General features: G+C 33.3%; 7 protein-coding genes, 1 long non-coding RNA gene and 1 pseudogene across 9 annotated transcripts; 1 reads left to right on the top strand and 8 right to left on the bottom strand.

Moving 5' to 3' along the window:
- Positions 1 to 21,407: 21,407 nt before the first annotated feature.
- On the bottom strand, positions 21,408 to 22,251 carry LOC105803908 (calmodulin-like protein 30). Its single transcript, XM_012636344.2, has one exon. The coding sequence runs from the start codon at positions 22,158 to 22,160 to the stop codon at positions 21,588 to 21,590; it is 573 nt and encodes a 190-aa protein (XP_012491798.1). The 5' UTR covers positions 22,161 to 22,251; the 3' UTR covers positions 21,408 to 21,587.
- A 1,202-nt stretch (positions 22,252 to 23,453) lies between these two features.
- On the bottom strand, positions 23,454 to 27,140 carry LOC105803910 (protein DETOXIFICATION 49). Its single transcript, XM_012636345.2, has 2 exons — positions 26,544 to 27,140; positions 23,454 to 24,950 (listed from the first exon to the last, which is right to left on the bottom strand). Exons 1-2 carry the CDS (start codon positions 26,703 to 26,705, stop codon positions 23,544 to 23,546), a joined length of 1,569 nt encoding a protein of 522 aa, XP_012491799.1. The 5' UTR covers positions 26,706 to 27,140; the 3' UTR covers positions 23,454 to 23,543.
- A 1,094-nt stretch (positions 27,141 to 28,234) lies between these two features.
- LOC105803911 (pentatricopeptide repeat-containing protein At3g16610) lies at positions 28,235 to 32,454 on the bottom strand. The gene has a single exon (XM_012636346.2). The coding sequence runs from the start codon at positions 32,273 to 32,275 to the stop codon at positions 29,369 to 29,371; it is 2,907 nt and encodes a 968-aa protein (XP_012491800.1). The 5' UTR covers positions 32,276 to 32,454; the 3' UTR covers positions 28,235 to 29,368.
- A 720-nt stretch (positions 32,455 to 33,174) lies between these two features.
- On the bottom strand, positions 33,175 to 34,781 carry LOC105803912 (caltractin). The gene is made up of 7 exons (XM_012636348.2): positions 34,654 to 34,781; positions 34,206 to 34,320; positions 34,079 to 34,115; positions 33,969 to 33,996; positions 33,722 to 33,874; positions 33,535 to 33,637; positions 33,175 to 33,382 (listed from the first exon to the last, which is right to left on the bottom strand). The coding sequence occupies exons 1-7, from the start codon at positions 34,654 to 34,656 to the stop codon at positions 33,318 to 33,320; spliced, it is 504 nt and encodes a 167-aa protein (XP_012491802.1). The 5' UTR covers positions 34,657 to 34,781; the 3' UTR covers positions 33,175 to 33,317.
- Positions 34,782 to 34,918: 137 nt separating this feature from the next.
- LOC128034948 (red chlorophyll catabolite reductase) lies at positions 34,919 to 37,434 on the bottom strand. Its single transcript, XM_052624497.1, has 2 exons — positions 36,982 to 37,434; positions 34,919 to 35,601 (listed from the first exon to the last, which is right to left on the bottom strand). The coding sequence occupies exons 1-2, from the start codon at positions 37,309 to 37,311 to the stop codon at positions 34,981 to 34,983; spliced, it is 951 nt and encodes a 316-aa protein (XP_052480457.1). The 5' UTR covers positions 37,312 to 37,434; the 3' UTR covers positions 34,919 to 34,980.
- A 7,833-nt stretch (positions 37,435 to 45,267) lies between these two features.
- On the bottom strand, positions 45,268 to 46,952 carry LOC128034557 (uncharacterized). Its single transcript, XR_008190620.1, has 3 exons — positions 46,710 to 46,952; positions 46,148 to 46,230; positions 45,268 to 45,409 (listed from the first exon to the last, which is right to left on the bottom strand). It is a non-coding gene; the product is annotated as an uncharacterized LOC128034557 (long non-coding RNA).
- Positions 46,953 to 47,894: 942 nt separating this feature from the next.
- Positions 47,895 to 51,675, top strand: LOC105803913 (U2 small nuclear ribonucleoprotein A'-like; annotated as a pseudogene).
- A 908-nt stretch (positions 51,676 to 52,583) lies between these two features.
- LOC105803914 (uncharacterized) lies at positions 52,584 to 55,186 on the bottom strand. The gene is made up of 5 exons (XM_052624438.1): positions 54,544 to 55,186; positions 54,378 to 54,439; positions 54,007 to 54,054; positions 53,605 to 53,675; positions 52,584 to 52,794 (listed from the first exon to the last, which is right to left on the bottom strand). Exons 1-5 carry the CDS (start codon positions 54,974 to 54,976, stop codon positions 52,782 to 52,784), a joined length of 627 nt encoding a protein of 208 aa, XP_052480398.1. The 5' UTR covers positions 54,977 to 55,186; the 3' UTR covers positions 52,584 to 52,781.
- A 7,417-nt stretch (positions 55,187 to 62,603) lies between these two features.
- On the bottom strand, positions 62,604 to 65,817 carry LOC105803915 (uncharacterized). Of its 2 annotated transcripts, none has more exons than XR_001136662.2 (4): positions 65,659 to 65,817; positions 63,583 to 63,732; positions 62,980 to 63,064; positions 62,604 to 62,882 (listed from the first exon to the last, which is right to left on the bottom strand). XR_001136662.2 is itself a non-coding variant. In XM_012636351.2 (4 exons), the coding sequence occupies exons 1-4, from the start codon at positions 65,722 to 65,724 to the stop codon at positions 62,703 to 62,705; spliced, it is 465 nt and encodes a 154-aa protein (XP_012491805.1). In that variant the 5' UTR covers positions 65,725 to 65,817; the 3' UTR covers positions 62,604 to 62,702. The 2 variants fall into 2 exon arrangements, 1 of the variants encoding a protein (XP_012491805.1); XM_012636351.2 differs by having other exon boundaries at positions 62,980 to 63,048.
- Positions 65,818 to 71,705: the final 5,888 nt, after the last annotated feature.

Raw genomic sequence — 71,705 nt, 5'->3', positions numbered from 1 at the left:
ACACTAACAATTTATAACCTAATCATAAACTACTAACAAAGTAGTAATAAAATTATTTTTTAAAATTTACATTACTATAAACTCACAAAACACAAAAATTTGTAAAAATTGTTAACAAAATATTTAAAAAATAATTTTACATTACTAAAACTCACAAAACACAACAATTTATAATAAATTACTAACAAAATAATTTTACATTAATAAAACATCACCAAATACTAAACTAAACACAACAATTTATAACATAATCCTAAATGACTAACAAATTAATTTTAAAATAATTATAAAAAAATTACATTCATAAAAATATTAAACCAAAACCATAAACACTAAACATAAACAATTTATAAATAATGATTAATAACAAAAAATTTCACATCTTAAATAAACTCTTTAAATTAAAAACAAAATTATTTACTAAAATAATACATTACCTTTTTTTCTTTCTTTCTTTCTTCTTCTTCTTTTTTTCTTCTCCTTTCTCTCTTTTCTTTCTCTCTTTTCTTCCCTACACACCGGTGCTTCATCTTGGCGGACCATGCTTATAAGGTCCCCCATTTCAAAAAATTTTCCCCTTTTGAAGAGACTAAACACTGTCTTGGCAGTGTGTTGTGCGCAGGGGGCAGGAGAAGCCTGAGACGCTAGGTGAATTGCGTGTAGGGGTGAGGGGACTGGTCATTCCAGTGCCGCCTACCTAGCAGGCGCGACTAGTGCCGCCAGTCCAGGTGGCGTCACACGCGCGGGTATTTTTAACTTGTATTTTGACACATTGACTGTATTTTGACCTGGTATATATATAAATATTTTTTTTAAAAATAAAATAATAATTTTTTAAGTAAAAAATTATTATAAAAAAAAGGTGGTGACGCCTATGAGAAAGGCTTCACCCAAAAATACATACTAGTTTGGTAAATAATCCTGCTGACAGCCTATTTCATTATTTAATTTTTTTATATTATTTGAGTAAATTAAGCTCATAAGTTTATCCATTTCCTATACACATCACCAAGCTCACAAGTTAGTGAATTCATACATGAAACATATGATTCATCTATATCATGCACATAAATTAAAACCATATGATTCATCTATATCATGCACATAAATTAAAACCATAGTAACTTATATTACATTTATCACGATCCCAACATGCATTATTCATTCATTTCCGAGCAATTACACAAATACTTTCCATTTCATCATTTAGCATGTAACATATCATATACTTATGTTTTCTTGAATTAAACCCTTAATACCCATTGAACCTAATGAAATCACATTAGATACACGAAAACCATGCTCACACAAAGTGTGTTTGTACCTGTAACTATAATTGTATCTGTAATTCTCACACGAGTTGTGAAGTAGGCCTACTCACACGAGCTGTGGAGAATCCGCAACAAATGCAAGACCTCGGCCATCGGTAGGACATCCAAGACTAGCACCCGAACTGTAACAACCCTTAATGACATGTCATTTGTATCCTAAGTATTCACTAGGTTCAAACGGGACATTTTACATACTCAAATCGTTTACCTTCATTCAATTATACATTGTCAAATATACATCCATGCAACTCATATTTCAAACGTAATCATCAATTTGATTATTATAATTTAATCCAATTCACTAGTTAACATTTAACAACCATCTAAGCTATATAAAGCACAACATTAATAAACAATTCAACCAAGATAATAATTAACCAACTTAATCAATATACAAACCTACTAAAACTAAACATATACAAACCTACTAAAACAAAACCGATTACCAACACGAACCAACGACTACTCCGCTACTTTAACTTTTTCGCAATTTGAGTTCAATTGATTCGTTTCTTAATCTAAATAATATTTTTTATTCAATTAATTCATTCAAACATATCAAATAACTAAACTTAAGCTTATAACCCTTATCAAAGTGAATTTACAAAATTACCCCCAACATTTTAACCTTTATGCAATTTAGTCCCTAAACCCGGAACTTGCAAATTAACCACTTTTAGCCACCAATCATGCTATTTGAATTTCTTAAGGTTTCTAATCAGCCCATATTTATCACCATTTCAAATTAATTCCATGAAATTTTACTATTTTAACAATTAAATCCTTAAACATTAAAATTACCAAAAATCACTTAACAAAATACTTATATTTAGCTATTAAACTCAAGAATCTATCAACTAAATTCACACGCACACTTAACTCATTCACGGTAGGTCCTTAAACTTTTAACAGTTTCACAAATTAACCATTGGTTTAGCTAGATTAAGCTAATACGATAACAAAAACATAAAAATCATTAAAAACAAACCTCCAAAACACATGCATGCAAGGAAGGAAGCTTGGTCGAACTTCTTTGGTCTCAAAAATGGTGTTTTCGGCTTGGAGAAGATAAGCACAACCAAATAAAAATAATATGTCTTGTTTATTTTATTTAACTTAAGTTTCTTTTAATTTTTATTATTAAATCATAACATAAATTAACTAAACTAGGCACTAACCATGTATGTCACTTAAATATAGTACAATTTCTATATAAACCCTTGTACCCTTATTAATTTAACCTTTTAACACCTTTAACCATTATAAATCAACTTTAGTAGTTTTTACAAATTAGTCCTTTTTACTTGATTAACTATCTAAACATTAAAATTTCTTAACCAAATTTTAATACAACCCTATAAGAACTCTATAAAAATTAAATAAATAATAAAATACTAACTTGCTTGTCAAAATCATGGTTCCAAAACCACTATTTTCAACATCACTAAAAACAGGTTGTTACATTTCTTCTCACTCTCTATAACCCTATTGGCTTTGACACGATCACAATCAAACAAGCTTCATCTTTACTTTATCTGGCTCATCCTCCCTTTGATGGCAAAAAGTACAAATCGTTTCAGACAGTACCTCACCATATACAGACTGTCGCAAAGGAAGCATTTTACTAGATCTTTCGGTTTGTTGTTGGGTTTCCACTTCACATTAGGTGTTCTCCCACCATTTTTACCGTTGCCACCATTTTCATTTCATTCTTCCTCATTGTCTCCCCCACAATTGCTCATCTCTTTGGGCTTACAAGACTCAAACTTGTCTTTCTTCTGACTAAGTTCGACAAAGGATTTTGCCTCAACCATGGTTACAGTAAGCTTAGTGATACCTTGTCGATGCAACTCTTACTTCGCCCAAGGCTTTAATCCATCCTTAAACCAATAGAATGTTTATTTCTCGCTTAAGTTAGAGATTTGAAACATCAACTCACTAAAGTTCTTAACATAATCCCGAACAGTGCTTTGTTGCATAAGCCAACACAACTTTGCTCGAGCTTCCTCCTCAGTATATTATGGGTAAAACTACTTCTTCAACTCTCTTTGAAACTCTTCTCAAGTCTCAATTGCGACCTCACCTCATTTCTTATTTTTGGACCTACGACGCCAGCAGAAGAGAGCAATATTAGTAAAATAGATTGAAAAATGTTTACCTTAGTGGCATCATCCTCGATGCCCATCACACGAAAGTATTATTCCACTCCCTAGATAAAGTTGTTTACGTCCTTTGCAGATCTCGTCCCCTGAAACTCTTTCGGCTTGGGGACATCCATTCTAGGCTTCTTAGGAACTGAAGCCAGCATCCCTTTTCCCACAGCAACTTTGCGCATGGTGAGCTCACCCTCAAGCTCATCAATTCTTGCCATCATAGCCTCAATTTTCTCCTTCAAAGCCACGACCATAACTTTAAGAGTATCATTCTTCTCTGTCTTTTTCTAGGTCTGATCACCCATAGCAGCATTGTCAGCCTCTCTCATCGCACCCTAATTGGAATTAAGAGCTTTTGCCACATTGTCACTAAGTTGTATTCTCATCGGGTTTTAACTCATCAGTGCATCCCTCAACTACCTTAAGTGTTTCCTTCACACTATCCATGGATTCCTCGAGATTGGTCACCCGACCTTCCAAAGCCGACAACATATCCTTCGATCTGATATTTTTCTTAGAACTCCCACAGGTCTCCATCATGAAATTCTACTCATCTTCTCCTTTCGTCGTCTCAATTAGTGACTTCAAACACAGGCTCGGATACTAACTTTCACATGGCTAAACCTTTAGTCTAACAAACTGTGTGGCCTTAGGCCTCTATTTATAGTTGAGCTCCCCTAAATCCAGCAGTACATATTGAGTTATATCGACAATCAAGGTTAGAGCCTATCTACAATTGAAATGTGATAGCCCGAAATAAGGCCTAATCGGAATAGTGGTTTCGTAACCACAAATTCGAAGTGAAATAGTTTAATTTTATAAAGTTTTATTAATTTTCGATTGATTGAAATATTGTGTGAAAATATGGATAGGAAATTTTAATGATTTAGTGCCTGATTGAATTTTTAGGACTAAATTGAGAAAAATGCAAAGTGTGTCTAATTAGTGATTAAATGACTTAATTGAATTATTGCATGTAATTGGAAGTTTTTATGTGGCAATTAGACCATAAATTAGTGATATGGACACAAAAGGGTAATTCTAGAAAAAAATATCTAAGTAATGGGTCAAGGGCATTTTTGTCCAAATTGAGAAAAAGACAAAATAAAGAGGAAATAAGTGTCCATCTTCTTCAAAATTGAAAAGCTTGTTGCCGAAACTTTCATCCTTCAATAGTTAGGGTTTTTGATTTTTCTAAGCTCAATTGTAAGTGATTTCTTGCCCCGTTTTTAATTATTTTCGTATTTTTATGCTCATTGAAGCTTGAATTTCATGTTTCTACCATTTAATTTAAATGAAGTTAAAGTTTAAAAATTGACCCATTCATGATATAATTGTAAATTGATTAGTGATGTTAGATAATGAATGTTTGAAGTGTTAATTACAAGTTTTACTAGATGAATTTCGATGAAAAGGTTGAAAAAGGACTAAATTATGAAGGATGGTAAAATATTCATAAAGTTGTGATTTTGTGAAATTGTGGGCTTTTATGAGCATGAAATATGATTTGGTGAAGTTTGAAATTTAAGAATTTAGTGAATTTTATTTTTACGAGCTTTGGGACAAAAGTGAAATTTTTGAAAAGTTATGGGAAAAAAATGTAAGTTCGTCAAAATATTGTGTATGAGTTGTATTTGAATGGAATATTGATAAAATGCATTAAATTGTGTTAATATAGATCAAGAAAGAAGAAATAGTGGAAGTGATCGGGGAAAAGAGAAGGTTATCGACTAATTTACAAAAATAGTCGTTTTGCATCCGAGGTAAGTTACGTGTAAATAATAGTTATATTTTTATAAATTGTGAATTATATTTGATATGTTAATTAATATTGAATGTGGAAGGAAAATTATTCATGAATTGTTCAAGTGATAAAGTGTTTAAAATAAAGTGTTAAGTGTAAATTCCCGGTTGAACTCAGGAATAGAAGTGGATACAAGTGACATGTCACTAGAGACCGATGTTACTGATGTTACAGTGAGTCACAGGTGCTGGGTGATCTAGCATGTGTTGCGACACTGACACTTGTGTGAGCAGGCCGTGGACATTTCCAGTGTTATTGATCAGTGGTAGCTTCGGCTACATTTTAGTGGTAGTTTCGGCTACATATCAGTGGTAGCTACGGCTACATATCAGTGGTAGCTTCAGCTACATATCAGTGTGGCACTTATGTGCTAAATCTCTACGTATCTGTGTATATTCCGAGTGTTCAACGGGATTAATAATGAGTTAAAGTGAATATGAAATGAAGTGTGTATGTAGGTACATTTGAAAAGAATGAGCATAAGTGATAAAGGTTAAGTGTGAAAATGTATATGCAAGTAAATTGGTAAGATTGTGCACGTGTAAGTGATTGAAATTGCTAAGAAATGTTTTAAATAGTTATAAGTTAAAAGTGTTAATTATTAAATGAGTATTATTGTTTACATGTAACTTACTAAGCTATTAGTAGCTTACACCTTTCTTCCTTTCCTTTGTTTTATAGTGTTTTGAGCTTGCTCGAATTGGGGATTGTCGGAGCTCGTATCACACTGTCACAGCCATCTCGGTATTATGTTTTTTCAAAAAGTTTAAAGTTATGGCATGTATAGAGTCTTAATCATATTGAGTATGTTCATATGATATGGCTAAGATTAGCTATTGAAATGGTTAGTAAAGATTATGTTTTGGTGTTATGTATGTGGAAATGGTAGTTAAAACAAAGAAGCAGTTTCTTTGACAGCAGCAGTGACGTGAATGTGAAAAATCACCATAAATAGTAGAAATGGAATTAGAGAGTTAATGATATATAGAATTAAATCTTATCAAGTCTATTTTTACATGAAAGAAACATTGTAGGCAAAGGAATTTTATATTTTGAGATATTTGACTTTTAGTGTGACAGGGTCAGAATGGTTTTTGAAGTCCCCTGTTCTGACTTTAGAAAATTATTATAAATTTCACAGAAAGAATTATGGGTCATAATTTATATTTCTAGATTTCTTAGTGAGTCTATTTTCAAAAGAAACTAATTATAACCTTATATGTATTCTGTATAATGAGAAAATTGATTTTTAGTACCAAGAGGTCATAACTGTCAAGTAGTGAAACAGGGGATACTTTAATGAATAAACTGTACTAATTGGATTAACCAAAAATTCTAAAAATTTTATGGTAAGAATGTATATGAGTCTAGCTTTAGGGAAAATTTACGGATTTAAATTTTGAGTTTCGTAACTCAAGATATAATTAAATTAGTGACAGTCGCGCAGGTGGACAGTTTTGTTATGAATAGTGAATTTAATTTTTAAAGTAAATTTTTATGCTCCGAATTGGTAAGTTAAATTGGATGACATCTCGTACTCGACCCCGGCGACGGTCTCGGGTAAGGGGTGTTACATGAAAGACCAAAGAGATTTAAACTCTATACATCTTTATCCCTGAGGGTTTACATTAATTACCCTAGTAACTCTAGTTTTACTAAAGTGTTTCTCTGGGCCACCAAGACTTCAAGTAGATGGGCTTCTCCATATGTTCCACGAGTCGAGCCAATTCAAGTAGGTCAAATGAGCCCCATTTGATAAGTTGACTTCCATGGGACGTTCTTTGCGCAATGGTCACAAGTTTTGATCTGCGACCCATAACACTAGATTGTTGTTAAGTAACAATTACAACAAATAACTTTGATAAGGAAGTATTCTGAGAGCCCACAAAGAGATTAGTAATCACACCGAATAAAATAAATAACATGATTCAACTTAATTATTTGAACTAACAAAATACTAAAATTAAAACCAATTAAAAGATAAAATAAATAGCAAATGTAATGGTTAAGAATTCTTTAATTATTTTTCTGGTACAAGAAATATTTAATGAATGGAACTTACTAACCTATTTCAATTATCGACATAACTAAAATGGTCATCAAGGTGTGGGTATTTAAGTTGATGTATGGCTTACATGCGTATGGAAAATCCATAAGTTGGCATATAGTTTATAGGAATTAACTAAATTGTTTACCTTCACTATCATCAATCCTCCACTATCTAAGTTAATGTATATATTATAGTCATAGGTAAGCCTACAGTTGGTGTATATCTTAATGAGTTGGGTAATTATCCAATTAATTTGCTAAGATTAACCTAACATCTCCTCACACTCTCCTTATATATTCCTTAACATATTTTTCACCTAGTTAATTATAATTAATCTAGTCATGAGCTATTTCAATCACTAATTTATTAACCTACAATTTCTCAACCACTTGGGGAGATTAGTTCATTGTGAAATTCAAATCAACATAAATTATAAACATTATTAAAACAATGGAAAAGTTTAAAGAAAAGGGAAAATAAATCTTATTAAATTGGAGCACGTCTCTTAAGTAATCTAGTCCAAGAGTTTATTGAAATCCACAGGCAAAAATTCTAAGCAACCACTCTTGAAAAGTGAAGAAAAGAAAAAACTGAAGACTAAAACCACAAAAGAAAACAAAATAGAATAACACACTCAATCATCTTTGATGGCAGACTTTTACCTTAACCTAAAATGTGTTATTTATAGGTGCTTATATGGCTTTCTAGGGTTACAACTCGTATCAGGTGTTAAAGCGTCGAAAACAAGCAAAATCTAGCCAAAAATCATCCAGCCATGAAAGCCAGGCACTGCAACCCTCGCCCTAGGCATTACAGCACCCATGTCTCTCTGTTGGGAGTTATTGTACACCTTTACTTCGCCTCTTTGTTTCGCCTTCCGTGCACTTCTGGATCTTCGTTTAAACTTGGTTTAACCTAGGAAAAAGTCATACAACATTTTTTAAGTTCAAACTACCTAAAAATACATAAAATATAACCAAAAAAAAAACTAAAGAAAGCATGAAATAACGCAAAATGTATGCATGATATGCAAATTACACTAAAATATTAATGCAAGACTTTTTACTTAAAGAACCTAAAACTAAGCAAAAAGAAACTAAAATTATATGCATGATGAGCACCACTTGTGATGAACATTCTTTTATGTAGACTTGTCAATTACCTCATAATAAACACTATCACCCTCTTTCATTTAAGTTGGCTTCTTTAATTGCTAGGGAGGATTATGTGGGGAAAATACCCAATTAAGTTATGTCAATGTTTAAGGGATCTTATTACGAAAATTGCTCCAAAAAGTTTAGATAAGTTTTGCTTGTCAAGGATCGGTAATATTAGGGAAATTTTCAAAGAAGTCTATTCAATAGTGTTAGAGTACAAGAACATGCTTGTTGAGGTCCAAACTCCAGAACCCTTGTGGGTTTAGGCTTCTTGTAATGGGAAGGTATAAGGTGTCATTTACTAGAAGATTAGTCGGTAATAACATTGATTTTAGGTCTAAATACGTTGGTAGATCTAATGAAGAGTTTCTGTATAAGGCTTTAGGTGAAGGAAACCAAGTTGGAGCTTTCAATAAAATGATGACCAAACAAGTGGTAAAAGCTAAGCTTGTGGCTAAAAGAAGGGAGAGAAAGGAAGGAGGATTGAGAACAAGAAGATTCAAGGAAAAAGAGGAAGAAAAAAGAGAAAGGAAAGACTTAGATAAAAGTTTTTTTTTTTCAACTCAATTATGAAATTATAAAAATATCATCTTGTAAATTATAATTATTATTATTATTATTATGACACTTTTATTTTTTTCATACTTTTATATCATCTTTAAATAAAAAAATTTAGAAATTCAAAAGTTGAGCATGTGTTCAATAGTATTAAAATATAAATTTATTGAACCTAAATTGCAACTTATTGATCGAGTGTTCACCTTACCCAAAAATAATCTAGGTTCGAATCATTCTTGTAAAAATAAATAAATTTATTATCACTGTAACTACATTAATAATTGGATATTTTTAAAATATATATTTTTAAAATATTTTCTTTTACCAAGTTCACAAAATCTAGTATTCATTATCCAGGTAGCAAAGTTACTATACTATTTGTATTGTGACTTTACATATTATTCCGATATTACCGGTAATAATACCCTTATTTTCAAATCTAGCATATACATAGAATTAGATTCGTAGTGATAGATTATTATTATTATTATTATTATTAAGGAAAAAGTTTATTTATTACATATTGAGTTAGAAATAAAATAAAAATAGTGGATATAAATTTAAATTAGAAATTAGAAAATGAATAATATTTTTTGTGAAAGATAAATATTTTATCAAATAAATGAAAACATTATTTTACTAAAATAAATTAGAAGAGTAATTAAAGCAGGGCAGGCGTGATGTTTGAATGATGGATTTCTTATCATTTGTTGTGATGTATTCAACCATTCTGGTTTATCTGTATATCTTCATAATTTTTATGTTAAATGCATATCTTAATCATTTAAACATATCGACATATTTTCTTTACACATCAACTCTTCATTGCTACCAGTACCACACACCAACCACCCTAATTGCATTACATATTACACCCAAATTTATAAATATTTTTAAGATTTTTTATTTTATTTGGTCACCTATTGAACCATTTTTCCTTAAATAATATTTTTATTACATACACACTAATATGGGAATGAAGTGTAAAATTCCTTAGACAAGTAGTATCCAATATCACCAGATCAAACGATTTGTTGTGTAAATGAAAAAGAATATTGTCATATATATATAGTAAGAGTTTTTGTCATAAAAAATAGTTTTTGCATATAATTATTGTTCTACCTGTTATAAAAAAAGGACAAAAAGGAGAGTCAGCATCCGCGATAAATAAGAGGTGGAACAGCCTTGCAATGTAAGCAAAATTCTCCAACTAATTAAGAGTAGTTGCAAATAGGCTGTAGATTAAATTAAATAAGAAAAACCCAAATCTAATCTTTTCAAAGGTGGTGTTCCATAAAAAAGGAGCATGTTACCATCACAGATGGTTCATTTGTCAGCAATACCATTTTATATATACACCCCCCATTAGGATGCTACCTTCTCACTACTGCCATTCTTATCTTCTCAGTTACATTGCTAATTTTGGTCACATAGAATGAATTAATCAATTAGCCTTTGTCAGTTTCCCATGGCTGAAACCAATTTTGTGCAAGCCAAAGAAAATAAGGACTCAACCCTGGTACAGTCCAAAGAGTCAGACCTGGAGGAGCAACCTCAACAAGCGGTGCAAGCCAAAGAAAATAAGGACTCAACCCTAGTACAGTCCAAAGAGCCAGACCTGGAGGAGCAACCTCAACAATCGGAAGACTCTACCACCGAACCGTCATCCGAGTTCACTCGAAAGGATCTGGCTAAACTTGTTGCCTCATTGGTCGTTGTTGCACTGACTATAGTATTTTTAGTATTGGTATTCACCCCCAAACATCCCAAGTTTAAAGTGCGGTCTCTTGCGGTTAAGACTCTCGACTATACCACCTCTCCCCAACCCTTCATTCAACATGAGGTTTGCTGCTAAAATGACCGTGAAGAACCCAAATTTTGGCTACTTTAGATATGGAGTCACTAATGTTAGTTTCACCTACAGAGGCATACAAGTTGGGGAGGTTTCGATTCCAAAGGCAAGAGTCAGGGCAGTAAGCACAAGAAAGATGAATGCAGTAATAAACTTGAATGCAAATAATGTAGGAAATGATACAAATCTGGAAAGTGATGTAAGGTTGGGGACTTTGACGCTGACGGTCTAGTCCAATATGAAAGGTAAGGTGTAATTGATGTCTTTGGGGAAACGGAGTAAGCTGAACGGTAGGAAGAGAACTGCAGCACTGAACTGCACCCTTACAGTTAATTTGCCTAAAAAGTTGGTACAGGACATACATTGCTCTTAAAGCACTGCAACCGTATGAGTGATACTGGTTTTTTTTTATTAATTTGAAACCAAAAAAAATTACTGAAATAGAACGTTCGTTCCCATAAGTGCCACACAAGCCCGATTTCTGCAAAGATTCAGACTTTCTCATGTTCAAACGTTTTGGAAAAGAAGAAGAAAAAGTTAATGTTAGGCAGCCAAGTTAGAAGGGATCAGTCAAGTCAAATCAGTGTCACTCAATCAAGTCAGAGACAATTAAACAGATCAAAAAGTAAACAATAAAAAGACCAAAATTAGTTTTGCCCAGCTCGATTTCTATGAAAAGCAGATCACTTATGTCACCTCAAGTTTTTCAGAAACTTGGTAGACGAGTGACGAAAATTGATCTCTCGTGAATTTTTTTGAGTCTCCATCAAATCAGAAAATTCAGCTACGGAGCATATCTTATTAGGGATAGATAAAATGTCTTCGACATTGACAGAGGAAGAGAAGAAGCGTAAAGATCGAAAGTCTTTAACGCAATTAAATTTGCATCCGTCGAATGAAATTCTATAGGACGAGATGAAGGAGAAGACCACCGCTACATTATGGAAGAAGTTGGAGCAGTTGTACATGTCGAAAACTCTAACTAACAAGCTGCATATGAAGCAGTGTCTTTATGCTCATCGTTTGGAAGAATGTGCGTCTAAACACAAACACCTAACTGTGTTTAAAGAAATTCTTTCAGACCTAGAGGCCATGGAGGTTCAATACGATAAAGAAGATTTAGGGTTAATTCTATTTTGTTTGTTGCCCACATCTTATTCGACCTTTAGAAGTACAATTTTGTATAGCCTCGAATCACTTACAGTTGATGAAGTCTATACTTCCTTAACCTTGTATGACAAGATGAAATATCTTGTGGTTAGATCCAACTCTCAAGGAGAGGGTCTCATTATTCGTGAGAAAAAAGAACGAAATATTGATGATAATTGTGGGAGGACATAGGAGCGAAATCCTCGTAGTAAATCTAAGGGTAGATCGAAATCTTCAAACAAATGTAAAACCTGTAACTTCTACAAAAAGAAATGACACATTAAGTCTAAGTGCTATAAGTTGCAAAACAAAATCAAAAGGGAGGTTGTGAATCAGAAGGGAAAACAACTAGAACAATCAGGTGAAGTTGATGTTGTAGAAGACTACAGCGATTGTGAACTCCTAGTTGCTTCTATCGACAACTCTAAAGTCAAGAAATGGATCCTCGATTCTGGTTCCACCTTCTATATGAGTCCCAATTGGGATTAATTTATAACATATGAAACAATATTTGAAGGTGTTATTTTTATGGGAAATAATGCTTCATGTAAAATCGCATTTATTAGCACGATCAAATTAAGATAATCGATGGAGCCGTTAGAACACTTAATTCAAATGGGCATAAGTACCAGAATTGAATATGAGAATTGAAGAGGTATTGACGTATGACATGTACTAGAATTGAAGAGGAATTTGATTTTGTTGAGTACTTTTGATTCAAAAGAGCACAAGTACATAGCTGAAAGTGGGGTTCTGAAGATTAGCAAGGGTTCCCTCGTTGTGATGAAAGGGCAGAGAAAGACTATCAAGTTATATATTTTGCAATGTTCTACTGTTACTGGTGATGCAACCAACACTTCTTCTTCCTTGTCAGATGATGATTTTACTAGACTTTGACATATGCGTTTAGGGCATATGAGTGATAACATTATAATAGAATTGAGCAAAAAATGACTTCTTGATGGATAAGGTACTAGTAAACTGAAGTTATGTGAGTATTACGTTTTTTAAAGGTAAAAAAGAGTTCGATTCACTAGATGAATCCATAATAAGAAAAGAATGTTGGCTTATATTCATTCTGATCTTTGGGGACCATCTAGAGTGCTTTCGAGGGGTGACGCTACTTATATGCTGACAATCATTGATGATTTTTCTAGAAATGTTTGGGCATTCTTCTTGAAGTAGAAAAGTTATGTGTTTTTCACATTTAAGGCTTGGAAAACTATGATCGAGAAGTAGAAAAGAAATAAGATAAAACACCTCCACATAGATAATGGCTTGGAATTCTATTCTGATGAGTTTAATGAATTGTGCAAAACGATTCGTCATACTCCACAACAAAATGGTGTTGTAGAACGGATGAATAGAACAATCATGGAAAATGTTCAACGTATGTTGTCAAATGCTTGTTTACTGACGTCGTTTTGGGTTGAAGCGGTCTCTACTGCATGTTTTTTAATTAACCGGTCTCCGTTTATTGCCATTAAGAAAAATATTTCACAAGAAGTATGGTTTAATAGTCCTGCTAATTATTCTAATTTGAAAATTTTTAGGTGTCTTGCGTATACTCATGTTGATAATGAGAAATTGAAACCAAGATCCATTAAATGTGTTTTTATTGGTTATAAGGCTGGTGTTAAAAGGTATAAGTTATGGTGTCCTGAAAATAGAAAAGTTGTGCTTAGCAGAGATGTTATTTTTTATGAAACTAGTATACTACCTAACTTATCTCTTAAAGACTTCCAATAAATATCTGCAAAAGTAGGTTGGGGTTTAGATTAGTTTAGGATCTACAATAAAGTCTACTCCTTAAGTTAGTATAAAAACTCAGAGTAGAATTACTTCTTCACCACAATATTCTATTATCAAGAACAGACCTAGAAGAGAAATTAAACGTCCAAAGAGGTACGTCGAAGCTGATCTAGTAGCTTATGCTTTAAATGTGACTGAAGATATAGATGCAGTTCGTTATGAATATTCAGAAAAGTGGATGATTGCCATGCAAAAAAAGATAGAATCGCTTCATAAGAACAGGACATGGGATCTAATGAAGCTTCCTAAAAGTAATAAGTTTGTTCGTTGTAAATGAATGTTCAAAAAGAAAGAAGGGGCTCAAAAAGTTGAAGAATTTAGATATAAAGTAAGACTGATTACAAAAGGTTATAGTTAAATTCCAGGTATAGACTTCACAGATGTGTTTTCTCAAGTTGTAAAGCATAGTTCGATTTGAGCCTTGCTTGATATTGTGGTCATGTATGATTTGAAGCTCGAGTAGTTAGATGTAAAAACAACGTTCTTGCATGGAGAACTTGAGAAAGATATTTACATGTAACAACTAGAGGATTTTATAGTCTTAGAAAAGAATGCCTATGTTTGCTTTTTGAAAAAGTCCCTTTATGGCTTGAAATAGTCACCAAGGCAGTGGTACAAGAGGTTTGATTCTTTTATGACTACTTATGATTTCAAAAAAAGCAGCTTTGACAGTTGTGTTTACTTTAAGAAAAATAGTGGTTTTTTTGTGTACCTACTCATCTATGTTGATGACATGTTGATAGCAGCCAAAGGTAAAGGAGAGATAAGAAATATCAAAGTTTAACTTAGTAAAGAATTTGAGATGAAAAATTTGAGAGCAGCGAAGAAGATACTTGGCATGGAGATTCTCAGAGATAGAAAAGCATGTAAATTATACCTAAGTCAGAAAGTGTACATTGAGAAAGTTTTTTATAGGTTCAATATGCAGAATGTCAAGCTGTTAGTACTCCATTAGCAGCTCACTTTAGACTTTCATCAGCTTTGTCTTTACAATCAGATAATGAGATAGATACATGTCACATGTTCCATATTCTAGTGCTGTGGGATCTCTCATGTTTGCTATGGTTTGCTCACATTTAGATTTATCATATACAGTTAGTGTAGTTAGTAGATACATGGTGAATCCCGGTAAAGAACACTGGAAATCAGTTCAATAAATTTTCAGATATTTACGAGGTACTACTGATGTTTGTTTACAGTTTGGAAAAACTAAATATGGAGTCATTTTGCTTACAGTTTAGAAGAACTAAATATGGAGTCATTGGGTATGTTGATTCTGATTTTGCTTGAGACCTCGATAAAAGAATATCTCTCACAAGGTATGTCTTTACAATTAGGGGTTGCACAACCAGTTGGAAAACCACTTTGTAAACTATAGTTGCTTTGTGTACTATTGAAATTGAGCACATGACGATCACTGAGGCTTGTAAAGAAGTTATTTGGTTAAAGGGACTCTTTGGTGAACTCAGTAAATACCTTCAGATCCATATAGTTTTTTGTGACAGTCAGAGTATCATCTTTTTTACGAATGATCAAATGTTTCATGAGAGAACAAAGCACGTTGATGTTCAATATCATTTTGTGCGTGATATTATTACTCGTGGTGATATTGTTGTGAGCAAATTTAGTACTCATGATAATTCTACTGTAACGCCCCAAAACTCAGCCTAGAAGTTTAGACTAAACTTTGAAAGTCACATTGATCACTGAAGTGATCGTGAGAAATTTTAGTTAATCAATCCGAAAAATATTACAGTATTAACAACACAGCTTAAAGTCTAAAATCGTTTACATAAAATCAGATTTACAAAATATTCCTTATTAACCAATTTAGAAAAACGTGACGCTTCCGAGACTTCCGTATACCGAGTCTAGCTTCAGAACACATAAATGTACTTGAAAGGGGAAAACACTGAAGGGGGTGAGCTACACGAGCTCAGTGTTAGTTCGAAACGTTAGATAAACAAACACCAAAATGTCACAATAAGAAAATATAAAACTCCATAGCAATCTAATATACGAATAGTCTTCAAAAATAAATCAAACGTATCAGTTCTGAAACACCCTGGTCTATAAACAGCTAATCTCCCAATCAGACAGACAGACAAAATGCGGAATGAATGCAACAAGTAATAAAAACCCACCCAACCAACTAAACGCCTCTCCGTCCCCCAATCACACCCCTAAAGAGCTAATTAAGCTCATCCAACCATGCACATCACATAGGACCTCGAAAGGCCCATCCAACCTTACACACCAAGTATGTGGACTAAGCCACTCAAATGATAATATGCAGCAGAGTTGACATATATGACGTACTGTACCTTGCGGTAAACCGCTGTACAGACATGTTGCAGTTGAAACTACCAGAACAGATCAGACTTCCTTCTCTTCGCAACCAAACTCAAAAAAGATTAATGCAAATGCAAAATGCACACATTCAAATGCCCAGAATCAAAATCAGATATAACATAACATCAATTAACACTCAATTGAATCGTTTAACTAGCTCTATGATCGCAAATAACGCACAAGTTCAGGTCGAACAAAGTCCAACCACCCTTACAAAGACCTAGTTGAGGGTTAAAACACACAGAATGATATCAAATTAAAAACAAAAATAAAACAAAATTTGGCAACGTAAGACCTCATGACCGTGTGCCCTGGCCGTGTGGAAGTGCCCAGGTCGTGTGGGGGTCTACACGCCATTGTAGAGGCCACACACGCCCATGTGGAGGCCACACACACCCGTGTGAGCAGCCCGTGTAACTCACTGTCCAAAAATGCTAAAAATTAATAGCAAAGGAGACACGACCGTGTGGAGACCTTACACACTCGTGTGAGGACACTTGCCCATGTGTCCAGGCCATGTGGTACCAAAAATCATCGAAAACCTTAAATTCTCAATTGCACACGCCCGTGTACCTAAGGGACATGGTCGTGTGAAAATCGACTAATTTCTCTAAATCAGCCACATGGTCATGTGGCCAGGCCGTGTGGCTCCCAAATTAACCTAAAACCCTAACTCCCAATTACACACGACCGTGTGAACTGCCTGTGTGGTCATGAAACCACACCAAAATTAGTCGAGAACTCAATTTTTACGACATCAAAACGAACCCCAAACCTTAACAACCCAAAAGTATATAAAAAAGACACTCAATTTCCAACCATCACCACATTAATCGACTTTTCAAAAGATCTATTTCCCAATCACATAAACAAATTTCAAATTCCACAGAACAGGTCAAAAATTCAACAATGAAGGGGAAAGATTCCCAACATACATGAAATTATAGAATACCACCAAACCAAATCCTCAATTCACAAAAAGAACTAAAAGAGTTATGAATCCCACACCTGATACGCGATCAAAACTACCAGACGCTGACTTGATGACAGAGAATCGAAGCTTTTCGAATAAAAATTGTTTTTCCAAAAAGAAAAGAAAAAGAACCAAAGAAAACAAAAAGAGGCAAAGGAATAGGAGAACGTGAAAAACAAAACAATCACCAAAAATCCCAAAAAAATAAAAAAATAATAATAAGAAAAAAATAAAACTAATAGCTATTTTTAAACTTAAAACAAGTTTATTATTTAACAAGGTTAAAAATATTTCTCCAAAGCACACACACAATGACTCAAACCCAGAACCCAGAGGTACACTAACACTCACTCAACCGCCAGACCAGCTATACCATTCTGATACTTAAATGCGCAACTAAACACAATAGCGCAACCTTCTCATTGACCCTAACGTCAAAACTCTAAACTTCTAACCCCAAAATTCGGGGTGTTACAACTGCAGACATGATGACTAAGTCACTTCCTATAACTAAGTTTGAGCATTACTTCGATTTGGTTGGTGTTCATTGTTGAAAAATATCTCTTAAAGGGTTTTGTGGAAGATGTGGAGAACTTTTTTGTTGAGAATTTGTGTCAAGGTAGAGATTGTTAAAGTTGTGTGACCCAAATTCCTGTTAAAGAAATAAAATACAGTGGCAAAATAAGGGGATTCATATAGAAGTACACTTCTTCTATTTGATATTGATTGTACAAGTAGAATTCGTATAGAACTTCTCTCCTTCTATTTGGCATTGATTAGAATAAGATTTTTTAACCTATAAATAGAAGTAGTCGAAAATCTTCTTGTATCATTCGTATTTCAACATTAGTGAATTTTCTTCTCCTCTGCCTGTGATTTTTCTCAAAAGTGTTTTCACATAATGTAACAGCCCAATTTTCAGTAGTGTTAGAATAGTGATTTGAGATCACTAAATCCGATGAAAAATTTAGAAAATTTATTAATTAATAATTATAAGTTAAGCGTGATTTTAGAAATATTTCAAAATTTTAGTGAATTTTATGATTTAAAAGAAATTATTAGGTAAATTGGGTCAAAAACGAGGTATCGAGATCTCGATATTATAAACTGAGCCGTAAATATTTTTATAAATATTTACGAGTGTCATTAGGTAGTATTAGAGTATCGTTAAGAAATTTTAATGTTCCAATGGTTAATTGATTAAAAGGATCGAATTGAAAAATGTATTCTCGAAACTTCGTTCCGATAAATTGGACTTGTAAATATTTATTATAAATATTATGAAGTTAGTTGTATAGTTAGTTATATTTTAATTAAGTGAATTTGTCTAAATTGAGGTTAATTATAAAAAAGGATTAAATTGTAATAGAGATAAAAGTTTAATTATAGATTAAGAAAATTAAAGAGATCAAAGAAGCAATTATGCCATTGCTTAAAGTTGAGGCGGTTTTAACATTGAAAAATCTAAGATATTTTTAATTTAAAATATATATTATATTATATTATATTTACTTAATTAATAAGTATGTTTTATATTATATTATTATTAATATATTATATTATATTATTATATATATAAAAAACAAAAGAAAGAATAGAAATGAGAAAGAAAGAAACAGAGAAGCAAAACGAAAATTGAGAAAGAAAAAGAAAGAGAAGGGTTTCAAAAGTTCCAAATTCAATTGGTAAGTCAATTTAGTCCCTTTTTTGTAATTTTGATATTTTTGAATCCTAGAACAAAATACTATTTGATTGAAATTGAAATTTTGAAAGTTAGTAAATTTTAGATGTTGTTTATGTTGAATAAATTGAAGAATTAGAGATTAAATTGATTGAATTTCAAGTTAGAAGTTAGTAAAAGGTTGATTTGTAAAATAAAACATAAGTTTTGAATTAATAGGATTAAATTGAGAGAATTTTGAAATTAGGGATTTATGGTGAAAATGAAGAGTTAAAATGAGTTTATAGTAAGAATTAAGAGAGAATATGGAGTTAGATTAGGAAAATAAAATTAGTATTGATAAGGGATTAAATTAAAATTTTGGTAAAGTTTAAGTATAAATGAAAATATTTTGATGAAATTGTGTATTAATGATTTTTAATTGTTTAATTACGTAGCTAATGCCGTGCAAGAGTCATTGTCTGAGAAAGGAAAGGAGAAGGTGGACAAGGAGTGATTCGAGAAAATTTTGGTTAGTATTATCATAATTCGAATTTAATTATTAATTGTTAAATTTTAAATTAATATACATGATAAGCAAATTGAGGTAAGTATCATGATTGAATTGAATGATAAATACGTATTGGTATTTAATTTATTAATAGTAATTGTTGAATTTTGAATAATATGTTTAATAAATAAAAATAAGGTGAATATTGATATTGAATTAAATTATATTGAATTGTTTGTGAATTGAAATAATAGATGTTTTGAATTGATTGAATATTTGAAATTGTTGTGGAAATGAATTCGGAATTGAAAAAGTAAAATAATACCCTATTAACTTATCGGACTAGATTGGATGCAAATGGCATGCCATAGGATTTGTGATGTGATGAGGAGATTTGTAGTTCGGCCGAGAAGATGATTCTGTTAATATATGCTTCGGTTTATCCGAAGAGGCATCTAATGCCTTATTGGTGTGTTTGGTTGGATCCGTGTATCTGTCAAGGTCCGGGTCTTGTTAATAGGGGTAAATAATTAAAATGAGAAATTTTGAATAAGTGTGATTGATTGAGCTATGGAAAGAAATGAGAAAGTGAAATTGTGAATTGATATGTGAATTGGAAATCGAGATATGAGATTTGAAGATATGAACCCAAAGTTCATGATGTGATTAAGAGTAAATTTTTGTTATATGATATTAGTGAGTACAAATTGCAATAGAATTGATATTGAATATAGTGATAAATTGAATGAATGATATATGAATTGAAATGAACTATTGGACTGAGATGTGAAAAATCCAATGAATTTGAGATAGTGAAATATTGCTTATTGTTATTAATTGATTTAAAGTATGAGATAATTAATGAATAATTGTAGACATAAAATAAAAATGTATATAATTTATCGATTAATGTTATAAATTTGAATTATGGTAATACCACTGAGTATACCCATACTCAGCGTACGATTATTTCCGCGTACAAGTTAGTAGAAAGCCAGTGACCGGTCCAGCATCCAGAGCAATCCCGACCTCAGAGAAATTTTAGTGATGTACATTTCTTTTGATAATGTGGCATGTATCTAGGTGATGTATTGATTAAAGTAAGCTATGTATGTTATTTACTTGTGAATTAGTTATAAGTTATCCGATATGTCCAGTAATGCTTCGTAACCCTGTTCTGGCAACGGTTTAGGGTTAGGGGGTGTTACACGTAAAATTTGTGTTTTTTTTTTCTTTTTGCTTTGCGATCGTTTTACATTGCTATTATCAACGTTCAGTTTTTACAGAGTCAAAAATACTAGTAGACAAAACCAAATTTAGCTAAAGTTGAAAAAAAAAATTATTGCTCCTCTATTGTTAACAAAATTTTCGATTTAGTTAAAGTAAGGTTATGAAATTATTATTATTTTTATTCTAAGTTAGTAATTTTTATATGTATTTTTGATGTTTAAGTTAATTTTTTATGGCGGTAATGGTCGTGATACCGAAGTTAGTGTTGTATTTGAATCAGGACTATAGATTACCATAAGATTTAAATGCAATGTTAAACTTGATGAGCTGAAAATGAATATTGGCGAAAAAATTGTAGTTCGCTGTGGCAGGACAGTAACTACAATTTCTTATAGATTTCTAACGTCACTAAATCCTATCAAGTTTAACTAGGTTGAGCTTCTTGACGATGAAAATATCATGATAACAGTTCATGACGAAACAAGAAATCATACGACGGAAATATGGTAGATGAAATGCTTACTTCATCTAGACACATGGAGGTGCCAACAATGTCCCAGGGAAATTCGTCTGGGCAAAATCGATTTCCATCTTTCTATTGACAGTTTCTTTGACCCATTTGATTAACTCTGACTTGATTGATTGACAATAGTTTGACTTGATTCACCCCTTCGGAAACCGATTCCCCCTCCCCAAGCCAAAACTTGTTCTATTTTAGCACTTTAGGGGAGGGGCGTTCTATATCAGTAATTTTTTTTTGTTTTAGTTTTGAGACCTAGATATGCAGCTTCAGCAATTAAAAAAATGTTTGCCAATTCAAGTTAATCTGCCTTCATTTTTGTTATTAAAAATAGAAGAATGTAACAGGGGCAAAGGACACTTGCCAACTCATTTTACTAGCATATACATATATATATATAGCTTCATATTTAGAGGCATTGATAGCCATTATTCCAATACGAAACAAAGGCCCTAGGTTGATGATTAGAAGTAGCTTATCTCTGACATACTTTCATGGTGCGAGTCATCATGGTGGTGAAGTCGGTTATGTCAATCAAGCCATCTCCATCAGCATCCACCCCTCGAATCATTTTCCGACAAGTTTCCAGATTACACCTCTCTCCCATCTTCTTAAGCACCGCCATCAATTCTTCGGCGCTGATTTTCCCGTTTCCGTCCAAATCATACACCCGAAATGCACTTTGGATGTCATTGACATTGATCCCTTCTCCCATGTTCTGCATCATCTCCATGAACTCCTTGTAGTCGATGAAGCCATCTCCATCGGTGTCGATTGCGGTAAATGCTTTGGTCACCTCGGCACCCGTCATTCCTTTGCCTAGTACTTTCAAAGCTGACTTGTACTCTTCCTTGGAGATCTTACCATCTTTGTTGGTGTCGAATTTGTCGAACACCCATTTCATTTCTTCCACATTGGGCTGATAAGTTCTTGAAGACACGTTCGACTTTAGGCTGTCCTTGTTGATGCTCAACTGTGTTGTCGGTTTCCTTGACAACTTCCTTGGGAATGCTCCATATTTGAACTCGATAAAACTCAGTTTTGACATTCTGTTTGATAGTTTTCTTCACAATCTCCTATGTCAAGCACCTCTCCCTATATGTGTGACAATTTGACTTCTTTGGATCAATTTGCAAGAGCATGTTGGAATCTCTCTTTTAATTCGGGGACCTAAAACAAGCCAAAAAAAGAGGCGGTCCACTTGGGTTTGATAATTGATATTCTTATTCCAAGAGGTTAATTTCCATCCATACAAGTCGAGATTCCACGCGGAAATGGCATGGCGTAACCAAAATGACTTTGCTACCATGGTAGGCAAAAGCTAAAGCATAAAGAAGGTATTCTTCCACTACAAGTTGAATCATAGACACATGACCTTACTAGATTCCAATTCGACTCGCCTTTCGGCGAAGGCTTCTTCTTTATCTGTAAATTACGTATCAATGATGGGACCAAATGTTCCGAGTGTAATTGGTCAATATTCTTTTCTTCACCTAGCAAAATTTGTTCAAGGAAAAGAGGATTTGTAAAATCCTATTTCTGTTATTGGATGGATTCCATGATTTTTTTTCATTCCTTATTTTGAAAAACAACCACTATCACCATTTCTAAAATCCTATTATAAAATTAATATAATAAATAGGATTTGATTTGTTTTGTTTATTTTATTATTTATCATTAAATATATTAATAATATAAAATAATATATAAAGGAAAATATGTGTTTGTTATATAACTAATTATATACTTAATGTCATATTTTTATATTCTTGATTAGGAAGTGGTGACAGGATACACCATTACTCTATATTGCTTCGGATGTAACTCTGAATAATATAGATGTCAACTAAATTAAGACTCAATGAACTTACAAATTAACGGGAGATAATTATCTCTAGCTAATTACGTTTTATAAAAGTAAACAAAATTGCGTTTTAATTTTCCCTTGTATCAAACCGATTGGCATTTTAAGTAACTTTGATTTAGAGTTTAGAAGGATTTTTTTTTGTTTTGGCGTAGCATTCTCTTAACATTTATTATAGTCATGACTCAAATAAAATTATAGCTAAGAAATGAAATAGGATTTCATCCCAATTACGCATCAAAAGAGGTTGAATTTAATAAGTTTATGGTTTAAATTCCAACATTTGAAATCCTCGATGAAATCAATTACCCAAAAGAGAAAAATCCTAAAACTCGTAGAAATCGAAGTTTGAATTTGTAAGAGTAAGACATTAATGGCTTTTAGTGTAAACCATGGGAATTTGTTTTTGTTCCTTTAAAACCTTTGGATGTAAACTAGGGTCGCCTGCCCTGCATTAGACATTTGTGGTTTTCATACTAAAAGAACTTTTACTTGATTGAACACCTAAATGGAACAAAACGACAAGCAGTGAGCATTGAAGTAATTTGTAACTTGGAAAAAAAGAGGCTAATTCACAAGCATTACTGATATTAAACCCTGGATTTTGCTTTGATCCTCTTCCACTAATGCATTAATACCAGTCAGTTGTTCGGCTCTTTTTGCTTGGACAAACCAATCTGTTCTAGCCACCACTATGACCATGACAATGGCACATACAACTTGTGCTGCCAATAATCCCAACCAAAGGCCTAACAACCCTATATCCATCACAAATCCCATTACAACTGCAATTGGCAATCCAACACCATAGAAGGATCCTAAATTTATGTTGGCACCCAATGTCGGCCTTGCACTCCCTCTCAGAACGCCACAACCGGTGGTTTGTGGACAGTTCCCTAGCTCACAAAGCCCTGCCACTGGCATCACCATTGCTGTCAACGACAAAATGGCTTTATCGTTTGTGAAAATTTGTCCCCAAGCGTTTCTCATTGTTGTCATGAATGACATAGCCATGAAACTAGATAAAACAGCACATGATAATGCGATCGTGGACGAGGTTTTAGCCGTACTTGGCTGGTTGGCTCCCAACTCATTACCAACCCGTGTCGAGACTGCTAGACTCAAAGACGAAGGGAAGATATAGGTGAGTGAAGTGGCTTGTATTAGGATTCCCATTGTAGCGACTGCTTCTGGGGCATTGATAAAAAGTCCTGAAAGGACTATCATAAGCTCGTACCACCACCATTCCAAGCAAACAGATAGGCAACAAGGTATAGCAAGGCAAAGTATTGGCTTCCATTCATCGAAGCATTCCAGGGACCAACCTTGCCATGTTTTGTCACAAATGCCAGAGAAGCATAGGTAAAGCAAAAGGGTAACAAGCAAATTCAAATCTGTTATGGTGACTGCCACAGCTATACCTTGAATGCCAAGGCGAAGATGGTGGACAAGGATGTAGTTGATAGGAGCATGCAAAGCAAGGGAAAAGGCTGCAGTCAACATAAGAGGGAGGGTTATGTTTTGGGTTCTTAAGTGAATTCTTAGAGGGTTTATTAGAGATTGGAAGAGTAGATCTGGGAGAGAGAATGCCAGATAAGTAGAGGCAACTGAGGAGATAACTGGGTCTTGTCCACAAAAGAGAAGGATGGACTCAATGTTTAGCCATAGAACTGAAATGGGCAAACAGGCAATTGTAAGGATGGCTATGGTGCGTTGAAGGGTTTGGCCCATAAGAGGCCATTGTTTGGCTCCACAGGCTTGAGAAGAAATAGCTTCCATCCCCATTGCAAGACCAGAAATGACAGAATAGCCTGTAATGTTAGCAATACCAATAGACAGAGACCCTCCTGCCAGTGCTTCCTTGCCCAATTTCCCCATAAAAAACATCGATATTGCTGATTTTCCATAGATAAGAAGACCAGTAATTATCATAGGCAAGGCTATCGCATAAAGCTCCTTGATCTCTTCAACAACCTGAGACAGAAACAAATGACAAAAAGATATTTTCCTTTTTGCATTGGATTGATCTGGTTTTCTTTTTTACCTATTAAAAAGTTAGATAAAAATCAGTCTATTTTACCCATTTCACCCCCAAAAAATAATATTTATAAAAATGAGTTTAGTTCAAAATTATTGACCCAAATAACATGAAATGAACAGTAAAATTAGGTTATGGGAACTAGATAGCCGACATCACTATTTTTTGTATTAAAAAAATAATTTTTGGGGTTTTAGACACTAGATGGTCGACACTCATGTATTTTTTTAAAAAAATTTTGAGTGCTGGCACACTGATGGCCGGCACCCCTTTATCTGACTAAAAAGATAATTTTGAACAAATGGCCAAAATCACCCAACAACAAAAGAGATTGTGAATATTGCAACAAAACTCCTCCTTGTTTTTCCATCTTTTTTATTTTCCAAGTTTAATTACATATTTTATCTTTTAAAATAATATTGAACTACTTATCATGTTTTTAATTATTATTGCATCACTCATATTATTATTAAATTTAAAATTAATTTAAAATATATTGAACTACATATTTTATAAATATATTACTCGTTATTTTTAAAATAAAAAACAATAATTTAGCAATGTTTATTTAAATTATTATAAAAATGAAAATCATTAAACCAAATTCTAATTTTATAAAAAAACATATAATTTAATTGTGCATATTAAATTTAAATTAATTTTAAATTAACTACTTTTGATTTGAAAATTAACTAGTTTAGTATCAATTACCGTCATTTTAGATATTGTATTTAGCATTTTAATATATTTTCACAATTATAAATTTCAATATTAAAATTAATAAATAGTTTTAAAATACCTTCGTTTGAAGTTCTTAAATAATATATTAAAATAAGATAACTTGAACAACTTTTTATCAAAACCACCTCCAAAAATTATCATTACATTTAAAATAAATATAATTTTTAGACTTAATTTATTATTTATACTTGAGTTTATCAACAATCAAAATACATTTAACGAAATAAAACAAAAATTTTTAAAAAATCATGAAAATTCAAATATGATAATAATAACACGTTATTTTAAATTAATTTTTAAATTTAATAATAATGTGAGTGATGCAATAATAATTAAAAAACATAATAAGTATTTTAATATTATTTTAAAATTAAAATATGTAATTAAACTTGAGAAATAAAAAAGGATGGGAAAACAAATAGGGGTTATGTTGTAATACTCTCAAACTCTTTTGTTGAGTGATTTTGGGGCCGACACCACACCCCCCAAAAATTAATTTTTTTAATCGGATAAAGGGATGTCAGCCATCAGTGTACCAGCACTCAAAAAAAATTTTTTTTTAAATGTATATATGGGTGAGGTGTCAACTATCTAGTATCTAAAACCCTAAAAATTATTTGTTTAATAAAAAAATAGTGGTGTCAGCCATCTAGTTCCCATAACTTGTTATTTTATTGTTCATTTCAAATTATTTTAGTGAATATTTTTGAACCTGACTAAATATTAATTTTTTTTTTTTAGATTAGATGAGTAAGAACAAGGAATAGTGGCGTCAGCATGTAACTAACCTTTGAAAGTGATGGTTGCCAAGCTTGACACTGGCACTGAAAGGAATCTTGCTCTTCTGGTGAAACATCCTTAACACATTCCTGAGGTACTCTATCAATACCTTCATTGAGTAACAAAGGAGCAGTAGAACTGTAATAAGCTGCAATTCCCTTATCACTCATTACTTTTAGTCAGAATAAAACCTGGAGAGTATATGTTTCTTCTCAAAAACATGCAAGAAAAGAGAAAAGACCGAGTCTTGGAGTAAAAAAAAGGACCAAGAGAGAAAGGGTCAATCAATACAAGCTTCCTCTCTTTTCTAGTAGTATAATCTAGTGCATATACCACTAGAAGCAAACTTTGTTTTTAGAAGACTGAGAAGAGAGTGAGGGGAAGATAGAGAAAGAGGGGATGAGAAATGGAGGAGTGTGGGTATGGAGGTATGGAAGGAGATAAGGGGGAAAGGAGGAGGCCATGCGGGTGGTTCGTCCTTTTCTTTGAAAAGGGCGTGTCGGTATACCTCAAAAAGCACTTTTTGTTTTGTAAACAAAATGCTGGCAGTCCTTCCAAATGCCAAACATGGAAAGCTGTCAACACATCATCAAGGTTCAAACAAACCCTCTATAAATCTCCGAGACATCCACTGTTTTGTCTCTCTCCATGGACCCTCTTTTCCCTTTGGTTCTTTTGTAATACCTCCTCTCCCTGAGCACGTGCACTACTTCCTTTCCCTTCCTACTCATCATATCATGCCAAATCTTCAAGCTTAATTTGGGTGTGAAATACTGAATTTTATCACTATTACTTGTTAGCTGTTAATACTTTCAGAACAACAATGCATATGTGCTTGTCAACGTGGTAATGAGTACTCGATCAACCGCATTAACCTATTCGGTTATATCAGCCAAGAAATTAATCATTCATTCATTTATGCTCCTTATCATATATATGATGTTAATCATTCTTGGTATCGTGGTCCGTAGGCGCCTAAAAATAAAGTAATAGGGTATAGGGACCCCAAGCAAAATTGGCAGAACAGCCAGGCAATTACCGTTTCCTTCTATCTTTCCCTTGATGGGAAAAAGAGAAGAGGGTGGTGTAGATGGTCACGATATCCTTGTTCAGGTCTGCCAACGGAGCGTAATGGCCCCTTCACATAGGGACAAAGAAAAGGGGTCTTCAAAAACTCTTATTAATATATTTTAAGATGGTAAGAGTACTTCATTCTATTAGGCATGGCTAAGAAGGCTATGGTTTCATTGATTGGGAAGTGGGAACTCCCTCAAAATGGGCTCTGCTCCACTTTGGGAAGATATTTCTTACTTAGACTGATGATATCCAATTGGAAATGAACAAGGATTTCTCGATTTCCAAAGCTGTTGCTGTTGGGGACCCTGCCACATGCTGATTCCAAGCAATGGCCTAACTGATCCCCCACCCCGTTATTGTTGTTTTGTTTGATTACCTTTTAGGGGTTAATTCAATCATAATTTTGATATTTTCCCTTCTTACATGTTGGGATATGATATGCTGATCGGACTAGTTGTTAATCAATGGAGGGACGATTTGCCTTTTATTTTAAAGCTTCTAATCATAGTTCCAAGTTTGAAATAAGATCAGGGCCTAGGAATGAAAAACTTATTTAATATTGATACTAAAGCTCCATTTGTGAATCAAAAGCATTACATCTGACTAGAATATGAATGAAACCGAGCCCTCAGATGAATTAATTGTTTGATTTTTGCTCCCATCGTCTTAATTTGTTTGAGATTTGCTAGCTAGACAACATAGCTTTTTGATCTTGATTTCTAGCTGATGAAGTAGTCATGATTCTTTTTCTTTTCCAAAGCAATTAAAGTCAAGGTTAAGATGAAAGTATTAGAAGCATCTTTTGGAGGAAGCTATCTTTAAAACAAACAAATGGTCCCTAATGATCCTTAGTCACATCTGAAATATAATTTTTGAAAGATTTTATGAATGTTTTCCCTTCAGCCTCAGTCCACTCGCAAAATGCTCACAAGCTCTTCTGTTTTTACCAAAATAGAGCTCTCACCAAACCCCTCAATTCACCCTCACCCTCAATGCTCACAACGCGTGACACTCCCAAGCCCTTCAAATCCCCCCCCCCCCTTTAAATAGAGCTCTCAAGCCTCGACTCTAAGGTGTGCCTCCCCAAATTCGAGGGTCTTTCCTCTACGCATATAAGAGTCTAGTTCACAACTCAGGTACCATTTGACGTAGCTAGACCATTTGGTCTGGCAGCATATAACAGTAAAGTACCACCGGCTCCACAAAGCATATAGGAATCTTCATGTTTTGTTCTCCACCAGTCGCTTACCGGTGTCTGCAACTGTAAGTAACGATTTGCTTTATTTTTCTCCAGGCTGCATCATTTATTACTTCTTTTAATAACTTCCTGTCGCCATTTCACCTTATGGATCGTTTTGATTTCTAGTTTCAGAAAGAAAACAAAAGCTGGTTCCCCAAAGTATATGAGGATGTTGGTCGATACCTCACCAGCTAGTTCTTAGTTCTCTAATGCGGCAATTTGCATTGAATAACTCCCATCCGAGTAGGTTTGTTATCTTCTAAACAACGGATAACAGTGTTATTCGACCAGGTCCTTAGCTAGCAGTGGTTCACATTGCACACAGTGGAAAATCGAGATCACCTCCTTCATGGCTTGGATTGACATTCATTTACTGTTAGCATATATGCTTCAGATAACTGCTTTATTGGCTACCATTAGTTAACATGGAGCTCAGTGGGTCTCTTCGAACATGGTCACATGGAGCTGTCTACTTGCCTTGACATTCATTCCCCGTTAGCACATTTTAGAGGACTGCTAATATGTGAAGTTATCTCCAACTAGACTAAAACCAGGGAGTTTTCTTAGCAGTCTTCCTTCCATAATAGACCTGACTGTGTTGGCGTCTTCCCACTTTCCAGCTGCTGCGTATATATTGTGAAGCATCACATAAGATTCTGAGTTTTGTGGATACATTTCGAAGAGCATCTGAAAAATTCTCTGTCCAATTTCAATGTTCCCGTACATTTTACAAGCACCTAACAGGGATTCAAGCATGCCTAGAGAAGGTTTGAATGGCTGTCTATTGACTATATTATAAGCTTCATGCAAATGACCAGCTCGCGCAAGAAGGTCAACCATACAAGCATAATGCTCTGTTCTTGGAGATAACCCATCTTCAACCATACAGTTGAATACCCTCTGGCCTTCCTCAACTAAACCAGCATGGCTACAAACCGATAAAAGACTTAAATAAGTAATGGCATCATGGCTCACCCCTGAAAGTCGCATCCTCGAGAAAAGCTTGAGGGCACCTTCAGCATCTCCATGCAATCTGTATCCATTAATCATCACACTCCAAGAGACGGCATCTTTTTCAAACAAGTAGTCAAATAGCAATCTCGCGACAACAATGCTTCCACACCTTGCATATAGGTCTATGAGGGCATTACTAACTACCACATCTTTGTCAAAGCCCTTGCATATGATATAGGCCATCACAGAATCCGCTAGATTCAGGCTGTTTAGTAGAACACATGAGGAGATTAAACTTAAAACTGTTATATTGTCAGGTTCCAAACTTATCTGGAGCATTTCACAAAAAACAGCAACTGCTTGTTTGGCATTTTTGGTATCAACATGCACAGACATGATAGCATTCCACAAAGAAATATCACATCTTTTCCCCGTCTGAAAAACTAGGAGGCTCAATTTTATTTTACCAAATCTAGCATACATGAAGATAAGAGATGTAAGAACAGTTGTTTCCTCTATCATCCCTGTTCTGAGTGCAAACGCATGGATGGACTTACCCTGTGACAACATGCTGCACATGGGCAATAAATTTAGTATACTTACTTGATTTGGTCTTTGGTTCTCCTTCACCATTTGAGCAAACAAGACTAGAACATCATTTGATAAGTTGTAATGCCGGAAGCCAGTCATTAATGAATTCCAAGAAACTACACTTCTTTCAGGCATGGCATCAAACAATAGTGATCCAGCATCAAGCTCTTCACAGTTACAATACATACTAATTAGTGCATTTGTCAATGAAACATCAGAGTCCCACCCAGTTTTGATTGCATAACCATGAAGGATTGTTCCTTTCCTGAAATTTTCACTCTCACTGTAAGAAGAAAGGATACTTAGCAAAGTCACAGAATCCAACTTCCCTCCCTCTTTCTGCATCTGGTGAAGAATCACATTTGCCTTATCCTTTTGTCCACTGTGTACATACCCAGATATCAAAGTATTCCATGATACTGTATTTTTAGTTGCCATTCTTTTAAATAGCCTAAAACAAGTGGAGAGTAAAGGACAGTCAGAGTAAAACGCCAGGACTGCATTTGAAACATTAATATTTGTTTCAAAACTTCTTCTAACTACAAATGCATGTATCGACTGACCAAGTAAAATGTCACCTAGATTCGAGCAGGCAGAAAGGATGCTAACAATTGAAATTGCATCAGGACTGAACCCTTCCAATTGCATTTTGCGAAATGCAACCAAACTTTCATCCGGTAGTCCATTATTTACATAACCAGAAATCAGCACATTCCATGACAGCTGTGTTTTGTTTGGTATCTGATCAAACAACATTTCAGATGAACTTATTTCCCCAAGCTTAGCATACGTTGACATGAGAGCTGTCAATACAGAAACCTGACTTCCAAATCCATGTTTAATAACACAACAATGGAGAGATCCGCCATAGCTAATATCAAAATAGTTCTCACAGAAGGGAACAGTAGACACAAACGTCACTGAGTTAGGCTGCACATCATTTCGAAGCATTTCCCGAAACATCTCAAAACCTTCGAAAAACCTCTCATTCTGCGTATAACTATTGATCAGAGCATTCCAAACAGAAACATTCCTTTCCACAGCAAAGTAAAACAGTTTCCTAGCACTAGATAAATCCACTTCACTTTTATACATTGAAATAAAAGCAGGAACCAAAAAATCGTTGAAGAAGTATCCACATTTAACAGCCAAACCATGCAGAGATTTACCAAAATAAAAATACCCCAACCGCGTACATGCAGGGATTATACTTGCCAAAGTACTGACATTAGGCTTTATGTTCATTCCCTGAATTTCCCCGAAAACCCCCAATGCTTCTTTATCAAGTCCATTAAAACAGTAACCAGAAAGCAAAGCATTCCATGAAACCAAGTCAGGGTCAGAAATTCTATCAAACAGTTTCCGCGCAATCCCTATATCGACATTTCTCGCATAAAAATCAATAAAAGAAGTCATAATAACAACATTTCTTTCATACCCTTTTCTCAAAACAACGCAATGAATCTGCTGTCCAATCCCAGAAGCACCTAAAGCTGAACAAGCCTTAATCACGAAAGGAAATGTAAAATCATCAGATGGGCAATTCAAGACCCGGCATTTTGTATAAACAGACAAAAGATCTCCATATAGACCATAACTAGAAAGACCTTTCAGCATTAAGTTTTGGCAGAATAAATTTGGGTTTTGAATTTTGTAAAAGGTGGAGAGAGCCAAATTTGGAGCACCCAGATAAAAGCAAGATTTAAGAAAATGTCCTAGCAGTAAGTTGTTTCTTATGAGACCTTGTACGATGAGAAGAGATTTAAGCGGCTTTAAGTCTTGGATGCTTTGACAGTGCTTTAAGAGATGCATGAAACTTGAAAAGGAACCACATGGAAGTTTTAAAACCATGGTGGTGGTCAATAGGTTTCCCGCCATTAATAATTGTTCATCATCTGGAGTTCCGAATTCGGACAAGCCTTTGAGATTATTTGTCAGGTTTTGTTTTTAGGTGTAAAAATGGTTGAATTATGATCATTGTATATACCAACCATCAACCGTAAGAATAGAACCAATACTGGGGTGAGTTGTAAGCTATTTAAGCAAAATCTCAGTAGTATTATGGATAAAAGTAAAAAGTGGGGAAAAACTTTGCTTTTGTTTAAGGATTCATAGAACCCATTTATAAGAAAATCTTGGGCTTGATTATGGATGGAGATAAAATATATTCATTAATCAACGTTCAAAATAAAGTCAATGTCTTCGGTTTAGGTTACGAGAATGTATTTGAAAATTTTTCACAAGTGGCTACTGGATTTTGGGCTACAATAGATATTTGGGTATTTGCTTTGTTGAGATGCGAGTCATTTTGAATAGATTGATTCTCTTATTTGATTAAGGTTATGATAGAGTTTTAATCTTATCTAATAATTTTGAGGGATACAAACTATTCAGGAGAAGACGCTGGCAGATTCTAATTCTGTATTGGTTCGAAGAATTTACCAACTGCTAGAGTACTTTAGCCACTGGTATATTTGCCACATCTCTAGGGAAGGAAATCAAGATGCAAATAGACAAGTTAAACTTGCTCACCATAATTCATATGATGTGTGCTTGTATGAGATCCCCCGCTAGGGGGACAAGTTAGTTTTTGTAATAAATTTGAGTATCATTTCTTATCATTCGTACAATAAGTGGTAAAAACTTAGACATATATAATTAATTTTTTAAAAATTTTACGAATTCAAATCATATCGTTAAATTGGAGGTTTGATTTCTAGAAAAAAAAATTAAGTGATATTTCTATATTTGTGTGTTAGAAAACAAAAAATGCTTCATAAAAAACAGCATGGTATTTAATATGATGAAATATTAAATTCAGTATTTAGAACATCCAAAACATGGTTTTCTTTTTTATTTACAAAATCTACTGCTATAGCATGACTTCAATCAACCCTCGCTTGAGCATTAAATGTAACTTCTAGTAGCCAAATGTTGTTCTCTTCATCACCCTCATGAACTCATCTATGTTTACCTCACCATCACCTGCATCCAGAATTGGCACTAATTAATAATGTTTTTGCTTGGATTTAGATAGCAAAGTGTTCAACAAATTAAGTGAAGAACGCAATGGCATATGAAGCCTATGGCTGCACCAACATCATATTATACTATATAAAGATTCAAGAAGAGCTTACAATCTCGGTCGGCTTCCTCGATCATGTCTTGAATCTCTTTCTGGGATAAGAGTTCACCAAGGTCCTTTGAAATGCGATTAATGTCTTGGACAGAAATCTTTCCCTGGATCCAAATAAAGGAAGAATCAAAACATGAACAGCTTACACCCCCATCAATTCCAAATATACAGAAAACACAGGTACTTACATTGTTATCTTGATCGATGATTTGGAATGCTTTCATAAGCTCTTCGTTAGTGTCCCTCTCCCCAATCTTGGCAGTCATCATGTGCACAAACTCATCAAAATCAATAGCACCACTGCCATCCCTGTCCACATCCGCGATCATTTGTTTGATTTCCTGTTGCGATACAGCACAGAAGGATTTGAAGAATATATCAACTTCATATGCTATCTATCTATTAAAGGATAATGGCAAACATCTCAACAATTACCTCTTCTGTCATCTCGAAACCAAGAGCCCTGCAATGCTAAATACTTTTAGTTCCGATCGTCGATATTTTCATTCACAAATGCGAAACAGCAGAGACAAAAATGTTCATACCTCATGGCCACATTCAGCTCTTTAGCATCAATGGTACCTGTAAGCAAATTTGAACTATAACTTAGCATAATGCCGAGCACATGTATCGTGGATAAATAAACCCCATAATAACAAGCCATTCCCATACCTGAGCCATCAGTGTCAAATAATTCAAATGCTTCCTTAATCTCTTGCCTCTTTTGTTGGCTTAATCCCCGGTGACGTCCCTTAGGCTTGCCTTTCTGCGATGCCCTTCCATAAGCCTAATGGTGTAATCAAAACATCCATTAAAACACATAATGAGCACAGTTCAAGTTCTCTAAAAGATTCAAAACACTATTCCACTCATATATGCAATCTCAGTAAACCATAAATAAACAAAAGTTAAATTAACTTAATGGTTTTATTATAAAAACCCCGAATTTCAAAATTAATCCCAAATTAAATCTACCAATAGTAGACAGTAAATGAAAGCAAACACGCAAGAAGAATCGGAAAAATATATATAAAAAACCCAATCTTCAACAAGTATTTTTAATAGATGATTATTATCAATTAAAGCAAACTGATCTGAACGATTAATACGAAGAACATACCATGGCTAACTCAGATACTTGATTTGAATATTGAATTTTGAACAAATATAGGAATTTTGTTTTGGTTTAACTTTTTAAGATTGGAAGCCGAAGCCATAAATATATAGGCAGTTGTTTGATCTTTATCGCCAGAATCAAAAATTGCAAGTAAATGAGTCATGATAGGCCCGTTGTAAAATTGACTTGCCTAATCTAATTATAGGCCATTGGGCTGATAATTTCGGGCTCATTTTGAAAAGAAAATTCCATGAAAGAGAGAAAAGAGTAAGAAAATTCCATGTTTCATATATACTGAGGTACAACAATGAGCATACAATTGTTTAGCAGTCATCCACTAAATGCTTCCCTTATCACCTCTAATATACGATTTGCTACATCGGGTCCAAACAATCTTGGGAAGCTTGAGCCTATATCAATCTCAATTGTCTTGTTCCTAACCAATCCATCCCTCTTCTCCAAATATGCCTTTTCCGCCTCATCCACATTTCTGTTTCCACAAGCACATTGATCCAACCATATCCCCAATGCTTCTTTCGCCACAGGAACTATGTGATCCTTTATAATCTCCTCCATGCGTCCTGGTCCGTCTCCCTCAGTCCCCTCCGTGTTGATTCGGATCATGATCGATGTGGGAGAGGTGAGACATCGAATGTAAAGTGCTGAGGAGTAGTACGGTCGAACTTCTGGGAGTTTCTCAAGCGTTTGCCTAAGTGATTCAAGCCGGGTGTTCTCATAAAAAGTTTGAAGGTATTCGGGATATAAGACTGGGTCCTTTCGAGGTGGCAAATCCAGAATGAGAACAAGTGACGTTGGGCTATTCTGTATGAGCTCAATCAGGAAATTCGGTGCATCTGTGGAAGCATTCAGATAAGCTGAAAGGCTTGTTATGTCCAGTGCTCCCCCTGTTGGCAGCTCACAGTGTAACCAACTTCCTAGCATGAAATCAACCTGAAGAAACCACATTCCATATGTTCAGAATCCCGAAAAGGGGACATTAAACAATAAGTTTAATAAAATAAATTAATTCCCAAGTGGCAACACATAAATACAGAATGGCAGTGTTGCGAGTTAGCAAAATGGATACCAGATGACCACTCTCAGATGGTATATGAAGCAATATAGTGTATTAACATAATGAGAACAGCAGTGGATGGTGCTAAATTTTAGTGTAATGGCAATGGTACAACAGTGTTACTGAAGAGAAAGAACCCATGCACCTTCATTAAGTGTTCTAATAGCCAGAGAGCTAACACAATATCCTTAGATCAATATCATCTCTACCTTTCGGCGGCAACAACCAACTCTGGTAAATTTAAGCCTTTAAAAACAGGAGTTTGGGGCCTGGGATGTTACTTTAAGCATCCTTACAGTAAAGATCCATCTAAAATTTTAACCAGAAAACAAGCCGGGTGCAGCATGCACACAGAAGTTAAAACTAAGAAGTAGGAAGAACTTAAAATCACATAAAAGCAATTCCAAACTCATTGATCATACCAATATTGGCAAACATGTCATCCTCCTTACAATTCATTTGATTTACTTTCTCGGGGGAAATAATGGTGAATGCAATTCATTTTGCCTTGTAAAAACTTTATTAGGCATGCATTTCTATGACTATGTGTGTGTCTATAAGATCTTCATAAAACAAAACAGGCTAAGGGTGGGTTTGGATGGGCAATTGGGTGCGGTGCGGTACGTTTAGCTTACTTTTTGTCTCACGCTACACGCTACAGTATCGCTACAGTATCTAATCTCACCGCCACCGCTGTTTTTACACTAACCGCAGGGAAACGCACCGCCCATCCAAACTCACCCTAAGCTAAGATTATATGGAATCATATGACAAACTTTTGCAAGGTCTTTTTGTTACCAGCCACACTAAAACCTCAAAACACTGACTAGTCTGAATAATATACCAATATGCACAAGTCCAATACACGACCACAAGCCACTATGCAAAATCATTTTGCTTTAACTTCACTATACTAGTTTGTGATAGTGCATATAACATAACCTAGTGTGGAAAGTTTTGAACACGTCTTATGACCAATAAACCAAACCATTTCGGCCTGTTGAAACAGAAGTTGGAGAAACTCAGCCACATGAACCTAAAAGTTTTAGGCATGGAATTAATCAACAATTCAACGCTATACCCTTGCAATAGCAACTCGTGAAGCAGTTAATCATCAAAAAGATGCAATTTCCACTCAATTTGAGCTCACTTAAGAAATTGTCAACTCAGGTGAGCTTAATTTAGTGTTTGTTCCATGCAATTAAACAAGCAACTAAAATATTGAAATTAAAATGTTTAGAAAGTAAAGTAAATACCTGAGAAGAGGTATGGCCTGATCGGATATACAGTGAGCCATGGGAGGTTTTACTTGGATTGTAGTAGTGTTGTAAATCGGAAGGTAAAGTGCATGGTTTGAGTTGAGAGTGTAGACGGTTCTCTATCGTGGATACGAGATCGATCATCAAGTTCCTACGCGGGGCAGTGACGAATGGGAAATCCATGAACTTTTTGGGGGAATTGTCCATGGGAGATGCAGAGGATGCAAAAAATTGGGGTCTGGGTGAAGGTTGAGAGAAAGAAGAAGAAGAAGGTGAAGGTGAAGGTGAGAGTGAAGGACGTGGGAAGTGTGGGAAAACGACAGCCATTAGTTCCAGTTGTGGGATGGCTGCCCCTTTGTTAATGCACAGAGGTTAAGGAAGAATACAAGTTACTCCGTTACGGAACTTGAAAGAACAGGCGGACATGACATCAGGATCCTAACCCCGTAGCCTACGACGGATTGATGTCTTAATATCGATTTTTTTAAAATTTATTCCTAAAACTATATAAATATTAATATTCTTTTTTAATATTTAATTAGTAATAAAATTAAACGTACGATCATAAAGAAACTATTTAATAGCACAACCTATGAAAAATCAATCGTTCTATTAAGATTAATACGTGGTTAAGAAAAAAAATTTTTAATTTTATCATAAATGTTGTTGATGGTATAAGGTTAGAGAGAGTTTTTGATGATTAAGGGAGGGGGTTGAGAAACTGGATGAGGTAAGAGAGTAGAGAGGATGTCCTACTTCAATTGTGCTACGCCACTTGTCAAAGTAGTTAGTAATCACATCATCGAGTTAAATAATAACATAAAATAAGATATCAACTAGTTACATCTTAACTCGGCATTGATCGAGTTAAATCGGCTAATAGCAAATTTTTCACTGAATCTTGAGGATTGTCGTATGCTTACAAACTTAAAACTTCAGGAATATAACATTTAGCCATATTAATATTGATTTGTCTATATATCGTTTTGGACTAACCATTATTTTTTAAAAATATTTAATATGTGTATACAAAATATGTTTATAAATATTAAATAAATAAGAGTAAATCAATTTCAAATAAAAAATACTCATCAATAATGTAAATATTAATAATAAATTCACAAATATAATTTACCATTCAATAAATCCAACATAAACAACAACAACAAAAAAACCAAATCATCTCATGCATTAAACAAAAAATTATTTCATTCTAAGCATATAACAATTAATTGATAAATACAACATAAATAAGCAAAAAATTATCTCATACATTCAACCACAAAATTATCTAATACTAGCTCACTAAACAATTAAAGTTTTATAAAGCATCAACCCACACAAATTCATTCATCACCATCATTCACATTTCCAAGTAACCTTAAAAGAAAAAAAAGTCAAGCTTCAATTAAATATTCTATGCCAATTTGAGAGATTTTAGTCTTAAAATGAAAAATAGAAATTAGGGTTAAAAAGTTTTTGACTTGGGGTTGGGGATGTTGAGAGTTGGAAGTTGGGTGTGTGAAATTTTTTTATTTGGTTAATAAACTCATGTATACTAGTTTTCAAAGTTTTTTTTTATAACATTTAATACAAATTTTAAACAGTAATAAAATTATAAAAGTTTGGATATAGTTGAGATTTAATTTTGGTCTGGTTGGATTAAAATCAACTGATTTGTTAGTGGGAGGCAAAATGATTACCAATGGATGTTTTCTATATGATTGAAAACAGTGTATGAAGGACTATAAATAGCTGAGAAGTGAATTCTCAGGGGGATTCCTCTCAATTCTATTTCATTCTCTCTTCTTCATCTTCCTTGGTTGCTCTAAAGAAGAGATAACTATGTGAGCGATGATCAAGAGGTTTAAGTCAAAAATAAGAGAATCTACTAAGGTTCTTGGTCTTTTTGTATATGTAAAATTGAGAGAATGAAGGTAAGGATTTCCAGAAACCTCTATAGGGGTACTACATGTTTCTAAAAACCTGAATTTTAAGTTGAGAATATCAAGTTTAACTCACGATTCTAGGTTGTCATGCTTAGCTGCTAGGAGAGTGGAAGCTCTGGCATTCAGAAAGGCTAAGCGAAGTAGGCAAAAAAATGTCAAGTGAGTTTCTATACTCTATCCTTGGAATGATGTGTGGCTGGCATGATTCTATAATGATGCATGAATTTTGTTAATTTCAAATGTCAAGCATGCATAAGATTGTTTGATATATGGTATCCGCTACATAATTTAGTATGCATGAGATAGTTAAAAATCTATGCTTAAAAGAATAGCGTACTCCATGCTAGTATGTAAGCGAAATGCATGTATTGCATGTTTATAACCGTGGGTATGGAGGAAAATTATTGACGAGATATGTAACACCCCAAAATCATTCATGGAAAATCCCTAAACCTTTATCAGTTTTACAAATTGACCTCCGGGCTAGCTAGATTAAGCTAATACAAGATCAAAAACATAAAAATCACCAAAAACGGGGCTCGAAAACATACCATGCATGAGATATAAGTTGTGGCTGAAAGTTTTCTTCACCTAACAATGGTTTTCAGTTTGCAAAATAGCATATTGAAGAAGATGATAGCCTTTTTGTCTTTTAGTTTGTTTTAACATTTTAATTTAATTATCAAATTACAAAATTAACCATTTTAAACTATTAAAATTACACCAAAAACCAACCAATATCATCCACTAACCACAAATATGGTATAATTACCATCCAAGTCCATTAATTCACCTTTTCATTGTTATTTGATCCATTTAACTAATAGAAATCAATTTTGCGACTTTTACAATTTAGTCCTTTTCAATTAATTAACTATCTAAACATTAAAATTTCTTAACCAATTTTTAATATGAACCTAATAACACTCCTTAAATATTTAAATATTTGCGGGCTTGGTTGATAGAAATGAGGTCTCAATACCTCATTTTCTAAAACCAGTTGACTTTAAGGATTTACCATTTAAAAACCTAATTATTCATTCAAATAACATAAATTATCAAATCAAAATTTATAATAATACTATATTTGACTAGTAAATATTAAATAATAATATTTATAGACTCGCTCGTCGGATTTGTGGTCCCCAAAACAACTATTTCCAACACCACTAAAAAATGAGATGTTACAGGATAGATGAAATTAGGATTTGGGAATGGAAACTTCTGTTAGATATCGTTGTACAGTATTATTGAGTGCAAACCACGACGTGTGAAGTTTTGGGCCTTGCGGAGGGGGCACTACGATGTTCGAGCATCAATGTTAGGAATGGTGAAATGAATGAATGGACGGAGGAATAAGGAAGATGAAATTCCTATTAGATATTGTCATACGGTGTTGTTGAGTTCAAACCATAATATGCGATACTCCGGGCTTTGTAGGGGGACACTTTGGTGTTCGAGCATCAAGGTAGACATGAGATAGGTCGATGTCGACAGTTATAAGGTTTCATAGAGCAACACTGCAATGATGGTCAACAGGATCTATGGGGTAACACTACAATGACGTAAAGTCCTACAGGACGACACCTCAAAAGAGGTCTAACATGTAAGACCATAACTTAACTAAGGCAACCAATATAGCCTGTTGGGACAATAAACACGAGATAGTCTATCGAGATAGTAAATACGGGGTAGTCCACTATGACAGTAAACATGAGGTAGTCCGCTAGGACATTAAATATGAGGTAAAAGGGTGTAAGACCATAGCTCGACTATGGCAACCAACAAAGTCCATCGGGACACTAAACACGGGGTAATTCGCCAAGACGATAATGATGGAAAAATCTCAAATATGGAAATAGGGTTAAAAATAATAAAAGAGAAAGCCAGCAAGCGAGTTGTGAGGAATTCGCAGAATTAGAAAAGTAGTAGAAAAGGGAAGTAGTCTGCTAAAACAGTGAACAAAGAAGCCGGAAGGGCATAAGGGTGGTAACCTTAATAAAAATCAAACATGGGGAAATGACGCGTCAGTAACGCCTTATATACAGGAAAAGGATAAAGACTTATCCGTGGATTGTGGATAAGGAGCTACTAGTAAAAGCTATCAAAGAAAGTGTTCAAGAAAGCTTTGTATGTTAAAAGAAAACCTCGGAAGGTTAACAGAAGTCCTGCCCCAATATAAGGCTTGTTGATGCCAAAGTTATGCGGAAAGATTAATCGTCGGTACTCCAAATAGACTAATCGGTAAAGAAGGGGTTGGATAGAACTCATTGACAAGAAAATGTACAATAAAATATACTAGAAAGGATGAACCGATTGACATATATACCTGTCAAGGCTATTCCTCTTTAAGGAGATTATATTACGACGTACCTGCCAAAGGCTAGTTTTGTAAGGAACCATCACATAAGAGAAACCGTAAACTCGAATGGTCATTCAGGAAAATGTTACACTTATAAGCATGACATCTCGAATAAGGTGGATTACAAATAAGTAATCCAACCACTATTCATTTCAAGTGGGACCTAGCCTGCCAGAATGGCGGGGAACCTTATTAGTTATCCTAACAGAGGGAATGTTAGTAAGTCCTTCAGGACTATGGTAAGAAAATAGAGTCTACCATGGACTAAACAGATTTAGAAAGATCACCAATATGCATGGTCCTTTCTCGTAGGCCTTATGAGTAGATAACCTCATGGGTATAATATCAATATATCCGTCGGGACTATAGCTCTTACGATCTAGAACAAAACTAAAAAGGGTATTCTTGATAAAAAGGTGTTAAGGGTAAAGTGAGAACCCGCCAAGATAATAAGACATCTAGAAACCACCAAAACCCTGTTTTCGAGACATAGGTTCAACTAAGAAATTAAGGTATTAGTAGTCAAACTGCCATTAAAGAACAACGAAAGGTATATAAAAGTCCGCCAATCCAAATAAAGTGCTAAAATATGAGCAAAAGCAGAGAGTTAAAGTATTTTATTTTCTTTTAAAATTTTACCCCAGTAAAGAAAGAGCGAGCTATGCAATTTGGTAGCGAATAAACTCATTAAGTTCATTGAACTTACCAAAGTGTTGGCCTGTGTTTTGCAGGATTCGTGGGTTAAGGATCTCGAGGAGGAACCAAGCCAGATAGTGTTGAATCAAAAATCAATGATAGTATGGTGTCATGCACGTAGGAAGCAGGTATCTTCATAGGCTTCGCTTAAGGATCAAAATACTGTAACTAAGTAAATTTCCACAGAGTTTAGAGTTTTGAGATTGTATCTTTGTTCTAATTTAGGGCTTTTGTTGTAAGAGGTATATATATTAATTGACAAAGTCCGTTGTAAAATTTTCAAGTTAAAATTTTGGTTCTTAGTTCAATCGGGTTCAATTGTAACACTCCATACATAGATTCGGCGATTGAGTCAGGTGAGTGTGTTACACAGAGGGACCAATTGGACATATGCAATTGAAGCTCAAATGATTTATAAATAAGTTTCTGGTTTTCTCTTATTATTTATAAATTTATTTAGTTACGAAGTCATTCTTCTATAATATCGTAACTGAGCTCTCCTCAATGGCATACCATTACAAAAATAACTCGATTAATACTCGTCCAATGACCTTGTCATAAGTGTGTTACCTTCATAAGATATCCTTGGTCTTTTTGGGATAATATTTGTTCTCCCAAAATGATTCTATTTTATCTCATGGTAACCATTACATCTTCTTTTATGAAAAGTTAATCACTATCAAATAGTGATCAAGTCATCCATCACAAAGACGAACGACCTGTGACCATGTTTACTTTCCATCAATCATGTAATGTCAATAAGAGGATATCATTTACCCATGTTTTGGGATATGAACTCCACTGTTGTAAATGACGCTACATACTGCAGATGTCGTACACCCAACGCACCAGCTTTCAGTTTCTTATCTATTAGAACTTAGGTTTTTACTTACATCAAAGTGTACGAGTCATGCTTACATAGTCCATCATCCACTCAGGATTTAAGCATGCCACACTATGAACGTCACAAGTGAATAAATCAATAAATGAATTCAAAATTTATTCTTCTTGGGTCATGTTCGATGTACTGTCAGTCTAGTCAGCCACATCTATGTCTCTATCTTCTAGTAGTCATCCACTCCGATGCCAAAGACAAAGCATTTCCCACTACAACAAAACAAGCTTTTAGCGGCACTTTTAGCGGCATTTGGATAAAAAACGTCGCTAAAAATCGAACATTAGCGGCGCTTTATGAAAATCGCCACTAAAGATTGAGCAATAGCGGCGTTTGGATAAAAAACGCCGCTAAAAATGAGCATTAGCGGCGTTTTCTGAAAAACGCCGCAAAAAACCTAAGCCCAACGGCGTCGTTTTCAGACCTTTCGTGGTATTTAGCGGGGTTTTTGGATTAGAAAAGCGCCGCTAATGCTCTGGTCTTTAGCAATGTTTTTAGAAAAGCGCCGCTAATGCTCTGGTCTTTAGCGGCATTTTTGGAAAAGCGCTGCTAATGCTCTGGTATTTAGTGGCGTTTTCGAAAAAACACCACGAATGCTCTGGTCTTTAGTGTTGTTTTCGAAAAAGCGCCGCGAATGCTCTGGTCTTTAGCGGCGTTTTTGGCAAAGCACCGCTAATGCTCTGGTCTTTAGCGGCGTTTTTGGAAAAGCGCCACTAATGCTCTGGCCTTTAGCGGCGTTTTTAAAAAAGCGCCGCTAATGCTCTGGCCTTTAGCGGCGTTTTTTGGAAAAGCGCCGCTAATGCTCTGGTCTTTAGCGACGTTTTTGCAAAAGCGCCGCTAATGCAAAATACTATTATTTAAAATAATTTTAAAGTTTTTTGGGTATATGATTACTGATTGTTTTTTAATTTATATATTAAATTTTTTTATATAATTAATTATATAAAATAGTATTAATTTTAAAATATTAAATTAATTATCACTATAGTTTAGGATTTTGTGTTTTTGTTTTAGGGTATATGATTAATTTAAGATTTAAGGCCGATTTAGGAGTTACTATTTTAAGGTTTAGGGAATATGAATTTAAGGATTATGGATTATGGATTATGGTTTAAAGGTTGGAATTTAAGGTTTAGGGGTTAGGGGTTAAGGGTTTAAGGGTTAGAGGTTATAGGGTTAAGAGTTAGGGATTCAGGGGTCGGGTTAGGTTTTTGGGTGTAGATTAATTAGTTTTTTTAATTTATATTTTAAATATGTTCTTATATATATAATTGTAAAAGAAATAATAATAAATTTATTTAGGGTTTTTAGTTTAGGGTATATGATTAATTTAAGATTTAAAGCCGATTTAGGAGTTATTATTTTAAGATTTAAGGAGTATGGATTTTTGAATTATGGATTAGGGAACATAGTTTAAAGGTTGGGATTTAAGGTTTAAGGGTTTATGGGTTAGACGTTTTGGGGTTAATAGTTAGGGATTTAGGGTTTAGGCCTCAAGGGTCGAGTTGGGGTTTTGGGTTTAGATTAATTAGTTTTTGTAACACCCCTTACCCGAGACCATGGCCGGAGTCGAGCATGAGGCGTTACTTGACTTAACTTAAAAGTTCGGGGCATAAAAATTTACTTTCAAATTTTATTTCATCATTCATAATAAAGCTGTCCACCTGTACAGCAGTCACTAAAATAATTATAATTCAAGCTACGAAACTCGAAATTTAGATCCATAAATTTTCCCTACAACTAGACTCATATATCTATTCACCATAAATTTTTCAGAATTTTTGCTTTAGCCAATTAGTACAGTTTATTAGTTGAAGTCTCCCCTATTTCACTAATCGACTATCCTGACCACTCATCACTAAAATTTAATTATCTCTTATTAAAGGCTTCATATGGTGATTAAACTTATTTCTACTGAAAATAGACTCATTAAGGAATCTATACATATAAATTATAACTCAAAATTCCTTCTGTACAATTTTTAATGAATTTCTAAAGTCAGAACAGGGACTTCAAAACATTCTTGCCCTGTTTCACTAAAATTCAAATATCTAAAAGTATATAATTCTTTTGCTTAATCCACTTCTTTCCTATGAAAGTAGACTCTTTCAGCTTTAATTTCATATCTCACTCAACTTCTAATTCTATTTCCACTATTTTGGTGATTTTTAAAAGTTACATCAATGCTGCTGTCCAAGAACTGCTCCATTGCAATTTTAAAAAATTCAATATAACCCTTTATAATTGTCTAACCTTCCCCGCAAATTTCAAATCACAACCAATTCCAGATTTCATCTACTTCATTTAAATACTAATGAAGTTCAACCAATCAACCATTTCAAACTAAAACATGTATATATTTCGATATCTAACGCAACCATAACATTCAAATTTACTTTTACTTCAATTCCCTATACATGCCATATAAATCCAAAAAGTTGCTTAACATAAACTACCGGAGTATATCTGGATAGTGTGATTCTTGATGTAGATCCGATCCTCCGAATGTATAAATACGTTAATCTACAAAAACAATAAACACACACATGTAAGCTTATAGAAAAGCTTAGTAAGTTCATAGGCATAAAACATGAATCTTACCAAACACTTGTACACTTATACAATATACACCATTACTAAATTTACCTGTCAACCACAATCTTTGGTTAGTTCCTTGGTATAAACTCACTACTACTTATTCTTTTACCATAATTCCTTTGGGCCCATTTGTCACTTACCATCCTTGATCAAAATTAAGGAACGGTTATGGAAATTTGAGTACTTCACTTTCACTTTGCCATATGACCTCTTATCACTTGTCCTTGATCAGATAAGTGTAGCTAGGCTACCACTTATCACTTTACCACTTGATCAGATAAGTGTAGCTAAAGCTACCACTTATCACATTATCACTTGATCAGATAAGTGTAGCCACTTATCACTTTGTTTCTTGATCAGATAAGTATAACCACTTATCACTTTGTTTCTTGATCAGATAAGTGTAACCACTTATCACTTTGTTTCTTGATCAGATAAGCGTAACCACTTATCACTTTGTTTCTTGATTAGATAAGTGTAGCCACTTATCACTTTGTCACTTGATCAGAAGTACTCAAATCCGACGTTCCACTTAATTTGATCATTTATTCGATTTTCACATTTTTATTTTATTCTCATTTCAACAATAAATACATTTCACCATACATTGTATAATTCATGAAATTAACATTTAATCATTAAATTTCAGCCATATGAACTTACCTGGATCGATTTGCAGAATTTGTAAAAGTTCAGGGACTAATCGGCTACTTTTTCTTTTCCTCGACTTGTTTCGGGTTCTCGATCTAAAATGAAAATTTATTCATTCATCAGCATTTAATTCAATTCTAATTCATTTCACAATTTATGCCCTTTAATTTTCGAAATTACACTTTTACCCCAAAATTTACAGTTTTTACAATTTGATCCCTACTCAATTAACCCCTCAATTGATCTAATTTTTCTCAATTAACACCTTTTCCAACTATTTTAGACTACTACATAGCCTTTCATACTCAAAACCGCAACACCAAACCTTAATTCCCAACTTTTTCACAATTAGGTCCCTAAAATCAATTTCTATCAAAATTACTTAATAAAATCATCATATAACAAAATTAAAGCTTCAATTTCATGTTTATTCATCATAAAAATCCAACACTCATCAATGGAAACTTTCAAAATCAGCCATGGAATCAAAAACTAATGAAATAATTAGTTGGACCTAATTGTAAAAGCATCAAAATCACAAAAATTAGAAGAAATAATCAAGAATTAAACTTACATGATTCAAAAATATGAAAAACCAGCTTATTCCAGACCTCCTATGGCGTTTTTGCTGATAAATTGTGAAGAGATCTCTAGATTTTTCACTTTTGTCTTTGTTTTAAATGTTTAATTTGTTAAGTTTCCAATTTTGCCCCTGTTTCTCCTTACATTCTGCTGATTTTTCTTACCCAACCGTCCAGCCCATATAATTTGGGCCTAATTGCCTTTTAAATCCCTCCACTTTAGTCACTTAAGCTATTTAATCACAATTTAACAAATTTTACACTATTCCCAATTTAGTTCTTTTTAGTTAATTAACTATCCAAACGTTAAAATTTTCTAACAAAACTTTAATACCAACTCAATGACACTCTATAAATATTTCTAAAAATATTTATGGCTCGGTTTAAAATCTTTGAGGTCTCGATACCTCGTTTTTTATTTTAATTATTTTAATATTTATTCCTAGTACACTATTCACTATTTCAAAAATTTTCCTAACTTCACATTTAACTTATACTTACTAAATTTATAATATTTTCTACTGTTTGTCAAATTTAGTGATCTCGAATCACCATTCCGACACCACTAAAAATTCAAAGCTATTACAGTTTTTAATTTATATTTTAAATATGTTCTTATATAATTATAAAAGAGATAATAATAAATTTAATATATTGAAATTATGAGTATAGTTTAAATTATTTAAGAGATATATAATAGATAGACTTTATATGTATTGAATGGTTAATTTAGGGTTTAAGGTTAAGGTTACTTGAGATTTGTTAAATGATAAAATTTTACACAATTAATTAATGCTTTTATATTTAAAAATTTTAATCTAAATCATTTGATATATTTAAATATTAGTTTAAATAGAATTAATAAATAAGTTAAAAAAAGTAATAGATTGATATGGATATTTAGGTATAATTATTTATTTTGGAGAGGACCAAATTATAAGAAATAAAATTAAAATACAAAAATAAAATGAAATAAAAAATAAAATTTATAATTTTATTTAATTCTTATAAATATTACTTAAAAATTTTAGAATTATTTATTTAAAACTTTTATCAAAACGTCACTGTTTAACTTCAATAAATTAAATTTTTTAGTGGCGTTTTTACAAAAAAAAGCCAGAATTATGCATTAAAATTTAATAAAACGGTAATTTTTAGTGAAAAGCCACAAAAAAAATCATTTTACTTTAAAGAAAATCGCGTAAACATAGTTAAAAAGCTCTCATTTTTCAACCAAATCCAAACCCTAAACTGTGCCTCTCCCAATTTCTTCTTCTTGGTACTCTTTGTTAGTTCGTCACATGATAGGCTCTTTTGTCTCGGTTTACTTACGATGGTAGATTAAGAGATGATTCCAAGTTTAGGGTTCATTGAACAAAGAAAGCGGCGGTGGTTTAGGGTTTTAGCATAGCAAAAACATAGAAAAGGAGGAAGTAGGTAGGCATGGTGAAGCTCACGACCGACTTGATTTGGAAGTGTCCTCACTTCTTCAATGCCCTCAAGAAGCGAGAATTGGATCTTCGAGGTGCTGCTTCGCCCTTCTTCCACTCTAACCCTAACCCTCATCATAATAATGTTCTCAAAATTCCCTTTCTTTCCTTTTTCCCCTTTCAGGTAACAAAATTACTATAATCGAAAACTTAGGTGCTACCGAGGTGTGTATTACTTTGTTTGTGCCAGTTTTTAGTGCATTCGTAGCTTTAATTTACTGGTGGTTCTTGTTTTTTTGTTACATTTTCTAAATTGATAGGAAAAATTCGGTACCATAGATATTTATCTGACAATGAGATTGTGAAGCTGGACAACTTCCCTTATCTTAAACGCTTGGGTACTTTACTTATAAACAACAACCGAGTTACTCGTATCAATCCCAATATTGGGGGTAAGCTTTGAATCAACACTTCAATTTCCCTTGTACTTTAGCATGTGCCCTTTGCCTTTTGGTGTTGTCTCTTGGTAGGAAGGCTCTTATGTTGTTCACATTTCCCTTTCTTGCAGAGTTCTTGCCAAGTTTACATACGTTGGTTCTCACAAATAACCGGCTGGTGAACTTAGTGAAGATTGACCCTCTTTCATCACTTCCTAAGCTGCAATTCCTTAGCCTGTTGGATAACAATATTACAAAAAGACCTAATTATAGGTTATATGTGATTCACAAACTCAAATCACTTCGTGTTCTGGATTTCAAGAAAGTCAAAGCTAAGGTGATTGGATATGCTAAACTATTATTTTGTCCTTTTATACGGTTTTAATCTGTTATGTTATGCATATGCTGTTGCCTATATGAAATTGCTGTGTTTAATTGAGAAACTTCTGGCGGCATACCTGTATTTATTCTCCTAATAGTATTTGCCTGACTGAGCCTTTAGCTTTGTAAATCTGAACTTCCTTTTTGACATTGTTTAATAACTTCATGGTTTGGTTTGAATATATATTTGGCAGCAGCAAGTGTAGGTTCACGTAATGATGTTATGTGGTGACTGATTGAGAATAAGATAATCGATGGAACACTATTAGATGTTAGAATGGTATTTTATTCTTTTCTGGCCTAGTCAAAATATGTTTAATGTTTACTATATTATTATTTTAATATTATATTATATAATACTTTTATTATTTAATACATTAGCAATAGTTTTCATTATCAAAATATAACTTTCTTTTGAAATATTAAAATAAAATATAGAGTCAAAAAGCTTAAAATTGGCATATAAGATTTAGTTTTTATTTATTTTACTATTAAAAATTATTATATTTATGAATTATGAACCTTTTGATTTTAATTACTGTTAAATTCTAAATTACAAGATAATTATAGTTAACAACTCAAAAGATAAGTAATGCGCATCCAATATTATTATAGCATTTTTATTTTTTGATATTATATATTCTAGCTTATCCAAAATATAAAAATAATGCTTACTATAATTTATTTATTTATTTATCTTATTATTTTTTTAAGACCTATACTCGTGTTTTCATTTTGTCATGGCAACTTGTTTTTCATGTTCATGCAAGCAATACCATAATGCTCTTTGTACTTCTCTGGTTTAATAAGCTAGTACAAGAAATTTATTGAATGGAGAGCCTTAGCTAATTTAGGCTTTTTAATGTCAGAAACTTCTTACGTGCCAAACATACACGGATAAAGAAGGTATCAGACAGCAGCAGTTGTTGGCATTTATCCCAAAACATCACAAGCACTACATTTTACCGAGTAAGAGTAGTTGATAGAGGCCTTCTTTTTTTCCTGGAAGCTAATCAGTTGCTATTAAAGTTATTGATTTAGAAAAATCGTAAGTGGATACCTTTGTTATATTTTCCTTGATTTATTCCACATTAAATGTTAAATGTTTTGACTTTCTGTTGCAAAGTCTTGTCTTTTCTCACTTTCCTATGTTTATATTACACAGGTAGCAAACAAACTTTATCAGCTGAGCTACATTTCAAGGAAATGTACATTTTTTTTGACATTTTTTTAATTAATAAATAAATAAATGGGGCTAAAAGTATGAATGAAGTTATGAAGCTAACCGATTGTAAAATGTTCTATTTGGTATAATGTGCATAGTCAACACAGTTAGCAGTTTAACTTTTATGATTTCCAAACACATTTTCCCTTCCTTTTTTCTTACTATGTAAACTCTAACCATGCAATCTCTGGATATATTCATGCGAGCATCTTGCTGGTTTCTTCTAAACATTCAAGTTCTGAATTTGAAATAACGTGTCATCTAAATGTCATAATCTAGTGGTTCCAGCTCTTGATTGTTCTTAAATGTACTGTACTTTGTTTATAGTCTTATGATGGTTGCCTACTTGTGTTGGTCCAATCTACATCTAATGGAGCTGATTCCACTCTATCAAACCCCCTATGCGAGGAGTCTGCTCAAAATTCTTCAAAATACTCTAACAAACAGATGTTTGCTTTTATTTTCACTTTGGACATTAACTGTATTGTTAATGATGCTGACAATTCTAGCTGGCTTTTCAATTGTCAACATACATCCACCACTTGCCTTTGGCTCATCGCCTAATCTTGAAGCCCTTGCACTTGAAGCAAATAAGTCTAAGGATCAAGATGGAGATAGTTCTTTACTTGACAGTTCACATATTTCCCGGTATTTAACTATTTATTTATGCCTTAACATGTCCTTAGGTGAGGGCTGATTGTTTATACAAAAATTTTGGTTAAGTTAGTGGTAGTTTGGTTTTTTTGGACTTGATCATCATATACTTTTTGAATATTATGTATTGGATCTTTAAATCTTTTATTAGAATTATCCTTCTATAGCAGAGGCTTAAGTCTTTGTTTTGAGCAGGTAAGTCCATGGAACATTTTTTTATCCTTGTAGTCCATGTTTTATTTTGATTTTTCTGTGATTAAACTCTAGTACTCAGGGCAGTAGTTGTTGGGATGTAAAATCTATTGTCTATCTGCCTAAATATATGACAAAATGCAGAAGTACATATTGGAGATACTCTCACATGCACATTCATTCGTTTGAAACACGATATCTAGTTTTTTGTCTTTGAACTGAGTTGGATTTTTCCATGCTTATGTAGGAACACATGCCCTATGCCCTATTTTCGTTTAAGGACCGCCAAGGAAATTCTGAAACTGAAAGCTGATTGATCGGATGTGTATGCCGGCTTTTATCAACTACTTTCGAAGGCCTTACTAGGAATTGAAATGGTGTGCAAAGAGATTGCTTCTTCTGATCTAATTTTTCGATATAAATATTGGACAAAGTATGGATATTTCTTGTCAGTTCAATTTACTGCTGTTAGTAAAATAGTATTCTCTTCTTATGATCTTAGTTTCTTCACTTGTATTAGACTCAACAATGGCTTGCATTGCATTGGTGTTGATTTTACCTAAATTTCGAGGTTTACAATTTGTAATTTTTATTAATTATTTACGTTTTCTCACTTTTATTAATTTTTATTATTATTTAAGCTTCCTTTATTTGCCTTCTTTTATCATTTTCATAGAAAATTTAATTTAAATAATATTTTTTATTTATCTTTAAAAGTATATTTAAAGTTCAAATTAAAAAAATAAAACATAATATAGTATTTATCATAAAAATAAATATTATTTGATTAAAGTAAATTTTTTGCATGATATGTTTTTAGCGGCGTTTTTTTGCGAGAAGCGTCGTTAAAGGTTTGTTCTATAGCGGCGTTTTTAACAAAAGCGCAGCTAAAGGTCATGAGCTTTAGCGGCGTTTGTGATAAAAGCGCCACTAAAGGTCATGGTCCTTAGCGGCGCTTTTGTCACAAACGCCACTAAAGCGCCGCTAAAGGTCGTGGTCTTTAGCGGCATTTGTTGGTAAAGCGCCGCTAAAGGTTGTGGTCTTTAGCGGCGTTTGTTGGTAAAGCGCTGCTAAAGGTCGTGGTCTATAGCGGCGTTTGTTGGTAAAGCGCCGCTAAATGTCGTGGTCTTTAGCGGCGTTTGTGGGTAAAAATGCCGCAAAAGTTAGCGACGTGTTCAATAGCGGCGTTTCTTGCGGCGTTTGTAAAAGCGCCGCTAAAGGCCTAAAAAAACGCCGCTAAAGGTCTGTTTTGGTGTAGTGTCCCCAATTGGACTTGATAGATGACGTATTAGTCTTTCAATCGGTTTGCTTGTAACACACCAAACCCAACCTGATAATTGGATCTGAGTATAATGTGTCATAAATAAAATCAGACTAACTTCAAAGCATACAGCAGAAGCTTTATAAATTTTTACAAAGTTATAGATATAAAACATATAATGGTTGTTGCTTACTATAGTTGATTGCCATCATTGGTAGTTTAAAATAATGTACAAACAACTTGGCGTATAAGTTTTAAATAAGTAAATTTCATTGAACAAAATATAATAATTCAAATCCAAACATTTATATTTAAATAAAATCCCGTAAAAACAAAGTATTGTCAAAATAGTAATTCTTAATATAGATCATTTCCAAAATACAAATATACGCCACCCCTAAGAGTCATGCATAATACATAATAAAACTGTCAGTTCACAATAGCAGCAACACTCTGACGTAGTCCTTCTAACAAACAGTCTTCCTTCACTCAGCAAGCCTAAGAAGGAAAAGATATTAGAGTAAGTAAATTTAGTGAGTTCCAAAAAGAAATTATACATATATTTACTTACAATACAACTAAACCTTTCAGAGTGACTTACACACAATAGTTATAGTACGCCAATGGCATATAAAGAACACAGACAAACTTAGTACGCTAACTTAGTTAACACATGGGCGTATACTGTATGCCAACTTAACATAACTCAGACAACCCATTTCACGCCAGCCATGTACAAGAATTCAGAATCAGAAGCATATCATTCAGTCTCATTGACATACATACTCCCCCTTAACTCCTCATATCGTTTTCATTTAGATTAGCATGTTTTATCGTGATCTGCCAGTCCGGTTTGCAAAGTAGCTGCCCTACTTTTTAGATTATAAGAATGATTAAATTTTAATTTTACCCCTATATTTTGCTCAAATTTAAGATTTAATTTATAAACTTTAATTTTGACATAATTTGATACCTCAATTTTTATAATATCATTAGTTAGTCTAAATATTTTATTCTAATTAAATTAATGGGGTGAATTTTTAAGAATTGTTAACAACATTAAAATTCTTTATTAAATTCAGGTCTATTAATTTATTATTTTTATTACATGGATACTAAATTTATTATGTTTTTTCTAAAATGTCACTCCAACACAAAAACATTCTAGAAGTATTATCAAATGGATCTAAATTTTTAAATTAAAAAAATTAAAAAAATTAAATATCTAAAAATAAAAATTTAGAGATTAAATTGGTGCCAAATAATACAAAAACTATAATTTAATTAAAAAATAAATAATCAATCTACCTTGTCACTTCTGGCAAAGGGCATGTCTGAGTTTCCTTACCCACGTCATCGACACAGCCTTCTGAAAATAGCTATAAACCTATAAGTTTACTCAAGTGTGTTTACCAAAATAGTCCGTTTCTCTATTCATATAAAAACAAATGAAATTTGGACGAAAAATTTTGTAAAATTTTTTCGAATCAGAATCGCAGGAGAAGTGCAAATTATCTGTCAAACAAAGAGTCTTTAATTATGTCTGGCTTTAAGGAATAAGCATAAAACTTTATTACTCCAATTTGCCTTTCTTTTCACCAAAGCAAATGATTAATCTGTTTGCCACCAACCGAAGCAAGCTCTACTACTGTATTCAAAGCAAAAATCCTCATTCCCATTATTTAAAAAATATGCAAGTTTTTCAAAAACCTGCGAATATCTTTTGACACCGTACTTGAGACAGCAATCCAAGATGGCCTGATTCATGTTAGAAAAAGTCAAAATATTAGCAGTTGTTTAACGTGGGAATTTCTTTTTTACAGTGGGGTTTTTCTTCTTCTTCTGAGTTTTCATGTCTGGCAAAACCAAAGTCGGTGGGTGAGGAGTGGTGGGAATATCATAGCAATTATAAAACAAGTTATTTGTTGGTTGTTGATGTTTGTATCATTGATTACAACTCTGGTTCTTTTAATTTGTCTTGATTTCTCAGTAGTTAACCCTGAAACACTGATGACGGTGATAATAATATCAAAGTTATATGACACAACAGATCCTTATGTCCATCATGAGCATTGCCTCACCGAACAAGCAACCACCTGCGCCCATTGTCTCAGCCTTATCTTCACCGTCTGTGGATTATCACCTTCACCAATCACCCAAAACCAAACCAATTTCAATACAATCAAAATAAAACAAAAAAGCTAGGGTGAATGGATCTGACTCAGTTGAATTTAATTTACTACTTACCAGGACCAAAGATGGAGTTGGGGCTGCCTATAGGGGAGGGAATACTATCACAGTCCGATGCAACTGAAAAAGACTTGGAAACGATGTCGTTGTAGTTCTTGTTAACAGCATAGTAGAGGCCAAGAGCAGGCAAAGTATCGGACAAACGTTGATCCACCTCGGGTGAGTCAAACTCGAACCCGAACCCCAACTCAATACAAGCCTTGAGTTCATCAAGGTCTTCGTCCGTCACGCTCTTGCTCCCCCTGTTCTTGCTGTTCCCTTTCCTTCTAAGCCATGCCTCATCGCGGAAAATGTCTGGCGACAACGATCGGTGCTTATAAAGCGCCGGTAGCTGAGATGGCGTCATCGTCATCGTTGGTGGGGGTGACTCCAGGACCTGCACTGCTTTTTCTGGGGGTGGTGGTGGTGGCGCGTGATGAGGAAGGGACATAGATATAGCAGCCCCGAGGAGGTCCCGGGGGACCTCTCCCGCGGGTGTGGGGAGCTCTATGGGTGGGGTGTGTGTGTTTGGGATAAATTGTGGATGTGAAGAGGTGAGGGTAATGGTGAGGTGGGATATAAGGTGGTGAGGTGCTGGGGGTGAGTGAGTGAGGCTAAGGAGACCTTGGGGGATTAGTTGGTTCGAGTCAGGATGACCTGTCTTTTCCTTGTTTATTTGTTTTTAAAGAATGGCTAAGTGTTTCTTATAAGATTTGTATTAGCCATTTATATTTGCTTACCAATATAGCATATGATTGAAGCAATATCCAAATTAACAATTAAAAATAAAATACGAGAATTCATAGTTTGGGTTATGAAGTTTTGTTTTTACTCAACATTTAGTAATCGTGGGGATTGAGTCTTAGTTAATTAGTATGAGTAGGAAAACGTGGATTCAAGTGCATTATTCTCTTATTTGTGAGTTGAGGAGAAACTTTAGACCTTCTACTAAAGACAACATATATAATCAAAAACTTCAATTTACTTAAAGAATAACATTATACTTATTATTTAAATAATTATCAATCCAAATGTATTATAAATCAAATATATCAAAACTAACATAATTTCATATTTCCACTTTCTTAATTCTACTAATTTGGTCCTAACATTTTATTTTAGTGAAATTAATAATAATTATATAATTTTTTATTTTGAATAATAAATAGTGATTTGTTTACTATTTATTTTAGTTAGAATTGCATTTCATACATGCACGTTCATGTTAGTCAATTATTAAAACATATCAATATCTTAGACGTTATTTGTTATATTCAAAATATCACATTAATTGCATTAACTAAATGCTGACAAAATAAAAATTTTCATTTACCTCTTTTAAAATTTTAAAATTTTAAATTAATAAAAGTAAATTTACACTTTGACCCTAAAAATAATAAAAATTTGATTTAATCCTTTCAAAATTATAAAGATATAGACCATTAAAATTGTGGAATTGCATTTTTACTATAGCAAAAATTACAATTTAATTTCAGCCTCCCCTAAATGAATTTCTTGACTTCGCCCCTGGTATTGACCATATTTATTTTGGATACAAAGTTAAATTAGAAATTGCTGTATCCATACGAACTAATTATTTTTAATAATTGTTAAACTTATGTAATTTTTCAATGGCAAATCTAGAAACTTTCTTAGGATTTAGGGTTTAGGGTTTAGGGTTTAGGGTTTTAGGGTTTAGGGTTTAGGGGTTATTAATTAATGATTTCATTATTTTTTGATGGGATTTAAAGATTTTTTTAATTTTTAAAGGGTCAAAATATAATTTAATTATATATTAATTTATAATTAAAATATTATTTAAAGAACCTCTATACAATTTTTCTATTTAGAAGACCAAAGCTTCTTCCTCCTCCTCTAAATTCCCCTTGCATATTTTCTAATCGCATTCAAATTTACTAAATCTAATCTCAATTGCATATAATGTACTTAACTAAGAAATGTTATATTCATATTTATTGAATTTTGCGTATATATTTCAAGTTGACTTACATCTAATTATTTTGTTAATTTCTTGTAAATTCTTCGATTTTGCAATGGGTAAAATACTTATATGTCCATGAGTTGGGATATTTGGCTCGGCTTGAAGGCTCGTCCAAAAAGTGAGAGGGTTTGAATAAAAATATAAATTCGAAAAATGAGTTTGGGCAAAAAAAAAAAAAGGTTCGTGTAGAATACAGGTCGAGCCTCAGGTAAATTTTTTTGGCCCAAGCTTGACCCGGCCCAAATTTGCAAAAAAAATTATTGTTTTGTTGCTGTTTTTCACTGTTTTGCTGTTATTTCACTATTATGTTGCTACTATTTTGTTGTTATTGTATGGATATTGTATATATCTTGTTTTATGGTTAATTTTGTTACTATTTTAGAGGTATTTGTTTGTTAAAGTTGCACCTATATTAGTGTTATTTAAGTATAAAGACTTTTTTTAATTTATTTTCAATTTCTTAGGAAATATTTATTTTAATGTTTTTAGTGTTTTTGATGTATTATATTTTTTAATTCTTTTATATAAAAAATAAAGTAAAAAATTATAAGGGTCGGGCCGAGACCAGGTTTAGCATATATAATCCTAACCGGGCTTGAATAAAAATTTAAACCTGTTTTTTGTGCTAGACCAAACCTGAAGCTATCAAACAGACCTAGAACTTTATTAAAATTCAACCCGAACCTAATCTAATTCGACCCATGAACAGGTCTAATGGATAGCAACCACCATCCAAATGTCATTTGTTAGATATAAATGGTATGGATGATATTTGAAAATTGAATGAATTTGAAAAAGAAAATCTTAAAGTCCCAGGCACGTTGTCGAATTTTTAAAATTTTAAGAATAAATTTACTTATTTGAGTAAATACATTAAAAATTTTAAAATTTGTGAGGATTTCAAAATATTTTTATTTGAGTTGATATTAAGATAACAAACTTAAACTTCAAAAATATATTTTATTAAAACTATTAGTAAATTTTGCAAATATAATATAATTTTAAAATAGTTATTTATGTTGCGTATAATGAAAATGTATACTTATCTTACAATACACAATTTATAGGTAATATCTTGCATACAATGATAATTGGAGGTTTCTTTAAGTTAAGGTATGACTTATAAATCAATAATTACCACATGCCTGATGCATGTGAATAATAAAGTCGGAACTATATTCACATCATCAAGGGCAAACTACCAAATAGCCACTTTTGTTTGCCTCACCTTACATTTTAGTCATTTATGTTTCAAATATTACGTTTTAGTCACTTATGTTATCGTGTTTTAACATTTTTGTCACTGAGCCGTTAATGGTGCAACGGTATGCTGACATAATCATTTCAAACGAAAATTTTAGGTTAAATTCTACAATTAGTCACTTATATTTTGAGCAATCTAATTTTTTTCTTTTATGTTCTTTTAACTTTCCTTTTTTTTTCTATGTTTTCTATTTGTTAAAACTAGACCACAAGCTCGCCTCACTCGAAAAAATTAAATTGTTTTAAAAAAATAAAAAGTATAAGGACTAGTTTTAACAAATGGAAAACATAAAAAAAACACTATGTTAAAAGAAATGGAGAAGGGAGGAAAACAGAGGGAGAAGCATAAGAGAATGGAAAAAAAAAAGAAAAAAGTTAAATTGCTCAAAATGAAAAATATGGGGACCGATTGTATTAATTAACCTATTTTTTTATTTGAAATGATGATTTAACATGTCACATCAGTATACTATTACACCGTTAACAACAATTAATGACTCAGTAACTAAAATGTTACAATGCGATAACGTAGGTGACTAAAATGTAATCTAAAGTTAACAAAAGTGACTATTTTAATAATTTATCAATCATAGAAAAAGACTTTCCAAATATTCAAAAATTTTAATTTTTATTTTACAAATACTCCATCATTGTTTTTTTTTAAATTAATTTTAATATCGTTGCATATAATTTTGCGTATTTATTTTTAATACGTGTAACTAAACCTAAAATTTTACGCCAAACAACATAAATACTTTTCACGAAATCAAGAAATTATTAGTCATCAAAATGTTGAAATAATTAAAACATATTAACTATTCTAATAATTAAAATATTAAAATAATAAAATTTCAAACCATGATTTCTTGTGATATTTTAATTACAAAATTTTAAAATTTGAAGGTTAATGCATATATTTTATTGGGATAAGTACGAGAGAAAATGTCAGTATAACGCAAAAGTGAATATTTCTTTTGAAACAAAGCTGAACTTCTTTATTGGAGCAAGACAACAAATAAATGGAAATAAAAAAATAAAATACAAATCCTATGACTTTAAAAGAAAATATCAAAAGAAAAATATAGATTCCAACCACACTTGAGCTTATTTCGTCTAAAAATCAGAATACTAATAAATTGAAAAGCTCCCAAATTCACGTATGTCCACATTCGTTGCTAGTTGCAGATGGTGATAGAAGCATCCGGCAGTAAGCACCCTGACCATTGAGATCTAATTTTAATCCTCCGTCTCTCGTCATCATCGTCCCCAGGCTTAACCCATTCGCCACGTCACCTTCGTGGATACAAAATATAACTTTGACTTTAATAAAATAATTTTCAAACATTTAAAATTGATTAGTAAAAATGAAATATAATAATTTTGTGGGTTTAAAAATAATTGGAATAGGTTGGGGCTTGTTAAGCTGTAAGGCCCACCACCACCCACTCACAATAATTCCGACCATATGCCACTAAAGTCTATCAACTCAAACAATACAAAATTGTCAACTTTATGTTTAATTAAGTTCTTGCTTATCACTTACTAATTATACATTACATACAATAATTGAAGACAAACAGATTTCTTTCTTTTTAACATTAAGTATCATGTTTGAGTGTGGTAGTAGTTTTCTGACGCCGACTTGCTTTAAACATCAATTTATAGTTTAGTGGCAAGTTGAAATTGGAGGTCTTTGAATTTGCTGCTACCATCATTCTCACCACTTCAACTTTGTTTAATGTACCCTTTTTTTATGCTTTCCTTGCATCTGTTTTTTATGCAAGATATTTTTTCATCACTTTTTCAAATTTTATATATTAATGTATTGGGATTTAAGATGTAGTTATATAATAAATAGTGTAATGTCAACATGAAGTACATATGGACTGCAATGCTGGTTGTTTTGTGAACATTGATATTTTTATTTTTAAAAAATATTATTTGACTCTTTTTAAAAAATTAATGAATAAATTTTATAACAAAAGATATAAACATTAAACACTAAATTTATTATTATTAGTTTTTTTTCCTAAGCATCCAAATGTACATTTGAGGTATCCGATTAGGAATTATGTTGGGGGCCTTAATCTAGTTTTTGATGAATTTGGCAAACAGCATGATTTAGGGTAGGGTGCCTGCCACCAAATATATTTGGGACTCAAATATTAAAACATCGTATGGTCATGTTGTTGATGATATTACATGCAAAACATGGTGAATTAGACAATGATTGTTCCACTCGTGAAGGGGTCCAATACCCCATTTCTTATCTTTGGTCGGCCAAACCCAATCGGGCACTCATTTTCTTAAACAATTTTACTAGGTTTTTCTTTTTCTTTTTCTTTTAATGACATCATGATTTAGCGCCTTACTAGATTTGTTCTTTTTTGTTTTTTGTTTTTAAATTCTCTATATAAATTAGATATATATTTAGTATATATATTTTTTAATACATCTTCCAAAACTTTTTCAGTAGCACTCTTTTTTTCCTCCAAACAAACTTTGGTTTCATGTATCACACCTCTCATTACCTTTAGTTGGCCAAACCTCTCGGATAGTAAAAAACTCCACCTCTCACGTATTACATCTTGTCAAAGGCCCGAGTCCTAATGAACATCACTCTTTTCTTTCTCCAAAGATGTTGGCAAGCTATAAAAAAGAATTTAGCAGAATGATCAAACAGATCTTGAATAACCTTAATAAAATCCTTGTTTTCTTGATCCCCAAAACGAATATGGCAACCTCCATCTAAGAGCGAAGCTAGATATTATTGGGGGGCGAAATTAAGTTATATATATTTTTGAGCTGAAATATAATTTCATCATTATATTAGATTATATGTTTATAATTTTAAAAGGATTACGCTAAAATTTTATCATTTTTTGGGGACTAAAGTGCTTTTTGACCATATATACTCATTTATAATTGTAACACCCCGTCCGACATAGTCCTAATTGGTGGTTTGTATGGATGGATTGTTGGCCATATATACCCATTTGAAGGTTGATTTACGCCCTATTCGCCAGGTTATATTAGTGCTGGTTGTCGCTTCATGATTGGCGGATTGTTTGGCTAACTAGGTAAGTTTGTAAAGACTTGGTTGAAGGTTCGTCTTTTGGCAAAGTGTAGGTTACTGATTTATACGTCTTGGCGTAATCGATGTGGAGAACCTACCAATTAGCGGATTCTCTTGGTGAGCTTTGTGTTGACGGACCCTTCTGTTAGTATCTGTCAAGTAGTCTGTTTCATTTGGTATGTAGAGTCTACTAGTGGCGGATTGTTAGACCCGATAGCTTTCTTTGTGAGCGCGACGGGTAAGGTCGCAGTTGTTGAACAGTTTACTATGCTTGCTTGTGGCTCGATGAGTATCGTTAGAGTTTAGTTGAGATCTAGTTAAAATTTAACTAGAGTATTGTAGATGATAGCTTGATGTGTTTAGGTAGCTGAATGACTTGTTTATTTGGTTGCCTATGAGTACAAGCAAAGTTTACCACTCTAATTAGTGGTAGTAGTGGTGTTTGGTAGAACGGAGTGTCTATAGATTGATATACTGGCCACCAAGGGGTGTTGAATCAACTCTGAATTGTTGGCCACGTGTAGGGTAATTGTCAGGGCCGTTTGGACTATAAATAACGGCATGGCTGGTGATGTGAGAGTTCCTTCTGTTCTATTTTATTCTTGTACCCTGTGTAAGAGGGAGTTCTTGGTCGGAGAAGGACAAGTGAGTAGTCTGGGAAGCAAGAAAACGTTGTAGAGCGTAGCGAAAGACTTCATGAGGTAACCAACTTCCTTGAGACCTTCTGTGAGTCTCCTTCATGTCCTTGTAGACTGTTAGTTTATGGTTTATCAAAGTTAAAGGTTATGAGTACAGGTAGAACCATCTTTTTTGAAACATTGTAAGTCGTTACATGTAATCATTTGCATGTGCATATAAGTGATAGGAAACAGACATGACTTCATTAGTGAAAAAGTGATACGATCCGCCTCGGTGTTGAGTCGAGTCGTATTTGAGTTACCCGATAGTCGACGAGGAGGTTTCGTTCAGTTTCGAAAATGGATGAATTTTGGTTAAGTATGGAATTGTACGTTGGAATAAGTTCAAGGTGGCTAAAAGATAGATGGATTTTAGATGGAATAACTTTGGATGGGCTCGGTTTAACAAAGAAGTAGGATAGAAAAAGTAAGTTATGGAGATGAATAATAGAACTTAAACATTAAGAAAGATTCGATACTATAACGAGTATCGCCCCAAATCTTATATGGTTTAAGGTAATAGTTGGGAATAGGTTGATGGACCACGACCCGTTACTTAGCAAACACTATACCAAAACAGGCTTTTAGCGGCCTTTTTTTAGGCCTTTAGCGGCATTAAAGTATTTGCGGCGCTTTCACTAGAGCCGCAAAAAATGCAGCTATTGACAACGTCGCTAACTTTTGCGGCGTTTATGTGAAAAAACGCCGCTAAAGAACATGCCCTTTAGCGGCGCTTTACCCAGAAACGCCGCTAAAGAACATGACCTTTAGCGGCGCTTTACCCACAAATGTCGCTAAAGAACATGACCTTTAGTGGTGCTTTAACTACAAAAACCGCTAAAGAACATGATCTTTAGCGGCGCTTTTATCATAAACGCAGCTAAAAGTACGTTCTTTAGCGGTGCTTATGGAAAAACGCCACTAATTTTGACAAATTTGTAACATCCGATTTTCATCCATATACAAATCCTTCTTGTAACATAAAATCCAACCAAAAATGACAAATTTAAATGATACTTCAAATTCAATGAAAGATATATGATATAAATTGATAACTGAATTATAATTTAAAATATTCTTATAATAATATTAAAATTAACAATGTTAAAAATATTCTTACAATAACTAAAGCACACTAAAATGTTTACACAATCACCTCTCAAAAACAGGTGCAGCAGTAACCACAAGAAAAAAAGGAGGAAAATACACAAATCCAGAAACAACAGTTTTTGGCAATCACTTTTTCAGGAGTAATACCAAAAAAATAACCCCCTGGTTTCAACAAAAATGACACATTACTTAGAAGTCTCCTTGCTTTGTCTTCAGTTTCAAATCTTAACTGCAAATAGAAGAATAGAAATGCATTTCAGATTCATCATATTTGTTCACATGAAAAATCAAAACCCAATGTTCACAATTTAAACTACATAAAATACCTGCAAATGCTGCAAGCAACAGACTAGATCAGCCTGAATGTCCTCTTGCAACAGGGTTTCCAAATTATCCTGTCAAATGAATGTGCTGTCAATCAAAATCTTGTTAGATGAAACATATTTCGGCAGATCTTTATGGGAGAAATGAAGGCAGTTTGTAACTCATCATTTTTCAGCAAGCCAGGCAGTTTGCCTTCAATAATGAATTTTTTTATGTAAAGTCTAATTGAAGGTTGTGCAGTGGACACCTAGCTAATTTCCATTTATGCAGCAAATTATAGTAGACTAATGCATACTTCAGCCCTAACAAACTTTTAAGAAGACATTTATATAATGTATTAAACAGGTTTTTAAAAAGGCATAACCTTTATTTTCAGATAAGGTATATATCCCACATAGGTATGCTCAACTTTTTTAAGGATTTTCATATATTTGGAGGATCATGTTCATGTATCCATGTCTAAATATGCATCAAACACAAGTGTCAAACATGAGCGCTTCAGAAAAAATGATGAGTTAGAGTAACATAGATATAGTAGCATAGATCCCCCATGTCAACACTCAATAATGATTAATGGCTAAGAGGGAAAAAAAAGAATTAGGTACCTTAATTTCAGATATTGTGCCTTTTGTTAGATTCAACTGTTCTAGAATGAATTCTTCAACAACCTCCATTGAGACCTTATCAGTCACAACTGAGTATCTGGCCATAGATGAAAAGCTAGAAGCAGAGAAGCTCAAAAAATCCAGTAGCAACTGCAAAATTAAGTTTACCAAGATAAACAGAACTTTTAAGATAATAAGAGATATTAAAGCAGTTTCAAAATTGAAGAAAATATCTTTACAAAATTAATGTTACTATAGGTGAATATATATATATATATATATATATGAAACAATCATGATCATAATCATCAAAACTCCTAGTTGACAGCAAGCACTCTTCATTTTATTTAAAGCACTCGTGTCCAGCACATATGCAAACAAAGTTACCGGGATATGATCCTCCAAGGACATATCCAAGTTTGAATAGCATAGCATATTATAAAAAAAAATATAGATTTTAAACAACTGAACTGAGGACCCAATATAAAGTCCTCAGTTAATCATGGATTTCTAAAGCTTAATCCTGCCATATTCATTAAATCATCCAAAAAAAAAACATTTTAAGAAGGAAAAACAAAAATAACCTTAAAAAATCAAATCAACAGGAAAAATATTTTCTGAAAACTTAAGATGATCAATGTAAAAAACCCCACTGTTTTAACTTGAAGCAGAACCACTTTGAAGTTTAACTATAAATCTAAAATGGAAAAACTGAAAAGAAAAGACAACATAGACTCCATATCCAATGAGGTTAAAGAGACAAATAAAGAGGATTGAGGCAACAAAAACAATATAATTTTTTCTTTTAAGAAAATGAAATCTGTCCCACATTAGAAAGAAATATGAAAAATGCTCAAATAACTCAATGTGAAAGTGAAAACTGAGAGCTAAAGAAACATATATATATATATATAATATAAAAAGTTAAGAAAGAGAGTAATTTTGTACAAAAGAAAAGTTTGGATCAAAAAGGAAATAAACTTTGAGTAATTTAATTATATAAAATAATTAAAAACAAAGACTAAATTGGAAAAAGATTTGTTTTTCCATAATGAAAAGGAGCAAAACAATGTTCAAACTTCAAAGAAAATTATGTGAAAAAGACTTAACAAAGACAATATTAATAACATATTTTTATTTCTTAGAAAATGGTAAGAAACACATACAAACTTTGAATCCAAAACTGGAATTTGGCAAATACATAACACAGGCAGAATCAATCTTATGTTCAAAAGCAAATGTGCTTACCTGCCCCCCCCCCCCACACCTCCCCAAAAAACTATCAAAATAAACATTAAAAGTCAGTTAATAAAAATTTTAAAAAATAGAAACTTTGAATCTAAAAATGAAATTACAGGGGAAAAATTAGTTTAGAACTTTGAATGTGATGGGAAAAAGAAACAAAAGCAAATATCTTTACAAAGGGGGAAAAACAAAAATGTGAAATGAATATTAATGCAGACATTATAAGCAAAACCCATAAAAAAACAAAAAAAAAAAAACGAAAATCCCAGATTAAATAAAAGAAAAGTCACCGTAATTTGTAAGAAGAAAGCAAAAGGGAAAATCAAATAGACCAGAGGTGAAGGAAGCTGAGACTTGAAGAGAAGAAGAAGAAGAGAAGTTGAAGCTTTGGAAAATTGGGATTGGTTTCTTGAAAAAGGTTGGGATGAGGAAGAGATTGAGTTTTTCGAGAGAAATATGAAATTACTGACGCAAGAAATGGTTCCCATTTACTTAAAAGAAAAATGAAATTAAACAAGTATAAAACATACCTATGTCTTTCAACAGATTCTAATTACTTCATCAGCATGTAATATATGCTGTCAGCCATGAATATAGCTATCACTATCAAGAAACGCTACGCCTTAAACAAGATAAAAAAAAACCATGCAACATGTGCTTAAATAGTTACCAAGGTTTACCAGATAAACGAAAAATTGTTACAAGAATTGTATTTATGAATATCAGTGAAACTCCAAAACCATTTCATCCTCAACATATAAACATCCTTGACTTTTTTTTTTTAAATACCAACTGTTAAAAGAGGAAAAAATAAGTTCTAAAAGTTGGTACCTTAGTTTGAGACCCTTGAACTGCAGCGATTCCTTTCCTTTGTGTACTATCTGACATAGTATGCATCCCAAGTCCATTATCTATTGTCGCAGACTTCCCTACTTCCTAAGCTCCTTGCATAGACTTTTTTATAACCCCTGATACCTTCTGCAGAATTTCCTGGGATTGATAAATCAAAATATAAGCTATCCATAGTGCAGTTCAGATTCAACTAAATTGAACAAAGTTTTAAGAAATTTCAGACCCTAAAAAGCGAAAGTAAGAAGGGAAAAAAAGATAGATGAGTACTTGAAACGATAGATGAGTACTTGAAACGATTCTTCTTTGTTTTTTTAGTCGATATCGGAGTCATCAAAATTGTCTTCGAAGTTGTTGAAGGAATCGGCATAGGCGAGCTTGTTGTCGGAAGCGATGACGCCTTCACCGAAGATCTCCGGTGTGTCAACATCGTCAACTTCCATGGTTGAACCTTGGTCGTCTGTGTCCGTCACGAATTCCATCGGCATCGGCCTCATCTTTCCCCCCTTTTCTTTAGGCTTCTAGGGATTTCTTTCGTTGATTTAATTTTAATTATTTTTGTTGAAATATCTTTCCCCCTTATGTTTCCACCCTTTTCTTTACAATTGACCATGGATTTTACGGCGTTTTTAGAAAAAATGCCACTAAAAAAGTATATTTCTGAAGTGAAACGGTACGTTTTGAAAAAATTCAATACATATTTGCGACGTTTTTCATCCAAACGCCACTATTGTTGACCTTTTGCAGCGTTTTTCTCATAAACGCCGCTAATGATTAATTTTTTTTACAATTTTATATTTAATTATTATATAATTCATATCAATTTTAAATAAATAAATTTTGAAAATTTAAGTAATATTTAAAAGAATTAGATAAATTTTAAAATTTTTATATAATTTTTTATGTAAGAATTAGATAATAAGTAAGAATGGCGTCGTTGAAGCATTTCATAAGGTTCATCCACATTTACAATCTAAACCTGAAGTTACTGTAAAACAACTTCATCGAACCGGGTATCAATTTCAGCCTCCTATGAACTGGATTAACGGTAATGTTTTTCTTTTATTTTTATTTTTTGGAGGAGATGGAATTAAATTGTATATTTTAGGATAGTTGAAAATGTAATTTTACCATTTTAATTATATTTTATAAGGATTAAATAAAATTTTATCATTTTAGGGATTAACATGTAATTTTACCATTATTAATTTAAAAGTGTATAAGTTATAAAACGCTTAGGTGAAAATTGTTTTCATTTCAGGGCCTTTGGCTTCCATGTTTAGTAAAGTTAATAAAGAACAATTTTTCCTATCTATTTTGAGTGATTTAATAAATAATATAAATTTAAGGGTTAAAAGATAAAATTAAATGAAGGGTTGTAATGATTTTTTGTAAAGTCGGAAGGATAAATAAATCATTATGTCTATTTCATTTATATAAATTTTTAAATAATAATTGAATTAGTTTAACACGTGATGCCGCCTTTTATTCCATATATAATGTTATGCCATATATTTTGTTTAAAAGAACGTATAGTATTTTAATTTTTCCATTTTTAACAAATATTTTAAATTATTTTAAATCCCTGAGCATTAGCGGCGCTTTTTAGAACACGCCGCTAAAAATAGAGCATTAGTGGCGCTTCCTCAAAAACGCCGCTAAAGCCCTGATCATTAGCGGCGCTTCCTCAAAAACGCCGCTAAAGCCCTGATCATTAGCAACGCTTCCACAAAAACGTCGCTAAAGCCCTGAACATTAGCGGCGCTTTCTCGAAAACCCCGCTAAAGCCCTGATCATTAGCGACGCTTCCTCAAAAACGCCGCTGAAGCCCTGTGCATCAACGACACTTCCTCAAAAAACGCAGTTAAAGCCTTGAGCAATAGCGACGCTTTCTCAAAAACACTGCTAAAACCTCGAAAGCTCAGAAAACGGCGTCGTTGGGCATAGGTTTTTTGCGGCGCTTTATGGAAACGCCGCTAAAATGTTCGATCTTTAGCGGTGTTTTCCAAAAAGCGTCGTTAATGCTCGATCTTTAGTGGCATTTTTTATCCAAACGCCGCTAAAAATACCATTAAAAACCTGTTTTGGTGTAGTGAAAGTAGGAACCAAAGGTATATTTAGATGGATGAACGCCACACCAGGGTTGGTGATAAGTTCAGAAACAAGTTCAAGATGACGCCACTAGCTCGCTAGATAAGTCACTCGAGACTCGTACGAAATTGGAGAGGAAGTTAACCTCACAGAAACAAAGTTTCATTAAACAAATTAGCAAAAAGTTTAGCAAAAAGTCTAAAAGTTAAAAATATGCAAACTTATTAATTTAAATAAAACTATATTAAATTAAAAAGTCCTTAAAAAAATATTGGCCCAATAATCTATCAGGCCTATGAGATGTTTCATCTTGCACTTGGGCCCTTCAAGTTTAGGCCAATTCTGATGTCGGTGAGTTGTGTCAAAACATGGTGCGATCGGGTTCGCATCAAAAAGCTAGGTACCCGAAAAATTAAGACAGGCCGCTGGTAAGGCATATTAGTTGCTAAAAAGATTGGCGGATAAGACGGGCCGCTAGTAGGGCATGTTAGTTGCTAACCAGATTGGCAGATAAAATAGGCCACTAGTAGGGATGTTAATTGTTAACCATAATGACAGATATGCTAGGTCTCTAGTAAGGCATGTTATTTGTTAACCAGTCTGGCGATTTGGGTTTTGCCATTGGTAAGACATGTTATTTATTAACCATGGCAGAATGCCCTGACCTTGCACGGGAACACGCATGTGTTCAAAATAATAAGGATTGAGGTCTGGTTCTGATGCGTGTATGGGATTCGAGGCTAGCACAATGAAGGGTGTAAAAATAGTAAGAAAATGCGAGCACTCGCCTTATTGCATGTAGTGCATGCTATGTATATTTGAAGTGAGGAATGAGATCGCCAAAAAGGAATGTTTGAATATGTACCTGCATTTCATGATAAGTGTTAAGTCTTAATCTTGTTATTATATTTTGGATGGAGTGCATCCATCAGTAGGATATGTACTTGGCGTATGTTAATCGTCAAGGGGATGTTATGCTTAGTAGATGTATAGTACCTGTCAACCAATATGTCTGGGATGATAGTGGCAGAAGTTGATAATATTGTGTCTGTCCAGGTGAAGTATTTGTCGATGTTAATGGAATTGTTCTCTGAAAATGTAATTGCAACCTATGTTCACCAAACGATAGTGTCCGTCAAGAGATATTGTCCGCCAAGGATAAGTATCCGTCATTGTTGTATGTAAGAGGGTATAAGCCCAATTGTCTCTGTGTGAAGTTTGTTAACTTGTTGTTATTTATATATGTACATATACGCCCAGTTATTCCTTCTTATGAAATTTGATTTGGAAAGGGTTGAACATTTTGTCGAAACCGTTTTTTGAAAACAAAAATTTTAGTTGTCGACTTTAAAAATAAAGTTGGAGTCGCCCCCGATCCTTTATTAAGGTGTGATCGGCTCACCTTAAAAATTATTTTGGTCTACGAATTTTGAGAAAACGAGTTCGGGAGTCAGTTACGCACGAGGAAGGGTTAGCACCCTCGTAACGCCCAAAATCGGTACCAAATTGGTCATTTAATGTCTTAGTGTCGAAGGTTAAAAAGATTTTAAAATCAACTCAAATGATGAAATTTGAAAAAGGATAATCAATTGTTCAAGTCATGTAAAGAAATCGAGTCCCAATACGTTAGGGTACAATTCCTCATAATCCCCGAACTTTGAATATCACTTTTATTTTATGTGAAAATCTTCATTTTGAGAAAGTAACATGCCACACCCAATGCGTTAGGACACAACAAGTTGAGTTCCCAAAAATGATTTTTATACTCATGCATTTTGAATAAAGAATATCCTCGGTTATTTAAAATTAACAAAGAAAATCAGAACCCAATACGTTAGGGCTCAATTTCCCTCGAAAATCCCAAACTTCGAATATTACTTTTATTCAAAAAAAACCTTTGAATCAAGAAAATAACTTTGATGTATGGTTAAAACCAAACTATATTTTCAAAAAGGTTATGTTAAAAAAATAATGTACAATATGATACAAATACTTTAATTTAAAGCATATATGACTAAATATTTACAAATATATATGCAAGTACAATATACGAGTAAATTTACGAATACATGTACGCATATATATACCTAACACATGTATGCAAGTATACATGAAAAGAAGGAATGGAATATATCAAACAACAAATAAAAATACATGTATTGAAAATAAAATAAAAGTATAAAAATATGCATATATATATTTACAAAACAAAAAGAAATGTATAAGTGTGTATACATATATATATATATATATATAAAATATAAAGTATATAAAAGTTTAAAAGAAAGAAAAATAAAATAAAATAAAAAGAAATAAAATGTATGCGAAACATATGCCTGCATTTTTAAAGCTTAAGAACATATATATATACTAGTAAAAAATAAAAAAAAGTTATACGTTTGTAAAAGTAAAAAAATGAAACTGAAATATAAAAACGATATGTATATATGTACATGAAAATAATGAATATATTAGTAATAATAATAGACAATAATAGTAATAATAAACAAGTAATAGTACCATAAAACAATAACGTAAAAAAAAATTAAAATAGTTTTTTAAAAAATGGATTAAATTGAATAAAAGACGAAAAAAGTAGGGGCGAATTCAAAAATAAATAAAAAGGGATCAACTCGAACGCGCGAGCAGCAATGGGGAACTAAGAGGGAAATTAATCCCACCCTCCAAAACGCTGCGCATTGAGGGACCAAATCAAAACAAAAATAAAACACACGGCCCAATTTTTAAAGAAGCAAAGCAGGTTTGATTGCAACGCGCCACAAACAAGAGGGCCTCAATGCGCAATTTACCCCTTAAAGCCCAATGCACGGATCTTCCCCCTCCGGGTCGGGTCACCGCGCGAGTTATACAGGGGCTAAACGGCGCCGCTTCCTCTACATATAAAAGGCCAAAAATTTCACCAAAATTCACTTTTTCCCTTTTTAAAAGGCAATAACAGAGAAACCCTCTGCTAGGGTTTCTTTTCCATGCCGCCGCCGCCGCTCAAGCCATTTCACGGCCTCCGACGACTCCCCGACCTCCGATCGCGACCGGGGGGGACCGATTCGACGGTTTCGGCTAAAGGTAAGTTTTTTCCCTTCTTTTCTTTGTTGTTTTAGGTAAAATAAAACGAAAATAAAAGGAAAAATAATATACATATATACAAAAAGAAACTATGAACAAAGTAAAAAACCTTCGAAAAATAAATTTTCTCTGTATTTCTTTTCTATTTCTTGTATATCTCCGTGTCTACCCCCTTTTACAGATTTTTTCAAGGCTTTAAATAGCCGAAAATGGGAAAAAAAAGTGAACAAAATCCAAAAAGAATATCTATTCTGTTTTTGTTGGCATATTTGTGTTCGTTCTTTGCAGTCTTGCATCGTGGAAGGCGCGAGATTCATGGGTGGTGAGGGCGCGATCTTGAGAGTAGTTCTGACCAATGCTTCAGCAGTACTGAGGCGTAGGTCATTAGGGTTTCTGAAATTTTGATGTTTTTTTGGGCTGGGGTCTGAAAATTAGTTGTTGGGCTGTTAATGATTTAGGCCCGTTTATTGGTTTGGGCCCGGGCATTATTGGGTTTGTACACATTTCTATTTCTAGAGGTCACTAAATTCTTTTAAACTTACCCTATTTCTTTCCCTTTTCCACATGGTACCACGACGTAAGGGTTTGTGGAAGGGACTCAGCCAAAAAAAAAAGCGATCTTTGTTGTGAACCTCGCCTATGTTTGTTTTGTAACATGCATATGTATAATTTGGGGTAGCTTGATGTATCGGTTTTGTATTTTGAAATGATGAATATGTTTCTTACTATAAATATATTATATGAATTGTATGGCCACTCTGAATATCCTGTTTGGCGAATAGTTTTGGAATACACTACTTTTTCAATTATTACTCAGTGGTTTAAACTGTTTTATTATGGCGAATTGTCAAATG

Source organism: Gossypium raimondii, chromosome 11, assembly GCF_025698545.1.
Source record: "Gossypium raimondii isolate GPD5lz chromosome 11, ASM2569854v1, whole genome shotgun sequence".
NCBI lineage: Eukaryota > Viridiplantae > Streptophyta > Magnoliopsida > Malvales > Malvaceae > Gossypium > Gossypium raimondii.
Note: the sequence above shows the minus strand (reverse complement) of the source record. Positions and strands in the feature narration are given on the sequence as shown.

Bases quoted from the DNA above. Each gene is read 5' to 3' on its own strand.
- LOC105803910 (XM_012636345.2), bottom strand. From the start codon at position 26,705: ATGAGTGATAAGGGAATTGCAGCTTATTACAGTTCTACTGCTCCTTTG. The intron at 24,951-26,543 runs GTTAGTTACATG...TTTCTGTCTCAG, and splicing joins GGCAACCATCACTTTCAAAG to GTTGTTGAAGAGATCAAGGA.
- LOC105803914 (XM_052624438.1), bottom strand. From the start codon at position 54,976: ATGTCCCTTCCTCATCACGCGCCACCACCACCACCCCCAGAAAAAGCA. The intron at 54,440-54,543 runs GTAAGTAGTAAA...TGATTGGTGAAG, and splicing joins CAACTCCATCTTTGGTCCTG to GTGATAATCCACAGACGGTG. The intron at 53,676-54,006 runs GTTTTTGAAAAA...ATAGGTTTATAG, and splicing joins GTGTCAAAAGATATTCGCAG to CTATTTTCAGAAGGCTGTGT.
- LOC105803908 (XM_012636344.2), bottom strand. From the start codon at position 22,160: ATGTCAAAACTGAGTTTTATCGAGTTCAAATATGGAGCATTCCCAAGG.
- LOC105803912 (XM_012636348.2), bottom strand. The intron at 33,638-33,721 runs GTAAGTACCTGT...ATTTGGATCCAG, and splicing joins TCATCGATCAAGATAACAAT to GGAAAGATTTCTGTCCAAGA. The intron at 33,383-33,534 runs GTAAGCTCTTCT...TTCTGGATGCAG, and splicing joins CGAGGAAGCCGACCGAGATT to GTGATGGTGAGGTAAACATA.
- LOC128034948 (XM_052624497.1), bottom strand. From the start codon at position 37,311: ATGGCTGTCGTTTTCCCACACTTCCCACGTCCTTCACTCTCACCTTCA. The intron at 35,602-36,981 runs GTATTTACTTTA...TGGTTTCTTCAG, and splicing joins CAGGCCATACCTCTTCTCAG to GTTGATTTCATGCTAGGAAG.
- LOC105803911 (XM_012636346.2), bottom strand. From the start codon at position 32,275: ATGGCGGGAAACCTATTGACCACCACCATGGTTTTAAAACTTCCATGT.
- LOC105803915 (XM_012636351.2), bottom strand. From the start codon at position 65,724: ATGCATACTATGTCAGATAGTACACAAAGGAAAGGAATCGCTGCAGTT. The intron at 63,733-65,658 runs GTACCAACTTTT...TTAATTTTGCAG, and splicing joins TTCAAGGGTCTCAAACTAAG to TTGCTACTGGATTTTTTGAG. The intron at 62,883-62,979 runs GTATTTTATGTA...TTCTATTTGCAG, and splicing joins GTTGCTTGCAGCATTTGCAG to TTAAGATTTGAAACTGAAGA.